General features: G+C 40.3%; 1 protein-coding gene across 1 annotated transcript; it reads left to right on the forward strand.

Moving 5' to 3' along the window:
• The first annotated feature begins 30,820 nt into the window (after nt 1-30,820).
• On the forward strand, nt 30,821-32,752 carry LOC138985956 (dynactin subunit 1-like). The gene has a single exon (XM_070364255.1). It carries the CDS (start codon nt 30,821-30,823, stop codon nt 32,501-32,503), a length of 1,683 nt encoding a protein of 560 aa, XP_070220356.1. The 3' UTR covers nt 32,504-32,752.
• Nucleotides 32,753-72,089: the final 39,337 nt, after the last annotated feature.

A 72,089-nucleotide genomic window follows, 5' to 3' on the forward strand; every position in this document is an offset into this window, starting at 1 on the left:
AGAGCTGGGGCTCTTGTGTGATCAAGTGAGGCCGCTCTGCAATCGCCTGGGCAGCGAGGCCCACACAGACCCAGGTGACGGCGATGCTCAGTGATTGTCTGCGCCTCCTCAGGCCTGGAATCCTCAGTGGCTCAGCAAGGAGGGAGAAGCTGGACTGGGCCGGGTGCAGCTCTGGGATGCTTGCTGACCTCTTCTCCTGCTCTGCCTTTGTGAAGTCCCTAGAAGCCTGCGTTAGGAGATGAGAACTGTGTTTTGAAACTGCTCCTTCACTTGTCATGCTTACTGTACCTGTTACATGAACTTGGGAAGCTTGTTTCTCCAGTGGGCCCAGTTCCCTTTCATCTGATGATGTCAGGGGAGACTTTTTCAAAAGTCCATCTGGTCCTTCTGCTCAGTTCCCTTGACTTCTTGGAATTTTTCTGGACTGACTTGGAGAGTCAGTGCCCCGCACGAGTTTGCATGCAGATGAAAATTCAGTGCGAGTGAGAGGGCCACACCATGTTTCTGTTTCTGGCTTCAAAGGTAAGAATTGTGCTGACCGGTCTGTCTACAAAATGGCCCAGTCCGGCGGTACAGCTGAGGACCCCATGCCCTGAGATTCCTGGTTCATTGGGGTGATCATGACTTGACATCAGTTTTCAGCAACCCTTAATCTTCCCATTAGTGCCCATCAAGAACTTTATTTTTAAAGATTAACCCCTTTGCTCTGCACTCCCTTAGAGGTCAATCAAGAGCATCCTAATGCCTGAACGTGTCCTGGAAGTTTGGATTACTTTCTTTTTCTTAGTAGTTGTTTATTTTTATCAAAATGCACTTAAGTTTCTTATTCTCTGTGAAATGGATTTTCCCTGCTACAGTTTAAGGGAGTCTTTCTCCATTTGTGAAGGAAGCAACTATATCTTTAATCTATAATTTAATCACAAACCAGAGTTTACCATTTAAAATTATGCAGACTGATTTGGGTATTTTAGGAAAATTTTACCAATTGCAAAGAGCCAGTCATTTTATGTCAGAGAATAAATTAGAGACTAGGATCTAAGACTCTTGAAATGCAGGAAAAAGTGGACTAGACCATGAGTATGTCATGAGGAATCAATTTCCTTGATGATTCCTGGAAATGTCCTTAGGATACTGCATGGCTCTTAGGAAACAGCTAACAGATGTAAGTGCCCGTGGACTAACACTGTTTACTCTGCTTTACTTGGAAAGTGAATTAAAACCTTTGGATAGGGTTGAGCACATGAAAGCTAAGTTTGTTGAAATACTGGATTAAAATAATAATAAAAATTATTATTGGCAACTAAAAATGGCAACTCCTGAGCTACACAAAACAAGAGGGGAGACGGCTAAGCTCACAGACTCCTAGCCTCCTCGCTAACGGCTGTGCTACTGTAGGGACTTACCTGCCCTCTCTGTGCCTTGCTGGTCTGGTCTCGTTTTAAAATGGGGCGTCTAGTTATAGTACTTTTCTCAGGGTGGGGCGTTGTGCAGATTAACTAAACTCTTAGAAAAAGTACTAAAAATGGTACCTGGTATATATCAAACAATCAGCAGGCTACCACCGAGTTTTGGCAGGAATGGATATTCAATATTTTCCAGATTAACAAATCCGTGGGTACTAAACTGGAATGTGAGGCCTGTGAATTCACTCACTACTTTTTGAGGAACAGTCTTTAAGAATCCACCACAGCGTTCCACTTACTCAGGTGTCAGACCTCCATCCATTTTGTAATTACAAAATGTCGTGGTCGGCCTGCGTGCACGTGACGCCATCTCTGGGGTCACCGGAAGTGCTTCCAAGATCACAGGCTTTTCTCCTGCGGGTGTAGTGGGCGGGCTTCGCCCTCTCCTCCACGCATGCGCCGATGGCTGGGCGTCTGTTCCGTGCTGGGTGCCCGGTTCCCATGTGAAGGCTGGTCTTGGACGCGAAAGAAATAAGTTCATGTGTTGAGGGAAAACTGATAATACGGGGATGTGTTTTATAAAGTTTAGAAAGATTTATAACCTGAAAGGAATGAAAAAAAATAATCGACCTTTGAAGGAACAAGTATTTGGTATATGAGGAAACCCCACCTGTGGAAGACTGCATTCCTTAGTTAGCTATGTGTTAATGAACGATTATTCAGGGAGAAGGATGAAAGCTGTATTTATTACTAATAGAGAAAAATGAGCCACAATCTAACAAGTCCAGTGAGTTACTTAGGCTCTTTCATGCCTGCAGCTTCATGAGATGGCAACAATCTACACTGAACATTTTCACAATAAAACGCAAGCATCAGCCCAGTATAACTACTTGGTGCTATCCATGTTTCCTGCCCTTTTCCAAGGCTGGGAGGTACCATCTCTGCCAGGAAGCCTTTCTGATTGCAGTTAACTGTGTTAGTTCTCTCTGCTCGAAGCCTCAAGGCATTCCCATGTATTTCTCTTATATTCTCATGTTGTTTTTTTTTTGAGGTAGTGGTTTGTGAAACTCCCGTCCTGTCTACCAAATGAAAATGTCTTAATGGTCAGGGATTTTGTTCTTCCGACGTGTGAATGACACGATGCCCAGTTGCAGACTGTATCTGGCAGACAGAAGTCAATCCATAGTGGTGGTTCATTTGCTAAGTTATGTCAGACTCTGCTATTCCATGGACTGTACCTGCCAGGCTCCTCTGTCCATGGGATTCTCCAGGCAAGAATACTGGAGTGGCTTGCCATTTCCTTCTCCAAAGTTAATCCATAGCTGTGTGTAATACTAGTGGATGTTCAGCATGAAATCAAGGATGAGAATTAAGATTAGCCATGTGAGAAGAAAAACCACTAGTGATTTGCATTAAAGAAATGAATCCCATGAGGAAAAATATAAGGTAGATACAGTTTCTGATAATCAGGAGTTTGGCTGTGACCAGTATGGCATTCCTTTGAAATGCTGGGTAGGATACCTTCAGGTGGAGCAGACAGGTGACATTTTTGGGCTCTGGGCCCTAGTTCACTCTGGGCCCCTCAATATGGAGTAATGGAGATTGATCTAGAATGGCTTCAGTGGAGAGTAGAAAAGTGACTGGAGGACAAAGGGTTCAAGGTCTTACGCTGTCAGGTCTCGTGAGTGACAACAAATACAGAAATTTTTAAAAAGGAAAAGTAGGAAAAAAATATTTAGTTTAATTTGGCAGAAGGATAGACTGTAGACTAATACAATTGAACTTTTGAACTGTGGTGTTCGAGAAGACTCTTGAGAGTCCTTTGGACTGCAAGGAGATCCAACCAGTCCATCCTAAAGGAAATCAGTCCTGAATATTCATTGGAAGGACTGATGCTGAAGCTGAAACTCCAATACTTTGGCCACCTGATGCGAAGAGCTAACTCATTTGAAAAGACCCTGATGCTTGGAAAAGATTGAAGGTGGGAGAAGGGGACAACAGAGGATGAGATGGTTGGATGGCATCACCAACTCAATGGACGTTAGTTTGACTAAACTCCAGGAGTTGGTGATAGACAGGGAGGCCTGGTGTGCTGCAGTCCATGGGGTTGCAGAGAGTCAGACATGACTCAGCCACTGAACTGAATAAAATTGATCTCTTATTTTCTCATGTTTTTTGAGGTAGTGGTTTGTGAAACTAATAAGATTGGGACATATCTTTTAAGGGAGGCTGGTGAAAGTGGGTGAAGTATCTTGATAGCTTCCAACCAAAGAGGGCTAGTTAGTGTAAAATACAGGATGAAACAGAAAAGACTGACAGGCGAAAACAGGCTTTCAGCTTCATCTGCTTTTGCAAAGATGTTGGATTCTATTTTTTCTACTTCCTCTTTTCTTTCTTGGCTGTGAGTCCTGGACCACTTGGAGAATCTGCAGAGAGAGATGGAATTCTCCCTGAGAAAACGTACACATATGAGCACACTTTGGACTACAATTCAGGGGATCATATCTGGGAACCTTACCATGGACCTTCAAGGTGCCTTGGACCCACAGTGATAGCGCTTGCCCTTCCATGGCTGCCAGGCTGCTCCTTGCCCAGGCTGGCTCTGGACCCTGGCCCAGGCACCCCTCCAAGGGTCTGTGATGTCCGCTGGCCTCCAGCCAGCAGTCTTCACACAACTCTGCACATTTCCTTATCTAAGACAGCAGCAAGCCTGTGCTGAAGTGCTTAGGCAGAACTAAGTTCCTTTTGATTTTCTTTTCACACAATTTTTCAGTGTCATCAGCGAGCACAGCGCCCTCTCTGAGGACTGTGGAACCTTGGCAGGGGATTACATCAGGACCAATCAGGCCTTTGGCATTTTGTGCCTCTGACTTGCCATCTTGGGTCCTTTTGGACGGAGGAAGCAGAGCCCTCCTGCTTGCCAAGTTTTGGATTAGTTTCTTTACTAATGAGGCAGCACTGACAGTCTACTTCGAGGAGCCAGCATGTGCCAGACAAAGCAGTTGAATTTTAAGGCATTGCATAGAGTTGTGAGGAAGGGAACACTGTCAGGGCACTCTGAGTTTAATGAGAGTGGGGGAGTGTTGGAGAAGCAGAAGTGAGTGAGGTGTGGGGACCCACATTAATTAGGCACCAGCTGTATACCAGACAGCTGTAAGTCACTCCGAGGGAGAAATAGTTATCCCCATCCCATACAAATAGTTATCCCCATCTGTTATTCCCATACAGATGAGAATGTAGTTGACAGAAGGCCAGTAGTCTTCCTCAGAGGCACTGTGTCCACGTTGAGGAAGATTGGGATTGAGGCTGAGATGTGGTTTGGGCTTGGGAGCAGCTTGTCTGAGGATTGCATTTTTGAGGTCAAAGAGACAGCCAGAAGCAGCTTTAATAAATAATTTCAATTTTAGTAAAACTGTAGTATTTAAACAGATGTGCTCTAGGCACAGGGTCGGATACATTAAAAGATGGATATGTAGCTGCTGCTGCTAAGTCACTTCAGTCGTGTCCGACTCTGTGGGACCCCATAAATTACAGCCCACTAGGCTCCTCCGCCTCTGGGATTCTCCAGGCAAGAACACTGGAGTGGGTTGCCATTTCCTTCTCCAATGCATGAAAGTGAAGTCGCTCAGTCTTGTCCGACTCTTAGTGACCCCTTGGACTGCAGCCTACTAGGCTCCTCCATCCATGGGATTTTCCAGGGAAGAGTACTGGAGTGGGTTGCCATTGCCTTCTCCAGGGATATGTACAATATCTGATGAAACTTATTCTAAATTTGTGTGCATTCTCATTCTCATATTTTAACAGTAAAAAATAACATCTAACATTGCATGAGAATGTTGATGCTGGGTGTATAAAATGGATCAATTGTTCTGAAAAGCAGGTGGGCAATATCAATATACATCCAAAAAAAAAAAAACACCTAAGCGATTATGTTTCTAGTTTTCTATTTTGGAAAAGTGTTCGCCTGATACATTGTTCATTAGCACAGTGTTCATCATAGCATCATTGGCAATAAAGAAATATTGAAGAGAAAATTAAAATAAGGGAATGGTTAGATAATTAATGGGTTTCCCCAGTGATTCGGCGGTAAAGAATCCACCTGCAATGTAGCAGCCACAGGAGACATGGGATCGATCCCTGGGTTGGAAAGATTCCCTGGAGGAGCATAGCAACCCACTCCAATATTCTTGCCTGGAGAATTCCATGGACAGAGGAGCCTGGTGGGCTACAGTCAATGGGGTTGCAAAGAGTCGAACACAATTAGAGTGACTTGGCATGCATGCACGCAGATAATTAATAACAGAAAACAAAGGCATATCCATACTCTGATATACTTTCCAGTAGTAAAAAGACTGATGTATGCCTGAGTGCTTGTAAACACACTAACACATACATATAATTCTATTTTCAGCATCTTAGCCCATCCCAACCCCCATGCAGTTCGAGTATATGTAAAGTAATAATTCTATTTTCAGAAAGATACAAAATATAATCCCAAATATTAGAATATTCTTAAGGAACAAATTTTTTCAAAAAATGTGTTTAGTATACTTGCATTTATGTGAAAGCGAAAGATTTGCATATGTGCAGATATACATCTAAACACCTATCAGATGTTCTGGAAACATTTACATCAAAATGGTAATAGAATTTGCCTTTAGAGAGGGCAGTGGTATTGGTGTGAGGAGTGATGAATGCAAATTTTTATTTTTGATTTGTATTTTTCTGCGTGAATTACTTGGGACTGTATTACTTTGTTCTTTAAATAATAGTTTCTCTAAATTCAAGAATGACATTTCTCTATGCAGTAGTAAAATTAAAATTCCATATGTTAATTAATATAGCCAATAGAATTAGGACTTTTGAACAGGCACCTTGGAAACCTCTGCTGAGTGATAATGTCTTTGTGGGTGCACAGTTTGTGTTAATTGCAGTCTACCAATGATATGTGTGTAAATCAGCAAGATTGAATGTTTGCATTCTGGGGTGCTCAGCGTGGACTTTGTGAAATAGAAGTTCATTGAGAATTAACAAGGTAAACTAGTTAAAATCAAGTTCATACCTAAATTAAACTCTAAAAATGAATGCAACACATTTCCTGGTGGGAGATGCAGGTGGTTGTCCTCTGACTATAGGAGAGCTTAGCTTTATAATGTCACAAAGTAGCATTAAAATATAAAATCTTTAAACGATAGAAAATAAAGACTCAGAAGTCCAGTGAAATAATTGGTGAAGGTGGTCTCCTGTAAGATCCCCATGGGCCTATGCTTCTAGTACTTTCTTAGTGGTTGACCTAAGCTGGTTGACTTTCAATCACCATTTGAGATCAGTAGCTCCTAATCTCAGGAAATAAATCAATCTTGAACTCTTGCTCACAGATACCCTGATTTCCCATTAGGAGAAGGGACGAGTCGGTGCCTGGAACTCCCTTTTTTGCAATAACTTTTCAGGTCATGAATATAACATGAAGAGAGGAGAGGGAAAGATTAACCTCGGTTAGGCTGAAAAAGCAAACCCCTGTGCTCAGCACTATGGCAGACTGCTTGGTGTAAGAGGCGATAAATAGATTCAGTGTACATTTTGAGGTTCAAGTTTTAATAAGTCCTCTGCCTCCTTTAACTTCTGTATTTCCGCATCTGCATACATCACCTCTTACAACCTGAGCACTAATCTGGCCACTCTTGCCTTAAGCATTTTCTGTGTTATTGTATATCAATGATAACTTCAGGCAGGTTACCTAATAATAGCCTCAGAATACTAAGTAATGTCTTATTGACCTTAATCTTATTTGGTGTGTGATCCCAGAATATATTGGTGAGTGGTCTGTTACTGGAAGGTTTTATTTTATTTTTAAATAAACGTTAGGGTGTCTAATTAGAAGGTACTGCACAACCTAAACAAAAAAACAGTTTTCTCAAGGTTATTCTCAGGCCACTGGAGCTGGTGGAATAAATTTGACCACATGTGGTAATAGTAGTTCTCAAAGGCTAATCCCTGGCATCTGTGTTAAAAATGCAATTACATGGGCTCACTCCAGACCCCCTGATTCAGACAGTTTGTGGGAAAGAGGGGGTGAGGGCGGTGGTCTGTCACCTGACCAGCCCCTCCTGGCAGTTCTCACATGTGTTCAAGTGTGAGCATCATAGTTGTGAATATTAGACCATGGGGCGTGTTGAAAAGATTGATTGATTGCTCTCATCTGTAATCTATTAAGGGCTACTCAGACCAGCGCTAAAACATAACATGAGCCACATGTGTAATTTCAAATTGTCCAGTACTCACATTAACATAAAAACCAGGTGAATTTAATTTTAGTAACATCTTAACTGGATATACTCAAAATACCATTTTTTTTCCCTCTAATTTTATTTTATTTTTAAACTTTACATAATTGTATTAGTTTTGCCAAATATCAAAATGAATCCGCCACAGGTATACATGTGTTCCCCATCCCGAACCCTCCTCCCTCCTCCCTCCCCATACCATCCCTCTGGGCCGTCCCAGTGCACCAGCCCCAAGCATCCAGCATCATGCATCGAACCTGGACTGGCAACTCGTTTCCTACATGATATTTTACATGTTTCATTGCCATTCTCCCAAATCTTCCCACCCTCTCCCTCTGCAACAGAGTCCATAAGACTGTTCTATACATCAGTGTCTCTTTTGCTGTCTCGTACACCGGGTTATTGTTACCATCTTTCTAAATTCCATATATATGCGTTAGTATACTGTATTTATGTTTTTCCTTCTGGCTTACTTCACTCTGTATAATAGGCTCCAGTTTCATCCACCTCATTAGAACTGATTCAAATGTATTCTTTTTAATGGCTGAGTAATACTCCATTGTGTATATGTACCATGGCTTTCTTATCCATTCATCTGCTGATGGACATCTAGGTTGCTTCCATGTCTTGGCTATTATAAACAGTGCTGCGATGAACATTGGGGTACACGTGTCTCTTTCCCTTCTGGTTTCCTCAGTGTGTATGCCCAGCAGTGGGGTTGCTGGATCATAAGGCAGTTCTATTTCCAGTTTTTTAAGGAATCTCCACACTGTTCTCCATAGTGGCTGTACTAGTTTGCATTCCCACCAACAGTGTAAAAGGGTTCCCTTTTCTCCACACCCTCTCCAGCATTTATTATTTGTAGACTTTTGGATCGCAGCCATTCTGACTGGTGTGAAATGGTACCTCATAGTGGTTTTGATTTGCATTTCTCTGATAATGAGTGATGTTGAATTCAGGAACAAGACAAGGGTGCCCACTTTCACCATTACTATTCAACATAGTTTTGGAAGTTTTGGCCACAGCAATCAGAGCAGAAAAAGAAATAAAAGGAATCCAAATTGGAAAAGAAGAAGTAAAACTCTCACTATTTGCAGATGACATGATCCTCTACATAGAAAACCCTAAAGAATCCACCAGAAAATTACTAGAAATAATCAATGACTACAGTAAAGTTGCAGGATATAAAATCAACACACAGAAATCCCTTGCATTCCTGTACACTAATAATGAGAAAACAGAAAGAGAAATTAAGGAAACAATTCCATTCACCATTGCAACGGAAAGAATAAAATACTTAGGAATATATCTACCTAAAGAAACTAAAGACCTATATATAGAAAACTATAAAACACTGGTGAAAGAAATCAAAGAGGACACTAATAGATGGAGAAATATACCATGTTCATGGATTGGAAGAATCAATATAGTGAAAATGAGTATACTACCCAAAGCAATTTATAGATTCAACGCAATCCCTATCAAGCTACCAACAGTATTCTTCACAGAGCTAGAACAAATAATTTCACAATTTGTATGGAAATACAAAATACCATTTTAACATGTAACCAGTATAAACCTATTTATACTGGATGTTGTACATTTTCTTGGTACTGTATCTTAAAAATCCAGTGCATTTTGCATTTACAACTTAGTTCAGTCCACCTGCAGTTTAAGTGCTCAACAGCCAGAGATGGCTGATGGCTGCCATGTGGAAACACAGATTAAAATGCAGTGGCAGTTACAGCCCTTGTCTGAGGGGAATCTAGGCATCAGTTACATACTGTATTGTGAACCAGCAGTATTGGGTTGAGAGAAGAATTATTTCTTAAATTGAATCCCAGGTCCCCAGCCATCTCTCCTCTCAGCCATCTGCTCCAATGGGCAGCAGATAGAGCCTCAAAGTGTCATAGCATAGGAGGGTCTTTGCTGACCAGTCCCCATATGTGCCCTGCTGAGACTGAATATTTGTGTGTCCCCTGCCCCAAGCCAAATACATATGTTGAATCTTAACCCCCTGTGACGGGTTTGGTCGGGGGACTAGGTGATTAGGTCATGAGGATGGAGCCATCATGAATGTGATTAGTGCCCTTAGAAAGGAGACCCCAGAGAGCCCCTTCACCCCTTCCACCACTGAGGACACATTGAGATCCAGGAGGTGGGCCCTCTCCAGACACACAATCTGGCGGTACCATGATCTTGGACTTCCCAGACTCCAGAGCTGTGGGAAATACATTTCTCCTGTTCACAGACTGCTGGGTCTATTGTATTTTGTTATAGCAGCTCGAACAGACTGAGATGTGCCCCTTCTGGTGTGGGGGAACCAGGGCACACCTGGCACTTTGGTAAATGGTGATTGGTGGCATTTATTCCAGCCTAGTGGTAAGTCTAGACTATCTTTCCCCAGGCTTACAGAATGAACAGAATAAATACCCCATTTTCCAGGAAAAAGAGGATTACTGGCAAGTACCAGGGATTGGGGGCTAGAAGCCAGCAACCAAAGCCAGCATTTCTGCCAATTTGCTTAATCTTACTTCTCTTGATTCCTGTAGTGGGTAATAATTATCTCACGGGGTTGTTGAAAGTCAAATATACAAGTGAAAACCCTTGTACAGTCTGTGGTCCATCAGGCACCTGTCTTGCACCTCACAAGTATAGCTTTTTGCTCAAATCTATTTCAGGTCATATTGGTTACACCCCAACTTGTTTCATGTAGTCTTTGAACCCTCAAATCTGGGCATCTTGGCAAGAGGCTTCAGGGACCCCAAAGTCCTTGTAGGTGGTCCAAGCAATTGCACCTTGAAGTGGAATGAGTGCAAAAATGTTCAGTTTAGTGAGACATCGTTGAGTATCAAGATCCTTCCTGCTATTTATTGGAAGTGTTAGCCCAGGTTCTTGCCTGATGCACAGTGAAGTCAAACAGAAATGTCAGCGTTCAGAGCAGAGAAAGGTTTGTTGCAGGGCCATGCAAGGAGACAGGTGGCTCATGCCGTAAAAAGCCCGAGCTACCCGCCACCCCCAAGTACTTTTAAAAGCCAGGTGATGGCGGTGGAGCTGGGGGGAGTTGCAGAGTATGTGATCAGCTTGTGCACAGTTCTCTGAGGTAAGGGAATCAATCGGGTGGTGTCACAGGGAGTATCTTTATCAGCCTCAGGCTCCAGGAGGCCTGGGGCTGAGCGCTCATGGCCATCAAGTGGTTAAATCTTCCATTTGGTGGGGGGTTTTTCACATCTGCAAAATGATTCAGGAAATGTGCCTCGAATACTGTTATCTTGGTACTCCAGAGAGGAGCTAAAACAGCAGAGGTGGGGGAAATCCTGTCCCCGTCACCTTGCCCTCAGAGAGCCCCATGGGGTCCTTCTCCTTTTCGAAAGGAAGTTGTGTCTATGGCTGCATCTCTGTGGTTGTCTAACTATTCTCCATTCATACACCTTGTCTTGCATTTCTTTGTGTGAATATGAAGAATTTTTAGCCTTTCAGCTATCCTGTTGCCTGTCTTTGTATTTGTGATCAGTTTCATTTGCAGACTGGAAACCAGACTTTCTCCATCCTTAAAAAAATCCTGTTTGTTTCATTAGTTGCTATAGTTAATTATACTAATTAGCAACATTCTTCATGCTTAGTTTTATTTATTCTTGGTTTGTGTCAGGAATAGATCACCTACATTCATGATATTTTCCTTTCTCCAAATTGTTTAATTGGTCTTATTCATCCTGTCAGTAAGGTTCTGCAGTGCTCTCTTCATGCAAGGTTATTCCTGTTCCCTCTCTCAGCCCACCCACCACCATCTGTGGACTGAGAAGCACCTCAGTCCTCAAGCTTGTGGGTCTCAGCACCTGTCATTTTGCCTTCACAAAAAGTGACGACTTGGCTTCTTTCATTTCCTGGCTTTCTTGCATCACAGTTTTTAAAGGATTCTTAGACAATCATACTCTTACATTCTCACATTACCATTTTGTGATAAAATCACCCAGAGCAGCCCCTGCTATGAAGAGAATCTCAGTTTTGCCCTCTCCACCTTCATTCTGTCTCCATGTCACCTGCATCTCTCTCAGTCACTCTCTGTTTCAAAAAGCAGAGAATTCCTAAATTTTAGAAGAATTGGAGAATTTTATCAGTATTTGTCTTGTCATTGGTTTATATTTATTAATTTTTACTTGGGGCATTCTTAGCCCACTTGGATTTCCAGCCTTTTCAATTCCTTAAACATATTCTTCAATTATACTTAAAAAATTTTTTTTAAATTGAAGTATAGTTGACTTAAAATGTTTCAAGTATACAGCAAAGTGATTCAGTTATATATACATATATATGTTCCTTTTCAAATTATTTTCCATTACAAGTTATTTTAGTTGCTAACATTTATTTATTTAGTTTAATTAATTTATTTTACTTTACAATATTGTATTGATTTTTCCATACATTGACTTGAATCCACCATCCTGAACCCCCCTCCCACCTCTATTATAAATTATTACAAGAGTGACTATAGATCCCTGTGTTATACAGTAGATCCTTATTGTTTACCTGTTTTAAAGAAGTGTGTGTTTGTTAATCCCAAACTGCTTTTTTTTCCCCTCCTCTCCTTTTCCCCCTTTAGGAACCATAAGTTTATTTTCTATGTGGGTCTATTTCTGTTTTGAAATAAGATCGTATGTATGGGTTTTTTATTTTATTTTATTTTTTCAGTTCCTCAAGCAAAAATTCTTTTTAATTATTTGAACATTGGAAAAAGAGCTCACAGAGAAATACTGTTCACAGTGGATTCCATATAAGCATTTGATAGTTGGGTTTTTTAGATTCCACGTATAAGTGATAGCAGATGATATTTATCTTTCTTTGTCTGACTGACTTTGCTTAATATGATAATCTCTGGGTCCAAGCATGTTGCTGCAAATGGCACTATCACATTCTTTTTTATGCTGAGTAGCATTCCGTTGTGTGTGTGTGTGTGCATACACACATCTTTATCCACTCATCCATCAGTGGTTGCTTCTATGTCTTGGAGGTTGTAAACCGTGCTGCTTTGACCATTGTGGTGCATACATCTTTTAAAATCAAGAGTTCCCATCTTTACCAGATATATGCCTAAGAGTGGGTTTGCAGGATGGTATGGTAACTCCGTTTTTAGCCTTTAAAGGAAACCACACTATTTTCCATAGTTGCTGCACTAATTTACATTTCCACCAACAGTGTAGGAGAGTTCCCTTTTCTCCACGCCCTCTCCACCGTTTGTTATTTGTAGACTTTTGGTGATGGCTGTTCTGACAGGTGTGAGGTGATATGTCATGGTAATTTTGATTTGCATTTTTCTAATAATTAGTTGCATTTCTCTAATAATTAGTGTTGTTGGCCATTTGTATGTCTTCTTTTGTAAAATATCTGTAAGTTCTAATTGGCAGATTTTTGATGCCAGTATTAATGTCCTACGACCTCTTCATGCATTCATGTTCATTGCAGTGGTGAAGCACTAGGGCAAGCTCCAGGAGATGGTTAGGGACAGGCAGGCCTGGTGTGCTGTAGTCCATGGGGTCTCAGAGTCAGACACGACTGGGCAACTGAACACACCGCCTCTTCAGTGGTATGCTTTTGTTCCTAGTTTGTCATTCTGTGTTTTTCTAGTTCTATTTTTTAAAAAACTGGACTACAGTGCCCCGGATTTTATCTTGATTGACTACAGTCTAAATTGAATTTCTTTTCAGATTGATGGAGATGATATGAAACAAGGTAGGGATTCTTTATCTTGTAAGGAACAAATTTACATGCTATTAAGTTTCAGAATAGGTCTCTTGGCTGTCCCTAATATTATTGATTTCAGCTTTCTTTGTCTGTCCCATACTAGATGATGAATTTATAAAGGAAAACAAAAGCACACACTTTCCCTGCCTATACCAAAGCATTTTCAAGGCAGTCTGCAGCTTATATCCATAGAGTAATTTCAGATAGTACAATATTCATCGTTTAGATATCCAGTGTTAAAATGGCACTTTGCAAATATTTTCTAGCTGCTGAAATTACAAATATGCATGGTCTTGCCTGGAGAATTCCACAGACAGAGGAACCTGGTGGGCTCCAGTCTTTGGGGTGGCAAAGAGTCAGACATGACTGATCGACTAAGCACAGCACAGTGCTGCTACTAGTCAAAATGGACCCCAGGTATGACACATGTGGAAAGGAAACTTTGTGAATAACTGGAGCTCCACCAAGGGGATGAAACCCTCATGCCATGTGGAATACAGTCGCCTTGTGAGGTGTCTGTGCATATATGTTCATGCATGTGCTTTGTATGTAACTTCTATTACAGCCTTATTAAAGCATTGTGAAAGCCTTCGACTGTGCTAATGGAAATCTTCTATATATTGTTTTAAATCCATATTTCTGGCTCATTTGCTACTTTTTTTTGCCTTGTGCCAGTCTGTTTTGGAAAGGTTTTGGCTTTTTATAAGGATTTTTCAAGACTTCTTCCAAACATTCCTCAGTCTTTGTGTTCAAAGGCTAAATTTTAATTATAATCTTTATCAGCACTTATTAAAGGAGGTGCTTTTCATTAACAAGCACTGTGGCTTTTCTCACAATTATTCTGTTGGAAAGAGCTTCTCCTCTAGGTGCCTGGTGCTTCAGCTTGCCTGTGAGTTGGTATGTCTGCTCAGAGGTCTCTGTGTCCTTGGATGTCTACCTTTAAAAACATTGAAACAATTTAAAGTGCTGCAGCTTTGAGTTGGAGGATACTTTTAGATTGAATTAAAGCAGGAGTTGGCAGAATAATGGGCTTCACCATATGTCCACTGTAACCTGACCGAACATCTAGCTGCAGTAGCCTGGAGTTTTGCAAGATGATGATTGTGTATCAAGTCATGATTTCCTTGTCAATGGATGGTTGTTTGTGGATATGTAGCTGTGGCTGAGAGTTAGACCATAAATAAGGCAGAGCACCAATGCCTTTGAACTGTGGTATTGGAGAAGACTCTTGAGAGTCCCTTGGACTGCAGGGAGATCCAAACAGTCCATCCTAAAGGAAGTCAACCCTGAATATCCATTAGAAGGACTGATGCTGAAGCTGGAGCTCCAATATTTTGGCTACCTGATGTGAAGAGCTGACTCATTGGAAAAGACCCTGATGTTGGGAGAGGTTGAGGGCAGGAGGAGAAGGGGACGACAGAGGATGAGATGGCTGGATGGCATCACTTATTTAATGGACATGAACTTGGGCAAACTCCAGGAGATGGTGAGAGACAGAGGCCTGGTGTGCTGCAGTCCATGGGGTCGCAAAGAGTCAGACACAAAGAGTCAACACAGTTCAGTTGCCAACAACAAAGCTGTGGCTGCATTTCAGACTCTGATTTGTGTAGGTATATGTGTGACTGTATGTGTGGGTTAAGGGATTTTTTAAATTCATGATATAGGGGCCCAAGGCAGATGATGTAACAGGCTCAAAGAGAAAGTCAAAATAGTCGAATTTATAAAAGGGAATGTTTATTTGCTTTTTATTAAAGTATAGTTTATTTACAATATGTAAGTTTCAGGTATACAGCATAGCACTTCATTTATATATATGTGTGTGTATATATTTTTCTGTTTTAGATTCTTTCCCCTTAATTGCACAATATGGAGTGTTTGTTCCCTGTGGTATCCTGATGCTGCTGCTTAGTAGCTTCAGTCGTGACCGACTTTGTGCGACCCCATGGACGGCAGCCCACCAGGATCCTCTGTCCATGGGATTCTCCAGGCAAGAGTATTGGAGTGGGGTGCCATGCCCTTCTCCAGAGGACCTTCCTGACCCAGGGACAGAACCTGGGTCTCCTGCAGTACAGGCAATAGGGAGGGCACATTGTATGCTTATGGCTGATTCATTGTTGTATGACAGAAACCAACACAACTTTGTAAAACAGTTATCCTCCAATTAAAAAAAAAAAAAAGAATCCACTGCAAAAAAAATTATCCTTTCAAATGGAGCTTATGAAATTTATTCAAATATTTTATTATGAATTAGAACCATGAGATTTTATTCTTTTTCAAATCTCATTTTGAAACAAGAAAATAGGTTTTCTAATGAAGAAACCCATTGACCTTTGAATTAAAGCAAGATGCCATGAATGGTCAATAATCTTCCATGATGGCATTCTCAATGAGATGCTTTTCATGAAATAAAAATTGTATTAACCAAGGTTAATCTCCATCTGCAACTTACCTTCATTTTCTTTGAAGTACTTATGTATTCTGTATCTTTTCTATTCAGTATCTGTATGATTTTACTGTATATAGGCTAGCTTCTCTTTCTTAATACTAATTTTATGAGTTTACTCGAACAATAGAAGCAGGAAGTTGGTGATATTTAAAACCTCTGTTAATGCATTCAGCAGCATTTATTGGGCCTCACTGAGTACCAGTCACTGTGGTAGCTGTCTAGGTTATAAGTGTAGCTCGTGCCTTTGACGTGTTCTCAAGGACCTAACGGTCTGGTAAGGAAAAGTGACATGGACACAGTTACTCTCAGTGTGGGTGGATATTAATAAGGTGAATTAGCAGTGACGCGGGGCAGAGGGAGGAGTAGTAGGAAACTTCAACGAGGGGACAGGTGAAAACGTGCATTTTATGGATGGTGGAGCTGCGGAGACATGAAGGCGTGACGTGGACACACACCACAGCGTGTGTGAGGCAGCCTGTGTTCTCCACCGAGGCTGGAGCTGGGGGGTGTGGGGCGGGGCTTCAGCAGAGGAGGGACTGCTTTTAGGAGAGGATGGAGGGGGAGGCAGGTCTGATCTTGGAAGCCGGAGTGCCGAGCTGAGGAGTTTGGACTTTATGCTGTAGATGGAGGGGAAGGCGCTGGAGTGTTTTAAATAAGGAACTGTCACAACAAGCATGTGTTTTAAACATTTGACTCTGCCTGTTGTGGTTACTGGCTTAGAAGGGACCACAGATGGAGGCAGTTTCTCACGCTGGCTCACGCTAGAGGCAAACAGCTTACCGGAAGCAGTGGGCGTGGGGATGGAGATAAGGCAGTCTTAGGGCTGGGGGATGTTGAGATGCAAGGATGTGTTGGCCACTGGATTTAAGGACATGGTGGAGTCTAGGTTTTTGATGTCACTCTAGGGGGAGTGACAGGTCGCCTGTGCCACACAACTCTGTGTGTGTGAGTTCAGTCATGTAGTTGTGTCTGACTCTTTGTGACCCCATGGACTCTAAGCCGGCCAGGATCCTCTGTCCATGGAATTTTCCAGGCAAGAATACTGGAGTGGGTTGCCATTTCCTCCTCCAGGGGATCTTCCCTATCCAGGGATCAAACCCACATCTCTTGTGTCTCTTGCATTGGCAGGTAGATTCTTTACTACTGTGCCACCTGGGAAGCCCCTACACAACTCTGCTGCTGCTGCTACGTCGCTTCAGTCGTGTCTGACTCTGTGCGACCCCATAAATGGCAGCCCACCAGGCTCCCCCGTCCCTGGGATTCTCCAGGCAAGAACACTGGAGTGGGCTGCCATTTCCTTCTCCAACTCTAGGGGACCATTTAATACACACCTCTAGGGGACCATTTAATACTGCCCGGTATGTGAATGGTACCAGGGAGTTAGAAGAGCCTTATACAGCTGTACATAGTGGCCCTGAATTTGAATGACACAATTCAGAAAAAGAAAACATCAGTAAAAGAGATTTGGCAATAGGTAGTACGTTCAGGTTTTGGACTTGATAACCTTTTGTTAATCATATGCTGTGGTTAGTCGCTTAGTCCTGTCCAACTCTTTGCGACCCCATGGACTGTAGCCCACCAGGCTTTCCTGTCCACAGGATTTCCCAGGCAAGAATACTGGGGTGGGTTGCCATGCCCTCCTCCAGGGGGTCTTCCCAACCCAGGGATTGAATCCAGGTCTCCCGCATTGTAGTTGGATTCTTTACTGTCTGAGCCACCAGGAAAGTCCAAGAATATTGGAGTGGGTAGCCCATTCCTTCTGCAGGGGATCTTCCTGATCCAGGACTTAAACTGGGATCTTCTGCATTGCAGGTGGATTTTTTACCAGCTAGCTACCAGGGAAGCCTGTTAATCATATAAACAACATACAATTTTTGCAGTACATTGTTGTATTTGATGCTATTGGAAACCTCGGTTGGGGGTCTCCCTTGTGGAGCTAGATAGCACTGCCCAGGTCGCAGATGGTTATAGGGGTCTGAACAGGAGAAGAAGATTGTGAAAACCACCTAAACATACAGAATGATGGTCTGTATATCTGAGTGACAAGTCTGTGCAGCCTTGGCATCTGCCTGTGTCTGTGGGGGACTCCATGAGTCAATCTCTCTTTGACTCTAAGCTCAAAGTCCATCTTGGAATCATTCTCAGCTCAGTGTTATATGAAACATTTTTTGTAACTAAGTGAGAAATCAAAATGTTTCAGGTCCATTTTGCAGTAGACTGGTGCATGATCATCCATCTTCAAAAGCAGTGTATTTCTAAGTTTCTTATTACTTCATATTGTCAAAAAAGTTCAACCTCACCAGCTAACTGTTTTCAGTGAAGTAGAATTTACTATCCATTGTATGACTGTTTTTGCCAGTGTATTATGAGTAATAGTTATTATTTAGACAGTGTGCTCAAAATTCTTATGTGAACATTAATCAGTTTTTAAAAGTAACACATTTCTTCATTCTTTTTTTTTTTTTAAAGAACTTCCAAGGGTAATACATAGCTTCAGGAGTTTAGAAACATTTGAATTTCCACCTCGTAAGCGAAGAATATGATGACATCATGAAAACATGCTCATAAACTGACTTCTTAGAATTCTGCCGTGTATTACTCTCCATCAAGTGATTGTCTGGGTCACGGTAGAAGGAGAGAAAGGTAACTCCAGAGCAGTTCTCAAATTTTGTGCAACCATGTCTGTAAGATAACATATTAAATCCATCATAAGGGAAGAAAAGGAAGGACAGTCTTTGCTTAGGGTGTATACATACCTTGATTCTCTGAACCAGGCCTCTGGTTGGCCCCTTGTGTCTTGAGGGCAGAGGAACATATACTTATGTAGCTAGAAGCATCGTCAGATAGTTTTTAGCCTTAAGATAGATCACAAGATGATTGTGATTCTGGAGAATTCATTTATATGAAAAAAAATCCCATCATTCATCCAAGGTCAAAATTTATGTGGTGATAAGCATAAGAACAGGACAATGTATGCTGAATTTAGTCACAGAACTAAAGAACTTTCAGTATTTAAAAAAAAATATGACAAAATATGCTGCCCTCTAGATAATGCTTCATATGATTCATGGTGCTTTCAATTGAGTCACACAGCTATGGGATGAGGTATTATTATACATACTTCTACAGACTTGAAAGTCATTCACTTAGTGACCCAGGGACATCAATCAAGAGATTTGATGAACAAATTCAAAGTGATGTAAATCCATTTGCCTTTAATGGCTCTATCGCTTACACTTCAAATACATACACACAGAAATGCATGTATACGTGTAAATACAGGTGGGTGTGCAGATGGTCAATGGATAGATGGGTGGGTGTGTGAATGGAGGGTCAGTGGATGGATTACTGGTTGTGACACAAACCACTGGAAGCTGCCTTGTTGCACTGGGTCTCTCACTGTCAGCTATTGCACAGAATGAGGGAAAGGGAGGTTTAAGACTTGCTTTTTCACTTAGTAGTGTTTTTTTAATGAAGAGATGTTCTTAAATTGATATTGTCAATTACTACCTTTGTTTATGTTTATTGTTTATGTATTCTGTTGAAAATTTTGGCATTCACCACATCACTTTGCTTCTGTGTTTGGGTCTAGAATTCCCTTGGAAATTATTTTTCCCACCAAGGTATAGGAGTCAAAGTTAGTTTTTTTTCCTTTTTGTCTGTATGTGTTGGCTCCAGAACCATTTATTGAAAAAAATCACTCTTTCTCCACTGCACTTCTCCTAGAGTTTTGTCAAAATATAGGAAGCTCTTTGGTGAAGGCCAGTTTGGGGGTTATTTATCATATTTGTTAGATCTATTTTTCTGTGTAGAGATCATGCATATCTTCTGAAATCTGATACTTTTCAGATGCTATTGTAATGAAGATATTTAAAATTCTTTTCCAGTTTGTTCATTGAGTAGCAATAACTGATATTTTTAAAAATAGCATTCAAAGACTGCTAATTTTTTTCACTAATCCTAATACTTTGTTTCTAGATTCCTTTGGATTTTCTGTAAAGAAAATATCACATGGGGAAAATGAGTAATTTTTTCCCTATTTGCAGTCTTCAGATTTTCCATGTTACTGCCTTAATACATTGGCTATCCCCTCAGTAAAGTGTTAAATAGTAATAGCAGTGGTGAGTGTCATGATACATTCTCAGTGAGAAAGCTTTTTATGTATAATTCATCAATGAGTATGCTGCAGTCTGTAGGCATTTTTCTGCATATTTTTTTTTACCAGATTAAATAAATTACTTTTTATTCCTTGTCTGCTAATTTTTAAAACCATAACTGGGGTTTGAATTTTATCAAATGCTTTTTCTGCAGTTATCAAGTTGATCACCATGATAAATTTGGGAAGTCCTTTTTATTCCTTCCAAATTAACTGAATAACTTTAATTAGAGTGGCATTATTTTTAGTTACTGGAGGAATTTACTGATGAAGACACCTAGAGTTTTGTTTTTGAAAATATTTTTAACTACAAAGTAATTTTTAAAATAGCATTATAAGCAATCACATCTATTTCTTTTGTGTCTTATTTTATAAATTATATTTTTCATGGAATTTAGTTCTTTCAAGCAGTCTTCAAAACTCTATGCTTGAAGTCATTTATAATAGAACTGTTATATTTTAGTATTCCTTGGACTTCTAGTGATACTCTCTTTTCATTCCTGATATTATAATGTTTTTTTTTTCCACTTTTATTCAATATTTTTCTTGCTAGATGTTGGGATTCCCTGATAGCTCAGCTGGTAAAGAAATGTGCCTGCAATGCAGGAGACCCTGGTTCAATTACGGGTTTGGGAAGATCTGCTCAAGAAGGGTTAGGCTACCCACTCCAGTATTCTTGGGCTTCCCTGGTGGCTCAGCTAGCAAAAACACTGCCCGCAATATGGGAGACCTGGATTCGATCCCTGGGTTGGGAAATTCCCCTGGAGAAGGGAATGGCTACCCACTCCAGTATTCTGGCCTGGAGAATTCCATGGACTATATAGTCCATGGGGTCACAAGAAGTCGGACACGACTGGGTGACTTTCCACTTTCACTGCTACATGTTTACTGGTATTATTTTTTTTCTCCTAAAGAACCAACTTTAATCTTTCTTGAGAGCCTATTTTTCTTCTGAGATTCTCCAAATTTTCATTGTTTTTCTCCATCAAACATATTCATCATAGTTACTTTAAATCCTTTTAAGTTTCATATCTGAATGAAACATAAATCTATTTCTATTATTTTTATTGATGGGTTGGTTTCATGTTGTTTTATCTTAGTGTGCTTATTCATTTTTATTGAATGAGAAAGCTCTTATAAATAATATAGAGGATCCCTGCTTTATCCTCTTCTAGGGAGAAAGAATGGTCGAAATTAGGAGCTGGACTGGATGGCAGGTGGGCCACACTCTGGACAGGGTGATGTGCCATTCCTCACAGGTGCTGGGGCATAGAGACATGCCACCTGGGGGCCAAAAGCCTCTTCTGTTTGCAGGCTGTCTCTTGAACTCCAGTTTTTGTCTCTGTCGCACTGTGAGAACTGGAAAACTCCACTTGCTTTGCAAAGCCTATCCCGTTAGAAATATAGTTTCCTGTCCAGGCAGTTTCAAGGTACAGGAGATGTTTTGGGGGAAAATGCCCATGCTTTTGTACATCTGTCAAGCATTCATTTTTTGTCTTTCTGGCCCTGGAGGATGGTCAAAAATTCTGCTGGTTTGTCAACTCTGCAGGGGCAGCAGCCCCAAATTCTTATCATTTTGCTTTGCATCTAAAACTGGCAAGTACTCAGGCATCCTGTGAGTTCACAACATTGGTTAGGATCTGAAGTCCACTAATTCTCACTTTGCGGCATTTCTTCTGTGCTTTCAAATAGGTTTTTTTTTTTTTTTCTTTTGTGGGGAGAATAGTTCATTTTATTTTCTAGTGATTTAGGATTTCCCACAATTTGCACCACTCTCCCTAGAAGCAGAAATATATTGTCTTTCAATATATCTCTCAATTTTATTACTAATGTTTTATTGAGGATGTTTTTTCTTTATCATGCCCTCATCAGATTTTAGTAATGAGCTCCTCTGGCCTCCTAACAAATTAAAATTGGAATTTGTCCACCTTTTTTTAGTTTCTGTAAATGTCTGTCTTTATTTCTTCCTTGAAGTTTTGGAGGAATTCACCAATGAAGCCATGTAAGCAAAGAGTTTTCTTTTTAGAGAAGCCTTTAGTTCTATATTTAATTTTTTAGTACACAGAAGAAAATCTCATTAAAAATTCTTAAAATGCTTAGTTTGGTTATTTGTGTTTTCTAAAATTATAGTTGTCAATTTTACCTAAATGTTTTATTTACTGGCAAAGAATTGTTCATATTCCTATAAAAGATATTATATATGTTGGATCTATACTGTTGTTTTTTCCTATTTCCTGATATTGGTACTGTTACCTTTTAGTTTTTTATTAGTCTTACTAAGGGTTTATTTATTTTATTTAAGAAAAAAAAACCATCAGTTGAGCATTGCTGCCTTTTTCTAGGCTATATTTGTTTCCTACTTCATTAAACTTTGTTCTTTACAATTGCCTTGTTTTGGTTGCAAACACAGGTTAGTGGAGGGAAGATCTTTTTGTTCCAAGTGTGCATAGAGACCTGTGAGGAGGTGGGAATTTAGGTAGCATGGTGGGGGTGGGAGAAGCCTCTTGTCCTGGTTTATCTGTGTTTATAGTGGCTCAGATGGTAAAGAATCTGCCTGCAAAGCGGGAACTCTGGATTCAATCCTTGGGTCAGGAAGTTCCCCTGGAGGAGGGCATGACAACCCACTCCTGTATAGGGCTTCCCTTGTGGCTCAGTCATGAAAGAATCCACCTTCAATGCAGGAGACCTGGGTTTGATTCCTGGGTCAAAGGAAACGGCAACCCACTGCAGTACTCTTGCCTGGAAAATCCCATGGATGGAGAAGCCTGGCGGGCTACAGTCCAAGGGGTTGCAAAGAGTGGGACATGACTTAGCAACTAACACTTCCACTTTTTCACATTAAAAGTAGGTCCTGGCGTTTGTCTGGTATCATTTATTTCCCCGGGTAGGGTGGTTTTGGGGGCTGTCTGGAAGTTCAGCTTCCTCCCGCTCCTTCTCCCACACCTCAGGTCTCACTGTTTAATCCAGGAACACAGGGGCAAGACCTGTGAGGGCTTATGCAGGAGAATTAAATTCCCATTAACTTCCTGTTTGGACTGTTATAGACAAAACTGTTGTGAAATTCTCTCTCAACTGCATTGTTCCTAGATGTTTAAAATGAAGTGTAGGTACTTAGCAGCTCTGAGTATGAAGACAGAAAACTGAGCAACAGGGAGCCACACGTCCTCCCTTAGTTCTGTCTGGAAAAAGCAAATGAAGAAGTATGGTGTGGTCAAAATAGAGATGTGGCATTATTCAGCTCACTTGATTGTGTAAATTTACATAACTATTGACAGAATTAAAGTTTAGAAACCGTGTGGAAGAAGTTGTGGAAGGTACCTCCTGGTAAGAATCACAGTGCAAACCCAAGTCTGGGAGCCTGTAATAAATACGTTTTTTTAAAAAAAATATTTCTTTGTAAACTGTGTTTTAGGATCACAAACAACTATGTAAACAAAGTTGCTTACAAATAAAAGGCATCAACTTAAGTTTCTTCTTCAGACATTTGGGTAAATTATAGTCAAGGAACTGGATACAATATTTTCAGTAAATCAACTTTGATATCCACTTGCCAATTCAATCCCAGAAGAATCAGCAAAGAGTTCTACCAATGCTTAATTAAATATTTGGCTTGTTTATTTTTGCTGGCTTAGGAGTGAAAGATGAGTTAAGTGCGGATATTTTCTGTTAAATATGTGTGATATCCTCATTAAAATAAAGTATTATCACCATAAGATGCTCCTTACCTTGTGTAGCTTTGTTTTGGTGCTATGGAGAGTTGGGTAAAAAAAATCTCTCTAAAGAAAAATTCTCCTAAAATCTCAAAATCTATTTAATAAATATTGAAATTCTGAAACAATACACTGTTTAATATGCGCTATTTATTTTGATGTGGAATTTATGCAGTGAGTAGGTGAATTAAATAATTATGTCTATGGAAACATGGCCTATGAATTTGAAAATATTCTGTATGGTGTGAAAAATAGGAGCTCCAAAATAAAACTGCTCTCACATCGTCTTAGTGAGAGGAAATTTATTTCATTATAATAAATTGTTCTGTGAGTGGAGAATATTGCCAAAATTTTTTGGCTTCTCTTTGGGGTGCATACTCATATAGTTGTTTTTATGATCCTGTAACAATATTTTTTCCTTCTGTTTTAGTTAAAGGATTGTCAGGTTCTCATTAAACTCAGATTCCAATTTCTAGGTTGAGCCTGTTTCATCTTGGCAAATCAACAAGTACAGATCCTATCATAAATAAGTGTTGGTTAAAATATTCTGCTCTGCAGAACATGACATGGGGTTCTTGGCATCTGTACCCTCAACTCCATTTAATGCTACTTCTGGGTAGTTTGGATTGTAGGGGGCTGTGCTGTGTTGAGTGTGTGTGTCTGTGTGAAGGAGAAGGGTAGGAAAGAGGGTTTTAGAAAATTTGTATGGATGTTGCATTCTAAATCAGTGATAGACAGTTCATGTGGTACAATGGAAATCAATTTAAACAAGAGCACATAGAGGAATAATTAATAAAGTATTTGGTGAGGTAGCAGAACTCAGTTGCCTCTGTTAAAAATCCAAATTACTTTTTTTTCCCTATGAATTCTCATTTTGAAGGTTGAAATAGAGTACATAAACTTTAATATTATTGCATGCATAATATTAAATTTTAATATTATTAGATTATAAGAGTGCTATTTTCCTTCTGAATTCTCAAAATGCTGGTTCAGTATAATGAAGCAACCTCATCTTCTTTTGTGTCTCGTGTAACATATTGAGAATACGTCACGCATGAAGCCTTTTCACCTCTTGAGGAGGGATTAGTTACATTCAAGATGCTGTTTTGACTGGTATTGCCAAGGGACTGTAGTTGGTTCATAAAAAGAAAATTATTGGGTGTTAGAGTATATAAAGAATGGAGATGAGAGAAGAAATGCCAGGGGCATCTGTGGCATCTGCTGGAGTCCCTTGGGGCAAAGCAAATAGCAACAGTGCAAAATACTGGATCACTTTCAGAGTTCCAAATTGTACGGCACCATGCTCCAGGGGGCTGTAACTACCTAGACATCTGCTGGGTTATAACTGCAGCCATCAGATGGTTCCTAAATTACATCGAGGACAGCTTTATGAGGCAGCGAGTGAAAACCCAACCTGAGGTGAAGTCATTCTGACCTGGCTTGAGAACAGGGGGGTGTGCCTCCAAGGTTCAGGGGCCCGCAGAGAGCTGGGTGCAGATCTGGCTCACGAGATGAAGGCTGATGCAGCTGCTGGAACAGAGGTGTGTTTGAAGCAAATACATTCACAGAACAAATTTCTTTGACAGTTTCTAAAAGCAAACAGACCAAAAACCAATGCATCTGTGGGAAATCTTGATGAGTGACAGCAACTGCATTTCTCATGGGAGAGGATTTTGAGTGTTAACTCAAATTTTTAAGAAAGTATATGAAGACTGAGGAAAGTAATTGTTGAACAATTTAGAAGTAAAATGCTAAAGTATAGTTTCTGTGCTGTTTTCCCCTGTGAGTCCTTATGTATGGGCCAAAGGAATATAACACCTCTTCAGAGGTTAAAACACAAGGAAGAGCAGGCAAGTCACTTGTGTATCAGTGACTGTCTAGCTGTCCACTACACTTCTTTCTTCTCTGGTCATACAGTTACTGTACATATTATACTCCCTTCTCAGGGGTGCGCATCATATAGCTGATTTCCACACAGTAGAATGGACTAGAAGTGATGGACCTGATTTTTCCAACTATTGGCCAAATGCACTGACTGAACCCTAGAGGACGTTCTGAAACAGAAGGATCCAGGGTCTTCTCATGACTAGATGGAAGGCTCCCTGACAACCATGGACACTCTTTTTGAATTTCTTGTGGGAAACAAGTAAACCTATTATGTTAAGCCTCTGAGATTTTGGAACACGTACAGATTGTGATGGCTAGCATGTTTCTGATGAATGATTCTTAAATCAGAGTTGCATGAGTAAGCATAAAGTTTAAAGAAAAGAAACAAATCTAATAAGGAATCAGTTTTTTTTTTTTTTTTTATTATACAGTAAGTTGGCTTCTGGCATTGGAGAAGACATTTGCAGAAATCAGTTTAATGAGTTACTATAGAAATGAAATGAAAAGGACGTCTTTTTTGAGTGTTAGTTCTAGAAGGTCTTCTGGGTCTTCATAGAACCGTTCAACTTCAGCTTCTTCAGCATTACTGGTCGGGGCATAGACTTGGATTACTGTGATATTGAATGGTTTGCCTTGGAAACGAACAGAGATCATTCTGTAGTTTTTGAGATTGTATCCAAGTACTGCATTTCATACTCTTTTATTGACTATGATGGCTACTCTATTTCTTCTAAGGGATTCCTGCCCACAGTAGTAGATATAATGGTCATCTGAGTTAAATTCCCCCATTCCAGTCCGTTTTAGTTCGCTAATTCCTAAAATGTTGATGGTCACTCTTGCCATCTCCTGTTTGACCACTTCCAATTTGCCTTGATTCATGGACTTGACATTCCAGGTTCCTATGCAATATTGTTCTTTACAGCATCAGACTTGACTTCTATCACCAGTCACATCCACAACTGGGTGTGTTTTTGCTTTGGTTCCATCTCTTCATTCTTTCTGGAGTTACTTCTCCACTGATCTCCAGTAGCATATTGGGCAGCTACTGACTTGGGGAGTTCAACTTTCAGTGTCTTGTCTTTTTGGTGTTGGAGAAGACCCTTGAGAGTCCCTTGGACTGCAAGGAGATCCAACCAGTCCATCCTAAAGGAAATCAGTCCTGGGTGTTCATTGGAAGGACTGATGCTGAAGCTGAAACTCCAGTACTTTGGCCACCTGATGTGAAGAACTGACTCATTTGAAAAGACCCTGATGCTGCGAAAGATTGAAGGCGGGAGGAGAAGGGGACAACAGAGGATGAGATGGTTGGATGGCATCACCGACTCAATGGACATGAGTTTAAGTAGGCTCTGGGGGTTGGCAATGGACAGGGAGGCCTGGCGTGCTATAGTCCATGGGGTCACAAAGAGCCGGACATGACTGAGCGACTGAACTGAACTGATAGAAATGAAATAACCTATAAGAATTTCACTACAAGTTAGTTATTAGCTGATTTGGGTAACTCAGGAGCTCGGAAAACAAATGGGTTATTATGTGCTAGTTAAGTTCTGTCAATAATATTAAAAAGCAATAAAAAGGCACAAGAATTCTCTCCATAAATTAAACATTTTGTTTGGAATTTGTTGTTGTTTAGTCACTCAGTCATGTCCAACATCATGTCCGACTCTGACCCCGTGGACTGCAGCATGCCAGGCTTCCCTGTTCTTCACCATCTCCTGGAGCTTAAAACCGCTTCACAAACTAGAGATTTTGCTGTTGTAAGACACTTGAGATTCTTGCAGTTTTCACTGAAATCATATTAGGAAGCAAAGTGTTTATATCTTGCTAAAAACATGTGATTTATTCTGGAAGCAGTGGATGGAGGAAGAGATCTTCAGTAATGTACGTGTGTGCACTCAGTAGTGTCCGACTCTTTGTGACCTCATGAACTGTAGCCCACCAGGTTTCTCTGTCCGTGGACTTTTCCGGGAAAGAATACTGGAGTGGGTTGCCATTTCCTTCTCCAGGGGATCTTCCTGACCCAGGAATCGAATTCACATCTCCTGCTTTTCCTGCTTGTCAGGAGGGTTCTTTACCACTGTGCCACCTGGGAAGCCCATCTTCTATAATAGGGTACTCAAATTTCAATTGAGCAGTTAATACATGTAACTCTTTTTCCTATCTTGTTTCAACAAAAATGTATCTTTAGGGATGAAAGTGTTCTTTGAATACTTTGCTTACCCTTTGAACTTAAGTTTATTTGATCTGTTATTTCCTCTTCTTCATCTGCTACTCACAGTCTTTTTCTTTTGATAGTATTATAATAGAAATTAAAGTTGGGTTTCTGTAACAACTTATTCAACATCAGTGCTCTTTCATGTGTATTTCAAGTAAATGTGATAAAATTATCTACATAAAGAAATCACCTTTTTCAAAAGTATGTTCTTTTGCCTCTCGTTATCATTTAATGTGCTTGCAGAATTTGTATTTGTTATTTAAATTTATCATGTGAACTGTCGACATGTTGTTTAATGAAGCAAGTGTTTTTTGTTCAGAGCAAATGAATGTCTACTCTTTGATTAGCTGTTATTTAAAAATGTGCTGATAAAAGCAAGTTAGCTTTTTTCAGTTGCCTAATCTACATGTTACTAACTTTTAAAAGAAAATTGTGTTATAGGTACATATTTACAAATTGACTATGACTCAGTATCATCTTAATTCAAGCCATCATCTAAAAATCAATGGGTGGAAATTTTTTAGATTGATAAACATAACTGAAATTCAAATCACTTAAAAAATTTAAGGACATAATAAAAGTTCTAAAAAAAAAATCTGTTTTAAGCAATGAAAATTCTCTGGGATGGGATACCTTTTGAGTTTTATAGGTTTACCTATAAGTAAGATTAAAGAAGTTTTCTTCCTTCATTTAAACTTGCACATGTATTCAGCTCTTGTATTAACGTGAACCTCAGCTTGGGGAATAATCGTTTTCTTTCTTTCCTTTTTTTTTTTTTTTGTGGCTGCTAGCTGTTAGCATTATCACATTCAAAGATTCATACTCTTAATTGAGATCTAATGATTTGTGATTTTTAAAACTTTGTTGCTGACAAAACAAAAGTATGTTTTAATTGAAACATGTTTTCAAAATTCTTGATTCAACTAAAATTATATTGAGATGCCAACTGACACTAGTAAGAACAGTTCAGTTCAGTTGCTCTGTTGCTCATTCTTTGTGACCCCATGGACTGCAGCACGCCAGGACTCCCTGTGCATCACTAACTCCTGGAGTTGACTCAAACTCATGTCCATTGAGTCGGTGATGCCATCCAACCATCTAATTTTTTGTTGTCCCCTTCTCCTCCCACCTTCAAGCTTTCCCAGCATCAGGGTCTTTTCAAATGAGTCAGTTCTTCACATCAGGTGGCCAAAATATTGGAGTTTCAGCTTTGCCATCAGTCCTTCCAATGAATATTCAGGACTGATTTCCTTTAGGATCCACTGGTTGGAGCTCCTTGCAGTCCAAGGGGCTCTCAAGAGTCTCCTTCAACACCACAGTTCAAAAGCATCAATTCTTCGGTGCTCAGCTTTCTTCACAGTCCAACTCTCACATCCATACATGACTACTGGAAAAACCGTAGCTTTGACTAAGATGGACCTTTGTTAGCAAAGTAATGTCCCTGCTTTTTAATAGGCTGTCTAGTTTGGTCATAACTCTTTTCCAAGCAGTAAGCGTCTTTGAATTTCATGACTGCAGTCACCATCTGCAGTGATTTTGGAGCCCCTCCAAATAAAGTCTGTCTCTGTTTCCACTGTTTTCCATCTATTTGCTGTGAAGTGATGGGACCAGATGCCATGATCTTAGTTTTCTGTTGAGTTTTAAGCCAACTTCTCACTCTCCTCTTTCACTTTCATCAAGAGGTTCTTCACTTCTTCTTCGCTTTGTGCCGTAAGGGTGATGTTATCTACATATCTGAGGTTATTGATATTTCTCCTGGCAATCTTGATTCCAGCTTGTGCTTCATCCAGCCCAGCATTTCTCATGATGTACTCTGTATATAAGTTAAACAAGCAGGGTGACAATATACAGCCTTGATGTACTCCTTTCCCAATTTGGAACCAGTCTGATGTTCCATGTCCAGTTATAACTGTTGCTTCCTGACCTTCATACAAATTTCTCAGTAGGCAGGGCAGGTGGTCTGGTATTCCCGTCTCTTTCAGAATTTTCCACAGTTGTGATCTACATAGTCAAAGGCTTTGGCATAGTCAATAAAGCAGATGTAGGTGTTTTTCTGGAACTCTTGCTTTTTTGATGATCCAGTGGATGTTGGCAATTTGATCTCTGGTTCCTCTGCCTTTTCTAAATCCAGCTTGAACATTTGGAAGTTCACAGTTTACGTACTGTTGAAGCCTGGCTTGGAGAATTTTGAGCAATTACTTTGCTAGCATGTGAGATGAGTGCAATTGTGCAGTAATTTGAATATTATTTGGCATTGCCTTTCTTTGGGATTGGAGTGAAAACTGGCATTTCCCAATCCTGTGGCCACTTCTAAGTTTTCCAAATTTGCTGGCATATTGAGTGCAGCACTTTCACAGCATCACCTTTAAGGGTTTGAAATAGCTCAATTGGAATTCAATCACCTTTACTAGCTTGGTTTATAGTGATGCTTCCTAAAGCCCACTTGACTTCACATTCCAGGATGTCTGGCTCTAGGTGAGTGATCACACCATCATGGTTATCCGGGTCGTGAAGATCTTTTCTGTACAGTTCTTCCGTGTATTCTTGCCACCTCATCTTAATATCTTCTGCTTCTGTTAGGTCCATACCATTTCTGTCCTTTATTGAGCCCATCTTTGCATGAAAAGTTCCCTTGGTATCTCTAATTTTCTTGAGATCTCTGGTCTTTCCTGTTCTATTGTTTTCATCTATTTCTTTGCATTAAGAACAGTAACAACTAGTAAGTAAATATATCTACTGCTCTAAGCTGACTACCTGTTTTTAGGATGAGTGTGTATGAACTGCTCCATGTAATTCAATTGTTGAGGTCACGTGTGGGGATCCTGGAGGCCAAAATGTCAGCAAAGGAAGGAACCCCATGAGTATAGTGCAGAAACTGAAACTCGAGGAAGTAAACCAGCGAAGGAGGAGGGTAAAACGAGACAGGAGGTGGAGAGACGCGGGAGTACTACCAGCATCTATATATATATATATAGATGTTATGACCAAACTTGATATATATATCAAGTACTACCAGCATCTATACAGCATCCACCTTGCTGAACAACCTGAGGACAGTACCATGCAGCTGGCTGACCACATTAAGTTTACCCAGAGTGCCCTGGACTGCATGAGTGTGGAGGTGGGACGGCTACGGGTCTTCTTGCAGGGTGGGCAGGAGGCTTCAGATATTGCCCTCCTGCTACGGGACCTGGAAACTTCGTGCAGTGATACCCGCCAGTTCTGCAAGAAGATCCTGCGGCGGATGCCAGGGACGGATGCGCCTGGGATCCCGGCTGCACTGGCTTTTGGACCACAGGTATCTGACACACTCCTCGACTGCAGAAAACACTTGACGTGGGTGGTGGCGGTGCTGCAGGAGGTGGCAGCAGCTGCTGCCCAGCTCATTGCCCCACTGGCAGAGAACGAGGGACTGCCTGTGGCTGCCCTGGAGGAGCTGGCTTTCAAAGCAAGCGAGCGAATCTACGGGACCCCCTCCAGCAACCCCTATGAGTGTCTGCGCCAGTCATGCAGCCTCCTCATCAGCACTATGAACAAGTTGGCCACAGCCATGCAGGAGGGAGAGTACGATGCCAAGCGGCCCCCTAGCAAGCCTCCCCCAGTTGAGCTGCGGGCTGCGGCTCTTCGTGCAGAGATCACGGATGCTGAAGGCCTGGGTTTGAAGCTTGAGGATCGAGAGACAGTTATTAAAGAGCTGAAGAAGTCACTGAAGATCAAGGAGGAAGAGCTCAGTGAGGCCAATGTGCGGCTGAGCCTCCTGGAGAAGAAGCTGGACAGTGCTGCCAAGGATGCAGATGAGTGCATTGAGAAAGTCCAGACTCGGCTGGAGGAGACCCAGACGCTGCTGCGGAAGAAGGAGAAAGAGTTTGAGGAGACCATGGATGCACTTCAGGCTGACATCGACCAGCTGGAGGCAGAGAAGGCAGAGTTAAAGCAGCGATTGAACAGCCAGTCCAAGCTCACGATTGAGGGGCTCCGGGGGCCCCCTCCCTCGGGTATTGCCACCCTGGTCTCTGGCATTGCTGGGGGAGGTGCCCCTGGACAGGCTCCGGGGTCTGTGCCAGGCCCCGGGCTGGTGAAGGACTCACCATTGCTGCTTCAGCAGATCTCTGCCATGAGGCTGCACATCTCCCAGCTCCAGCACGAGAACAACACCCTCAAGGGAGCCCAGATGAAGACATCCTTAGCAGCCCTGCCCCCTCTGCACGTGGCCAAACTCTCTCTCCCGCCCCAGGAGGGCCCTGGCAGCGAGCTTGCTGCTGGAGTGCTGTATCGTAAGACCAACCAGCTGCTGGAGATGTTGAATCAGTTGAGCGCATGCACGCACGTAGTGGACATCACTCGCTCCAACCCTGCTGCCAAGAGCCCATCGGCCCAGCTCCTGGAGCAGGTGGCTCAGCTCAAGTCCCTAAGCGACACCATTGAGAAGCTCAAGGATGAGGTCCTTAAGGAGACTGTATCTCAGCGCCCTGGAGCCACGGTCCCCACTGACTTTGCCACCTTCCCTTCATCAGCCTTCCTCAGGGCCAAGGAAGAGCAGCAGGACGACACTGTGTACATGGGCAAAGTGACCTTCTCGTGCGTGGCTGGCCTCGGGCAGCGACACCGGCTGGTGCTCACCCAGGAGCAGCTGCACCAGCTCCACGACCGCCTCATCTCCTAAATGCTTCTTCCCTCACTGCCCGCTCCTGCCCGCAGCCCTCCTGGAGCTGCTTCTCCTTATGCCTAGCCACTGGGCAGCCCCCCGGGAGAACTGCATGTGTAAGCTGTTCCTGCCCCACTCGGCTCCACACCCACCTTCAGCGCCCTGCCCTGGCCCCTTGACCTGGGTTCCCCTGTTTCCCTTCCCTGGCCTCTGCCAGAGTTCGCTGTTCAGTTGCTCCCTTCTTCCTGAGGAGCTTCAGGGGCTCTAGCGGGTAGAGTCTGCTGTGTAAGAGCCTGGTGAAGGAATGAATCGGGGGCCGCTGTCCACCCTGAGGTGCCATGCCCTTTGCCGTCCCTCTGGTTCCTAAACGATCGCAGCTGGACAGGTACATGCACGGTTATGGACTGCCTGGTTGTGCACTAAGACTTTGCAGTGGGGCCGGGCAGAGGGCACAGATTTGCACGTAGGTCTGGATGTGGTAAAAAGTTGGGGGGAAAAAAAGTGAAAGTGTTGATCACTCAGTCGTGTCTGACTGTGTGTGATCCCATGATCTGTAGCCTACCAGGCTCCTCTGTCCATGGGATTCTCCAGACAAGAATACTGGAGTGGTTTGCCATGCCCCTCTCCGGGGGATCTCCCTGACCAGGTATCGAACCCATGTCTCCTGCATTGCAGACTGATTATTTACCCTATGAGCCACCAAACATGAAATGTATGTAAATATTTCAGGCTGGAGTAGGGGAGAGGGTATTAGGGTTCTCCAGAGAAACAGGACTAAACAGTTTGTGTGCGTATAAATGCCAATTATCTACACTAAATCTGAAATAAAAATTAAAAACTTTAAAAATGCCAATTACTTATAATGAATCATGTATGTATGTATGATTTACATGTATCATATATACTCATCTATATTATTTATATATAATCATCTATGTATTTTGCATATATAGTCATTTTATGATAAAATCATTTCTGTATCTCTGTCTCATCTATATAGATTGTAAAATGTTGTCAGAAATTGGCTCGTGTGATTATGGAGACAGAGAATCTCCATGATCTGCCGTCAATATGCTGGAGAGTTGAGGGAGAAGACACTGTCCCTGCCCAGAGTCCTGGGTGATTCCCTCCTGGTGATTTCCCACTCAAAATGCTAAGTTGACCCTATTCTTTTTTCTTAAAGTGAAATTAAGTGTTTGATTAGAACAGAAGTAGAAGCAATGAGTTGCCCCTATTTAAATGCTTTAAGTTTAGGTAGCTGCATCTTTAGAGCTTCCCAAGTGGTGCTAGTGGTAAAGAACCATTTGCCAAAGCAGGAGACACGAGAGACATGGGTTTGTTCCTGGGGTTGGGAAGATCCTCTGGAGGAGGGCATGGCAACCTACTCCAGTATTCTTGCCTGGAGAATCCCATAGACAGAGGAGCCTCTGGAGGGCTACAGTCCATGGGGGTCATGCAGAGTTGGACACAACTGAAGCAGCTTAGCATGCACACACCTGCATCTTTAAATTTTACTTTTCTTTATTTGCTGTTAATTCCAGTATCTCCTGTTCCCTGACATTAAAGTAATGGAGCCATTGATACTGACATCATTGATATCACATGAGATCTTCTCACTCTTTGGATTCTGGTCCTAAACCTCCTAACTGTAATGTATATGAAAACATTGATGACTGAAACTTATTCTGTATTTATAAATGAGGATTAGGCTACCCACTTAATGCTGCTGCTGCTAAGTCACTTCAGTCGTGTCCGACTCTGTGCGACCCCATAGACGGCAGCCCACCAGGCTCCCCCATCCCTGGGATTCTCCAGGCAAGAACACTGGAGTGGGGTGCCATTGCCTTCTCCAAAAGATATAGTAAGATAACAAAAAGTATTTTCAACTATGAAGCACTCTGCAAATATAAGGTATTAGTAGTTTCAAATAGTCCTCTGTAATGCAATGTCATCCCACAAACCTTTATGAATTAGGTACATCAATGATTTAAACATAATTTAAATTCATCCCACATCTAGAGAAACACACTGTGCTTCAAAATCTTCCTAGAAGACAACCCTGTTATTTCTTTGCTTAGAAATCTTCTATGCCCATTCATTAAAGTCCACAGTTATGAAATGAAATATTCTAAGAATCCATGTGGGCATAGTGTGGGAATAAATTTTCTGCAGGTAAATGATTTTTTCTTTTTTTGCAAGTCCAGTATGTATGCAGATTCTGAAACCCAGAAGAATAAGTAACATACCAGTTTAATAGTTAAAGTGAAAAGCAGTCAAGGATGGAGACAGGAGCCCTGAGAATTGTCATCTTATCACCATGCTCAGAAAGGATAGTGTCATTGGTGTTACGCATTTCCTATTAGCACTATTGGCTAACTGTTCTTTTTTTTCACTCAGTAGAATATATTGATAAATGCGAGGAAAGGAAGATGATTGCATTTTCCATACTGCTTCTGATAATCTGACATTTATTTGAGTTGGCATCCTTTCTTTATTTTTCTAAGTTTGATGTGAACTTCTTTTCTGTTATTTTTCAGTAGCTATGAATTCATGTATGTTGTGATTAACATGATATTTATCATAGTTCATAAAAACAGAGATAAGTCTCAAAAGCTCTTCTTAAGGGGTTAAGAAAAACATTAGTTGCTTCAGTTGTGCCCAACTCTTTGCAACCCCATGGACTGTAGCCCACCAGGCTTCTCTCTCCTTGGAATTCTCTAGACAAAAATAGTGGAATAGATAGCCATTCCCTTCTCGAGGGGATCTTCCTAACTCAGGGATAGAACCTGGGTCTCCTGCATTCCAGACAGATTCTTTACCAGCTGAGCCACCAAGGGGTTAAGAAGATGGCAAACAAATAAGCAATTCTGGGCTTAACTGCTCTGAAAGTTTTTCATGGGGTCTTCCAGGCAAAGTCTTGTGGTGAGGGAAAGTGGCTACAATTTAATGGGGGACTTTCTACTTTGAAAGCACAATAGAGAAAAAACAGGAGACAGATTTGCAGCGTTTCCCAGAGAAGTCAAGAAGGGAAGGGACATAGAAGGAGAAAGACAGGGTGAAGAGTGGAAGTTATGAAAAATGCAAGTATGTGTGAATGAATGCCTGAAAGAACTAGTGAATAGATGAATACGGACATGAGTCAATGGACAAATTATTGAATGAATGACAGCCAGATGAACAGGAACTTAAATACTTAAGTGACTAAAATAATTTATACAACATGGGCTTATACAACAAAAGTATTGATAGTTCGTTTTGATTGCTTTAAAAACTCTGAAGCACAGAAAGTTAGATGAACACAGCTGTTAATTGTTTATAGATAGTAGCTGTGACAGCATTTATCTCAATTAATTCCAATATTTCTTCACAGGGTACTTCAGTATTTTTTCCATTTTAAGTCATTCATCTTTATTCATTGAGTCATCAGTATATATTAAGCATCAGCTCCGTGCTGGCTGCAAGGGAACCTCGGCTAATACCGTGTGATTACATCAGAATCGTGTGATTCAAAATGTATTAACAATTACTGTGTAATCACCATAAGCTCTGCTACTCTGGGCACTCTACACTTAGGAAGAAGTCAAAATGTATTGATTTGTGAGTTTTATCCCAGTGTTCATATATCGATACCTTATCATCTGTTTGTGCTTATCAGTGCTCTTTCGCTACCTGTAGAGTTTCTTAAATCAGACACACGGCAGGTGATGAATCAACAAGGGGAACTTGCCTTGCAAGTCCTGCTGTTTCCTCTATTATTACATGTCTTAACTCCTTCATGGTATCAAGTCTCCCTGTGGTTGCCGTTGTAAGTCATTTCTCTTTTCTACAGGCTCTTCATAATTTTTAGGGATGACCAAATACATTTTTACTTGTTATTGCTAACTCCCTCCCTCCCCCGCCCCCCCCCAAAAAACAAAACCTCCTAGGATTTGTATCTGAGCCCCTGAAGGAAATGTGTTAATGAATAAGGATGGTCAAGGCTGCTCTTGTAGGTCAAAGTAAATATCAACTCTAAAATATGCAGCTTAGGTACTAACTAATTCCAGCCATGTCTCAGCTGTTCTCCTTCCCCAATTCATCACTTTCAATGAGAAAGTCTGAAGCAGGTCAGAGACTCCATCATTTATCAGCACTTTGACTTACAGATGCATGTGAGTGAGAGGTGCATGTGTGAGGCCCATTTTTCTTGTGGCATTTCCTGGGGATATTTTCAGACACATTTTGTAAGATACAGTTTAATCTAATGTCCCCCCAGTTTCTTGGAGGGGCTGATAGACTCCAGGGTGAAAATTACATTGAGTTGTTTATTCTTTATTTTATTTGCTTATCCTTTTTTTTTTCTTTCATAGACTCATTCCTTCCCACGTAAGAACAGTGGATATGTAATACAATAATTTTAGACTTCCCACTTTTACTTCCCTGTCATACATTTTAGTTTGCATGTATTTGCTCTTAATTTTTGTCTCATTGCATCTTGTCATTCCAAAGCCACTCGTTAGGAAGCTACAAAATGCCATACGTGGATTTCTGTGATGGAGGTACAGTGATGAGCAAGGTGGGCATGGTGCCTGACCTGGAGACTTGTTTTTTGGGGGAGGAGTACCTCATTTTAAGATTATCTTCAGGGTATCTGCAAGTGTTATCTTGTGAATAAAAAATTGCAGTTACACTTTGGGGCATCATCAGCCTGACTCTGGATAGTGTCCCTTGAAGGCTTGTGGGGGAACTTGTCAACTGTGCCTTCTCTTTAATGTACATCTGTATCTTGTGCTATATTCTGAAACCTATTCTTGCTTCAACTGCTGAAGAGTTAGCAGGAGACCATGTCTTCCATTAACTCCAGAGTTTATCATCTGTGGCAGTGCTCTGGGGCTCTTCCTGAGCATTCTTTTTCTCAGGAGGGAGTAGAACTGGGAGAGCATCTAGAATTCCTTCCTGGGAAATATTATATTTGTCTCTGTTTCCATGTTCTGCTGACTTCCCAGGTGGTGTAGTGGTAAAGAATCTGCCCACCAATGTAGGAGACTCTGGTTCTATCTCTGGGTTGGGAACATCCTCTGGAGTAGGAAATGGCAACCCACTCCAGTATTCTTGCCTGGAGAATCCCATTGGCAGAGGAGCCTGGTGGGCTAAGTCCATGGGGTCTCAAAGAGTTAGACATTACTGAGCACACATGTACACCCATTTTATGCCAATATTTGGTCTTTGATTTTGGTTCCTGACATGGAGCTCCTAAAACCTTTGTAATTTTCTGAGCCATGGGTGTGATAGGATCACCTGACAAGAGCTTCTGAATTCCTTGGAATTTCCTGGGTGGTAAAAGCATCTTTTGTTTAGATGAGCTGACTTCTGATGACTCCTGCGTGGGGACTGTCACAAGAAAAATCAGGTGTGATTAAAACTTAGGACTTGTAGTCTCACCTCTGTCCTTTAGAGATGGGAAAGAGGCTGGAAACTGAGTTAATAATTAATCATGCTGATGTGATGAGGCCTCTAAAAAATCTCTAAATTATGGGCTTCCCTCATAGCTCAATTGGTAAAGAATCTGCCTGCAATGCAGGAGACCTGGGTTTGACTCCTGGGTTGGGAAGATCCCCTGGAGGAGGAAATGGCAACCCATTCCAGTATTCTTGCCTGGAGAATCCATCCCATGGTCAGAGGAGCCTGGCAGGCTACAATCTGTGGGGTCCACAAGAGTTGGACATGACTTAGCGACTAAACCAACCAACCAAATGGCTTTCCAAGAGCTTCGGGGTTGGTGGACATATCCATGTACTGGGAGGGTTGTTGTTTAGTCTCTAAGTTGTCTCTAAGCTCCTCTGTCCATGGGATTTCCCAGGGAAGAGTACTGGAGTACTGCATCTCCGTGGGAGCAGACATTCTGGGCCCTTCCAGACTTGCCCTAGTCACCTTCATCTGACTGTTCATCTGTATCCTTTGTCATTGCCTTTATTATATAATAAACTGGTAAACATAAGTAGTGCTGCCCTGAGTTCTGTGAGCCATCCTAGCAAATTTTTGAACCCAAAGGATGGTTGTGAGAACCCTGGTTTACAGCTGGTTGATCAGAAGTGCATGTGATAACCTGATGAAGGGCTTCTGAGCTGGGAGGGGTCTTTTGAGACCAAGCTCCTAACTGGTGGGGTCTGTGTGAACCCTGGGGTAGATAGTGTCAGAGCTAAATTGACTCCTAGGTCACCCAGCTTTTGTCTGGAGAATGGGAGAATTGATTGGTGTGGGGAACACCCACAAAACCAGTCATAGAAGTATTCCACGTGAGCAGTGGAGGAGAAACAAGTGCTTTTTCTTTTCACCTCTGAGTCACCCAACTCTTCGCTATTTGTCTACTATTTTTGCTGTGTGTCATGTTTCTGAACAACAACAAAAATTCCACTACAAACAAAAATCGAGGTTTTGGGAACGACTTCCCAGGCACAGACCATCCCTTTGCAGACATTTGAAGGAGGGCTGAACAGGGACCTGCAGGGACCAGGTGGTGGCAGAGCCAGGCTGGCCGATGTGCCCTCTGTCACCTGCTGTCCCCTCTGTCCCCTGTCAGAGGGGCTGCTTTCATCCACAGTCTCCCCTCAACCCATGTACTTTGCAAGAGTTGCTTCGGTTGCATAGTCAAAATCAGAATCCCCAGGTGGTCCCAGAGAATTTGAATGGTCATCCCAGGTGGTTTGCTCACAGGAGTTTGAGAGCAGAAGGCAGAGATTGCCTTTGAAGATAAAGGTTTTTGTGAATGGATGCCCCAGCCTAGCAGAATGTCTTCCATCACTTCTCTGGTGGCACAGGTTGTGTCTTGTCCATCAGAAGCATCAGTCCTTTCGTGCTTGATAAACTCCTCTGCAGGAGGCACTCCCCTGTTTGTCCCTCCCTGGGAATACTGGCTGACCTCCCAGAGCAGACCTCAGTGACCTTGTCCAAAATGCCAGCTCACTCGGCAGCACCGAACTTGAGGACTGTGTGCTTCCTGTGTCCTGACCCACATTTCTCCAAAAACACATGATGTCTGACTTTGTCCTCTGCCAGAATGTGAGCTCCCTGGAGGCAGAGGCTGTGCTTGTCTTTGTGGCCTCAGAAAAATAACAGCACTTTGTCACTAGAAAGCTCTCAAATGAATGAGCAGATGAATACATAAATGAATAAATGAGCAAATGAATACATAAGTGAATGAATGAATGGACTAAATTCTCCTTGATTGTTAACTGTGCAGTATTGAACAGGTCATTAAACTATTTGATCATGCTTCCTTATCTTAAACATGAAAGTTTTTTCCTTATAAAGGGCTCACACAATTAAATGGCAAAAACAACAAATCACCTCATTAAAAAAAAATGGGCAAAGGACTGAAATAGGCATTTCACCAAAGACATAGGAAAGGTCACAGGTACATACAAAGATTTTCAGCATCACTAATTTGCTGCCACTGCTGCTAAGTCACTTCAGTCGTGTCTGACTCTGTGTGACCCCATAGATGGCAGGCCACCAGGCTTCCCTGTCCCTGGGATTCTCCAGGCAAGAACACTGGAGTGGGTTGCCATTTCCTTCTCCAATGCATGAAAGTGAAAAGTGAAGTCGCTCAGTTGTGTCTGAGTCTTCGTGACTCCATGGACTGCAGCCTGCCAGGTTCCTCTGTCCAGGGGATTTTCCAGGGAAGAGTACTGGAGTGGGTTGCCATTTCCTCCTCCACACTAATCATCAGGTAAATGCAAAATAAAACCACAATGAGATATCACCTCATGCCTGTTGGAGTTACCATCATCAAAAAGACAAGTGTTGGTGAGGATGTGGAAAAAAGGGAACACCTGGATGCTGTTGGTGTGAATGTGAACTGGCACAACCACTACAGAAAAAGGCATGGGGTTTCCTCAGAAAAACTAAAACTGGAACTACCTTATGATCCAGCAATTTTACTTCTGGGAATATAGCCAAAGGAAATGAAAACAGTAACTTGAAGGGAGTTCCATGGCATGCAATGGAATACTATTCAGCTGTAAAAAAAAGTGAGGAAATTCTACCATTTGCAACAAAAAGAATGGGCCATGAAAGCAGTATGCTAAGTGAAAGTATACACAGACAGATATACTGTGCTTCACTTACATATGGAATCTTATAAAAATAAACCAAATAATTTCTCAGTTAAACTTGGGACAAAAAGAATGCTTAAAATTTGTTACAATGACCAGATGAGGAAAATACTATGTACAAAGCACTTTCATTATTGGATCTAAGCTCATACTGCTCACCCCATGACACGCAAGTGGTTGAGAGATGAGTCTTGAGGGACGAGTTGTTGGGGAAAGGAATAGCAACTTTATCCAGAAAGCCCAGGAAACCAAGAAGATAGTGGGCTCGTGTCTCAGAACACCATCTTCCTGAGTTCGGGCTCTTCTTATACTAAAAAGGGAGGGAAGAAGTCAAACACTTACTGGTTCACATCAGTCTCCAGAGGGGGTGTGTGGATTTCTCCCACCTGCAGTCAGTCATAGGTGGGCCTGGTTAGGATGTGTCCTGTGAGTGAAACAAAGGTGTTTTAGCTTAAAGCTCATTACCTAAGAGGCAGGATTCTCAGAAACTGGCCATTATGTGTAATTTAGGCTTACAGGCAGCATCCCTTTAGTGATTAACTTGTTATAGAATACAAAAAGTGCTTCTCTATTACGCTTTCACATTTTTTTTTCACATTAGGACATTGTAACAAAGTTAATAAATTTATAAATATCACCTTAAATATATTTGTTATATGAAATACTGCTGTTTAATTAGGTCCCATTTGTTTATTTTTGCTTTTATTTCCATTACTCTGGGAGTTGGGTCATAGAGGATCCTGCTGTGATTTATGTCAGAGAATGTTTGCATATGTTTTCCTCTAAGAGTTTTATAGTTTCTGGTCTTACATTTATATCTTTACTCCATTTAAGGTTTATTTTTCTGTATGGTGTTAGAAAGTGTTCTAGTTTCATTTTTTTACAGGTGGTTGATGAGTTTTCCCAGCATCACTTGTTAAAGAGATTGTCTTTTCTCCATTGTATATTCCTGCCTTCTTTGTCAAAAATAAGGTGTCCATAGGTGCGTGGATTTATCCCTGAGCTTTCTATTTTGTTTCGTTGATCTATATTTCTGTCTTTGTGCCAGTACCATACTGTCTTGATGACTGTAGCTTTGTAGTATAGTCTGAAGTCATGCAGGTTGATACCTCCAGTTCTGTTCTTCTTTCTCAAGATTGTTTTGGCTATTCGAGGTTTTTGTATTTCCATACAAATTGTGAAATTATTTATTCTAGTTCTGTGAAAAATACCATTGGTAGCTTGATAGGGATTGTATTGAATCTATAGATTGCTTTGGGTAGTATACTCATTTTCACTATATTGATTCTTCCAACCCATGAATGTGGTATATTTCTCCATCTATTTGTGTCATCTTTGATTTATTTCACCAGTGTTTTATAATTTTCTACATATAGGTCTTTTGTTTCTTTAGGTACATTTATTCCTAAGTATTTTATTCTTTTCGTTGCAATGGTGAATGGAATTGTTTCCTTAATTTCCCTTTCTGTTTTCTCATTGTTAGTGTATAGGAATGCAAGGGATTTCTGTGTGTTAATTTTATATCATGCAACTTTACTATATTCATTGATTAGCTCTAGTAATTTTCTGGTGGAGTCTTTAGGGTTTTCTTTGTAGAGGATCACCTAATTAAACGTTTTTGCACAATGAAGGAAACTATAAGCAAGGTGAAAAGACAGCCTTCAGAATGGGAGAAAATAATAGCAAATGAAGCAACTGACAAACAACTAATCTCAAAAATATACAAGCAACTCCTACAGCTCAACTCCAGAAAAATAAATGACCCAATCAAAAAATGGGCCAAAGAACTAAACAGACATTTCTACAAAGAAGACGTACAGATGGCTGACAAACATATGAAAAGATGCTCAATGTCACTCATTATCAGAGAAATGCAAATGGAAACCACAATGAGGTACCATCTCATGCTGGTCAGAATGGCTGCCATCAGAAAGTCTGCAAACAATGAATGCTGGAGAAGGTGTGGAGAAAAGGGAACCCTCTTACACTGTTGGCAGAAATGCAAACTAGTACAGCCACTCTGGAGAACAGTGTGGAGATTCCTTAAAAAACTGGAAATAGAACTGCCATACGACCCAGCAATCCCACTGCTGGGTATACACACGAAGGAAACCAGAATTGAAAGAGGCACGTGTACCCCAATGTTCATCGCAGCACTGTTTATAATAGCTAGGACGTGGAAGCAACCTAGATGTCCATCGGCAGACAAATGGATAAAGCTGTGGTACATATACATAATGGAATATCACTCAGCTATTAATAAGAATGCATTTGAATCAGTTTTAATGAGGTGGCTGAAACTGGAGCCTATTATACAGAGCAAAGTAAGTCAGAAACAAAAACACCAATACAGTATATTAATGCGTATATATGGAATTTAGAAAGATGGTAACAACAACCCTATATGTGAGACAGCAAAAGAGACACAGATGTAAAGAACAGTCTTTTGGACTCTGTGGGAGAAGGCTAGGGTGGGATGATTTGAGAGACTAGCATTGAAACATGTATATTATCATATGTGAAACAGATCGCCAGTCCAAGTTTGATGATGCGTGAGACAGGGTGCTCAGGGCCAGTGCACTGGGATGACCCTGAGGGATGGGATGGGGAGGGAGGTGGGATGGGGGTTCAGGATGGGGACACATGTACACCCATGGCTGATTCATGTCAATATATGGCAAAAACCACTACACTATTGTGAAATAATTAGCCTACAATTAAAATAAATTAATTAAAAAATATCATTGTTGTTCAGTCTCTAAGTTGTGTCAGACCCTGCGGACTGCAGCACACCAGGCTTCCCTGTCCTTCACCATCTCCCCCAGTTTGCTCAAACTCATGTCAGTTGAGTCATTGATGCCATCCAGCCATCTCACCCTCTGTCGCCAATCCCCACCCCCCGCCCCGCCCGCTTTTCCTCCTGACCTCAGTCTTTCCCAGCATCAGGATTTTTTCCCTGAGTTGGTTCTTCATATCAAATGGCCACAATATTGGAGTTTCAACTTTAGCATCAGTCCTTCCAATGAATATTCAGGGTTGATTTCCTTTAGGATTGAATCGTTTGGTCTCCTGGCTGTCCAAGGGACTCTCAAGAGTCTTCTCCAGCTCTGCAATTTGAAAATATTATATTAATTTCTTTATTTGCATTTATTACATTTATTTCTATATGTTTATTTTGTATCTCTATGTCTCTATGTATATGTCTGGATATATTTTATATACTTGTATATATGTAAAATATTTCTGTATTTGTTTATAAAGCACTTTCACATAATATTTTCTCATTTTGTCATTGTAATGTACTACATATATAATTGTGTGTGTGTGTGTGTGTGTGTGTATCTATCTTCTTAGGGTTCAAAAAAGAAAAATTAAAGAATACTAAATCCCTAATCTGTTAACTGAGCAAGAAAAGAAAAGCATTCATGGCAACAATCCCTCTTTCCATGCAAACAGCTGATTATGCTAATTCCCTTCTTCCTCAGTGGTTTCTTCAACTTCTGGATAAATTATATACCTTTCTTCAGGAACTGTACTCTCTCAAAGTAAATCAACCTGACCTGCAAGAGTCTTTGGTTTTGCCTCTGTATTTCTTGTGCCAGTTTTTCACACCAAGCAGCAAAGGCAACTCTCTGGGGTGAGCAGGGGTTGGGAAGGCTGAGTTTATACACACAGGCTCATAAATACTGAGGCATGTCACCCAGACATAAGCAGGAAACATTTCCTGTGGTTGTTGTTGTTATTTCCTACCATTTTCTGAGCCTTGCTAGATCTATGGACTTAAAACTTCAACTGAATCTTGTATTCATGATTAATGTTGAAATGTGAAGAATGAAGCATATACAAAGCAAATACAATGATCAGGGAGGTTTACCTTTTAACTGGGAACCCGTGTGTGTGAAATTTGTTGTTTTGAATAGGTAATACATGGAAAGGATTAAAAATCAAAATAATATAACAAGAGATAGAGTAATCTCCCCATCTCATATATGTGAGACGCTATCCTATAAACACAGTTCTGCCCTTTTTGATTATTAGTACATGAAAACTTCTTCATTCCTTTTAAAACTGCATATAGTTTTCTCTGCTGCTAATTTTAGCTTTAGTCTGTCTCATGCATTGTAGCCCACGTTCTGCTATTCTTGGGCTTGCTCTGCCCTGTATAACATAGTCAGTACATGAAAATGCCTATTTTCTAGCTGGCAATTTTGAATAAGCAATGCTTTCTTTAATTTTTTAACCTTCTCTCCCTTTCTCATTTTCTGTCTTTTCCATCTTGTTCCACAAACTCTAGTGACATTAATTAAATCACAGCCCTAAAAATGCCCTAATATTTATGTTTCCTGTGAGCATTTAACATTTTGATTGTGCTCCTTTCTGACCACAGGTGAGTCTGTCTGTCAGTCTTTTCTCTCCCTTTCCCCTGCGCTATTACTGAATGATTCTGTATAGCTCTGGCATATGTCCAAGCTAATGGAAATGACAAGATTCTTATTTCCTTGGATAATCTTTGGATCATCATCTTGATTCCCTCCTTGATGCTTCTGAATTCAAGAATATGAAGGCTTAATCATAAAGTATTTTATTGACTTTTCTGGGTTATAGTGACCATTATCCACTATTATCTGCCCATAAAAAATAAGATCATAAACTCTGAATAGTTATAGTTGAATTCTCTTTCAGTTCACTTACTACTTTATGTAAAGCATTCTGTTGGGTACCCAATGGGAAGAGGAGTGGAAAGAAAAAAAGCAATAATCTTTTTTTTTTTTTTTGCCGTAATCAGCTTATCATGTAGAAAGGAAGACTATATTTCCCCATGTTATAGATTAGAAGTAATTTCCTTATTTATTAAAACCTCTCTATTAGATGCAATTAATGTTTGCATATCTCCAGCAATACTGAACCGTGAAGTGTTTTTCACTCAAGGTCAGTTCAGTTCAGTCGCTCAGTTGTATCCGACTCTTTGCGACCCCATGAATCGCAGCACGCCAGGCCTCTCTGTCTATCACCAAGTCCCGGAGTTCACCCAGACTCACGTCAATTGAGTCAGTGATGCCATCCAGCCATCTCATCCTCTATTGTCCCCTTCTCCTCCTGCCCCCAATCCCTCCCAGGATCAGAGTCTTTTCCAGTGAGTCAACTCTTCGCATGAGGTGGCCAAACTACTGGAGTTTCAGCTTTAGCATCATTCCTTCTAAAGAAATCCCAGGACTGATCTTCAGAATGGACTGGTTGGATCTCCTTGCAGTCCAAGGGAGACTTAACTTTCCATATTGTTACAACTGACCCTGATTTTGACCTTTCCAGATATCTTTATATTATAGATTTTTAATTTTATTGAGTTTAAACAAAACATTTGTTTGATTTTATTTGTTTTGTTTGATTTTATTTCTTTTAATTTGATTATGACTTTTTATGGCACAGATCTGTTCAGTCTTGGTAAATGCTTCCTTTGTATTTTAAAAGACTGAATTCTGCTGATTTTGACTAGACTGTTCGCTAAATATATATTAAAACCCATCCATAGCATTCACCTATTCTAAAGCCTATTGTCCACTATTCTGTCACTTATCAGTATTGAATTCTTTGACTATTCCTTGTTTTTCTTCATGTAAGAACTCTGTTATTTCATGCATAAATATTTAGGGTTGTTATGTCTTCTTGACGAATTAATTCACCCTTCACTGTTATGAAATACCTTCTTTGTCCCTGCTGATATCCTTTGTTCTGAAATATATTTTTCTGATACTCATATAGCCACTCCAGTTAAAAAAAAAAAAGCTTTATTATGGGAGATCTTTTTCTTTTCTTTTACTTTAAACTAGACATGTCATTGTTGAACTGTGCCTGTTGTAGTCAATAGTGTGTCTTGCATCATATTTGGTCTTACAATCTATACCTTTAATTAGATGTATAGACCATTTACATATCATGTGATAACTTATATTGCAGAGTCTAAATTGACCATTTTGCTATTTGATTTCTATTTGTTTTATTTTTCTTTTCTCCTGTGTACTTATTTTCCTGCCTTATTTTGAATTGAATGTTTTAAAAAATTTTGTCCAATTTGTTGGATTATTAGCTACAAATCTTTCTGGTATTATTTTAATACATAGCTTATAGCATATAGTAAGTTACATATGTTTTATATGTTATATATACTGATATGTAAGTTTAGCATATATATTAGAATAAATATGTATTGGGTTGGCCAGAAATTTTGGCCAACATCTATAACATCTTATGGAAAAGCTCAAGTGAGCATTTTGGCCAATCCAGTAATACATAATACAGTATATATGTACCCATTGTAAATCTACTTATACATATATACTACATTACATAGTACATATTCCAATGTATATGCTATTATATGTTATAAATATAAATATTTATTGAAACCTGTCTTCAAATAATAATGACCACTATCCATAAAATATATTAGAACATAACACGGAATACATGCATGTATTGGAGATATTTCAGGTTTAGTCCAGAACACTGCAAAAAAACACATATCACAGTAAAGCTAGTCACACAAAATTCTTTGGTTTCCCAGTGCATATAAACGTAATGCTTACCCTGTAGTCTATAAGTGTGTCATAGCATCATGTCTAAAAGCATAGTGTGCATAGCCTACTTAAAAAAATATTTTATTGCTTAAAAATGCTAACCATCATCTGAGACTTCAGCAAATCATAAGAGTAACATCAAAGATCACTGGGAACAGATCATTATAACAAATATAATAAATAATGAAAACATTTGAAATATTATGAGAATTATCAAAATGTAACACAAAGATACAAAGTAAACAAATGCTGTTGAAACAATGCCATCAATAGACTTGCTCCATTCTGAATTGCCACTAATTTTCAGTTTGTAAAAAATGAGTATCTTTTTTTACAGTTCAGTAAAGTGAAGCACAATTAAATGATGTATGCCTGTGGTTTCATATTTTTTCCTCTTACATAATTGGTGGCATACATATTAAGAATGTTATACTATTCACAGTATATGCTATAATAGTTATATATCTTTATATCATACATGTAATAAATTCTGTTAACTTTTTTAAATTAATTAATTTATTTTAGTTGGAGGCTAATTACTTTACAAAATTGTAGTGGTTTTTGCCATACATTGACATGAATCAGCCATGGGCGTACATGTGTCCCCATCCTGAACCCCCCTCCCACCTCCCTCCCCATCCCATCCCTCAGGGTCATCCCAGTGCACCGGCCCTGAGCACCCTGTCTCATGCATCAAAACTGGACTAGCGATCTGTTTCACATATTATAATATACATGTTTCAAGGAAATGGCAACCCACTCCAGTACTCTTGCCTGGAAAATTCCATGGACTGAGGAGCCTGGTAGGCTACAGTCCATGGGGTCGCAAAGAGTCGGACACGACTGAGCAACTTCACTCACGTGCTATTCTCTCAAATCATCCCACTCTCACCTTCTCCCACAGAGTCCAAGAGACTGTTCTTTACATCTGTCTCTTTTGCTGTCTTACATATACGGTCATCGTTAACATCTTTCTAAATTCCATATATACATGTTATGGCACCCCACTCCAGTACTCTTGCCTGGAAAATCCCATGGATGGAGAAGCCTGGTAGGCTGCAGTCCATGGGGTCGCTAAGAATCAGATACGACTGAGCGACTTCACTTTCACTTTTCACTTTCGTGCATTAGAGAAGGAAATGGCAACCCACTCCAGTGTTTTTGCCTGGAGAATCCCAGGGACAGGGGAGCCTGGTGGGCTTCCATCTATGGGGTGGCACAGAGTCGGACACGACTGAAGTGACTTAGCAGCAGCAGCAGCAGTATACTGTATTGGTGTTTTTCTTTCTGACTTACTTTGCTTTGTATAATAGGCTCCAGTTTCATCCACCTCATTAGAACTGATTCAAATGTATTCTTTTCAATGGCTGAATAATATTTCATTGTGTATATGTACCACAGCTTTCTTATCCATTCATCTGCTGATGGACATCTAGGTTGCTTCCATGTCCTGGCTATTATAAACAGTGCTGCAATGAATATTGGGGTACACGTGTCTCTTTCAATTCTGGTTTCCTCAGTGTCTATGCCCAGCAGTGGGATTGCTGGGTCATATGGCAGTTCTATTTCCAGTTTTTTAAGGAATCTCCACACTGTTCTCCATAGTGGCTGTTCTAGTTTGCATTCCCACCAACAGAGTAAGAGGGTTCCCTTTTGTCCACACCTTTTCCAGCATTTATTGTTTGTAGACTTTGATAGCAGCCATTCTGCCCAGAGTGAAATGGTACCTCGTGGTTTTGATTTACATTTCTCTGATAATGAATATTGAGCATATTTTCATGTGTTTGTTAGCCATCTGTATGTCTTCTTTGTAGAAATGTCTGTGTAGTTCTTTGGCCTATTTTTTTGATTGGGTCATTTATTTTTCTGGAATTGAGCTGCAGGAGCTGCTTGTATATTTTTGAGATTAATTCTTTGTCAGTTGTTTCGTTTGCTATTATTTTCTCCCATTCTGAAGGCTGTCTTTTCACCTTGCTTATAGTTCCCTTCATTGTGCAAAAGCTTTTAAGATTAATTAGATCCCATTTGTTTATTTTTGCTTTTATTTCCATTACTCCTGGAGGTGGGTCATAGAGGATCCTGCTGTGATTTATGTCAGAGAGTGTTTTGTCTATGTTTTCCTCTAGGAATTTTATAGTTTCTGGTCTTATATTTATATCTTTAATCCATTTAAGGTTTATTTTTGTGTATGGTGTTAGAAAGTGTTCTAGTTTCATTCTTTTACAAGTGGTTGATGAGTTTTCCCAGAACCTTTTGTTAAAGAGATTGTCTTCTCTGCATTGTATATTCTTGCCTCCTTTGTCAAAGATAAGGTGTTCATAGGTGCATGGATTTATCTCTGGGCTTTCTATTTTGTTCCCTTGATGTATATTTCTGTGTTTGTGCCAGTACCAAACTGTTTTGATTACTGTAGCTTTGTAGTATAGTCTGAAGTCACGCAGGTTGATTCCTCCAGTTCCATTCTTCTTTCTCAAGATTGCTTTGGCTATTTGAGGTTTTTTGTGTTTCCATACAAATTGTGAAATTATTCTAGTTCTCTTAAAAATACCGTTGGTAGCTTGATAGGTATTGCATTGAATTTATAGATTGCTTTGGGTAGTATACTCATTTTCACTGTATTGATTCTTCTGGTCCATGAACATGGTATATTTCTCCATTTATTTGTGTCATCTTTGATTTGTTTCATTGATTCTTTGTTAACTTTTAGAGAGCTTTATTTCATGAGAAAAAAACTATAATAACCCACGTTGTTACTATTTGCAATTTTCTTTAATTTTTTTTTTGCACAGATCTAGATTTCTACCTGTTTTCTATCATTTTTATTCTACATGATCAATTTAACCTTGACCTCCTATAGTTCCCTCAGATGAACATGGAAGGGTACCGTGTTGAGACTGCTGGCTGTCTCTCCATCTATGCATATTATTCCTTCTGTTGTTCTTACCTGGACAATCTGGGCACATTCATTTCAGTTTAGTTGCTCAGTAATATCTGACTCTTTGCAACCCCTTGCAGTGCAGCATGCCAGGCTTCCCTGTCTGTCACCAATACCTGGAGCTTGCTCAAACTCATGTCCATCGAGTTAGTGATGCCATCCAACCCTCTTATCCTCTGTTGTCCTCTTCTCCTCCTGTCTTCAGTCTTTCCCAGCATCAGGGTCTTTTCCAAGGAATCAGTTCTTCACATCATTTGGCCAAAGTACTGAAGTTTCAGCTTCAACATCAGTCCTTCCAATGAATATTCAGGACTGATTTCCTTTAGCATGGAGTAGTTGGATCTCCTTATAGTCCAAGGGACTCTCAAGAGTCTTCTCCAACACCACAGTTTAAAAGCATCAATTCTTTGGCACTCAGCTTTGTTTATGGTCCAAATCTCAGATCTGTACATGACTACTGGAAAAACCATAGCTTTGACTAGACGGACCTTTGTTGGCAAAGTAACGTGTCTGCTTTTTACTATGCTGTCTAGGTTGGTCATAGCTTTTCTTCCAAGGAGCAAGCGACTTTTAATTTCATGGCTGCAGTCACCATCTGCAGTGGTTTTAGAGCCCAAGAAAATAAAGTCTGTCATTGTTTCCACTGTTTCCCCATCTATTTGCCATGAAGTGATGGGACTGGATGCCATAGTCTTCATTTTTGGAATGCTGAGTTTTAAGCCAACTTTTTACTCTCCTCTTTCACTTCCATCAAGAGGCTCTTTAGTTCTTCTTTGATTTCTGCCATGAGGGTGGTGTCATCTCTGTGTCTGAGGTTATTTATATTTCTCCCGGCAATCTGATTTCAGCTTGTGCTTCATCCAGCCTGGCATTTCTCATGATGTACTCTGCATATAAGTTGAACAAGAAAGAGTACAATATACAGCCTTGACGTACTCCTTTCCAAATTTGGAGCCTGAGCCTGAACCTTAACCAGAACCTTTGCCTGATTGATCCTGTCTCTGCTACATCCTTGAATCTACCTCCAGGCAGGAACCTTTTGTTATTATAGTATACAGTCCATGGAATTCTCCAGGCCAGAATACTGGAGTGGGTAGCCATTCCCTTCTCCAGGGGATCTTCCCAACCCAGAGATGGAACTGAGATCTCCCACATTGCAGGCAGATTCTTTACCAGTTGAACCACAAGGGAAGCCCATATAGTTTATAGCATATAGTATATATTTTATATGTAATTTATACTTACATATGTTTAGCACATATATTAGAATAAACATGTGTTGTGTTAGCCAAGAAGTTCAGCCAGCATCTGTATCATCTTATGGAAAAATCTGGGTTCACCTGAACCATTTTTATTCTCTCCAGGATCATTGTTCTCTTTTACCTGATTCTCAGTGTCTTGTGAATCATTGTTTCACATATCTTGTTCTTTTTTTGTCAGTTGATTTGAGGTTGCAGTGTAAATACATTCCTTTATCATTGTATCTTAGCCAGCAGGGCAGTCTTATTTTCGTTTTTGATGGATCGTCTTGCTGGAGGTGAACTTTTTGGTTGACAGCTTTTTCTCTCAGTGCTTTGTCATTCCACTCCTTTCTCACCTATGCTATTTCTAATAAGAGGTCAGCTGTTAATAATCCTACTGTTGTTCCTCTGTATGTGATGAGTACTATTCTTTTGCTGCTTTCAAGATTTTCTCTTGGTCATTGGCCATTAGCAGCTTGACTGTGATATGTCTAGGTATAATCTAGTTGTTATTATTTGAGTTTCTTAGATGTATACATCAATAATCATCTCTTGGTCATTGGCCGGTAGCAGCTTGACTGTGATATGTCTAGGTATAACCTAGTTGTTATTATTTGAGTTTCTTAGATGTATACATCAATAATCATCATCTGATTTGGGAAGTTTTCAGTTATTATGTTTTTTTACCCCTTTCTCTCTCCTCCTCTATGGGATTATCATTGCATATATGTTTCATGCTTGCCTGGGAAATCACATGGATAGAGAAGCCTGGCAGACTGCAGTCCATGAGGTACAAAGAGTTAGACATGACTGAGCTACTAACATTTCAAGTTCAACTACCTATTTTCAAGTACCTGTTTTCCTGAGGAATGTGCAGGTCTGACTTTTGTGCTGTGTTTTTGAATTCTTATTTTTCAGTCTAGTTTTCTAGGGGTTGATCCTAAGACTTAATAACATACTGGTCATACTGTGTTCAGTCTTCTTGAGGTGATAAGTTTTCCAGCCTCTACAGATGGATTTGTGCAGTGGGGCAGGAGAAGTATGTTAAATGTTCTTAAATCTCTGAATTTTTACTTTCTGCTGCTCTCTCCAGTTCTTCCCTCCACATGAAAATTTATCCAGCCTGGAGTCTGTGGTGAGCTTCTATGGCTCTTTCATTTCCAGGATCTCCATGTTACACATATGGCTGTGCTTCACTTCTGCAACTGGACTAGACCTCAGGCTAGCAGAGGTGCAAATTTTCCCATTTATTTCTCAACAGAATTTGATATTTTCACTAATAATGTCACCATGCATTTTCATTCATCACCTCAAGTCATGTTTGTCTCCTCTGGCAGCAAGACTACTTGTTTTAGTTGTCAGCTCTGCCCTGAATAAGATTTCACTGTCACTGACTGAGTTTGGGGTGCTTGAGAAATCACTGGGCAAGAAAGTCAGAGACATGTACCTTTCTCGCCCAAAGTTCCATTAGCTTCTCAGGAATTAAAGTTTGTCATTTGTTTTGCCCTTTCAAAAAATTTCTGAGCCTTTAATAATGTTGTTTTTGTCTGTTTTATAAAGTTTCTTTTTATGTGTGAAAGGCATTCTGCAACCTCCCATGCTGTCTAACTGGAGGTTTTATCTTTTAAAGACATGAAAATGAAAAGGCTGTCATAGAGATATATGGTGTGTATATATACACAGGCACACACATATAAATATAAACATACCATTATGTATATATACACAGCATAATGTATAGATAAACAGCATTATAAGTGTGTGTGAGATGTATATATGTATATAGATGTATATATACATTTGTATATATAATTTTGCCACTTTTCATTTTTTGTATGCATTCAAATTTTCAACAGGCATACTTTTCTCTGGTGTGATAAACTTCATTTAATCTTTATTTCAAAGATGATATGTTACTGGCAGCTAATTACCTCTCTCTCTCTCTTTTCTGCCTTTTATTTTAGAAGAGAGTTCACTCAGTAAAGAACTCTGGATTGCAGTTTCCTTTCTTATTCACCCCTGACTGCTGCCTGTGGTATTTGATGAATTATCTCTCATTCTTGTCTTTGTCTTTTGTGTAGTAAGCCCACAACCCTAGCCCCTTGAGATGCTTCTGAGATTTTTTCTCTTTATTGTTGGTGTTCAGCAAAATGATTATGATTACCTCAGAGTGGGTATTGATTATGTTTATTCTCCATGCAATTTGAGTTTTTTGAATCTTTGGATTTATAGTTTATATAAAATTTGGAAAAAATTTGGTGTTATATCTTAAAGTACTTTAATATTTTTTTTACCCTCAATTAATATATTTATTGGACCCCATACTATTACTTTCTTTTTTTTAATTAATTTTATTTTATTTTTAAACCTTACATAATTGTATTAGTTTTGCCAAATATCAAAATGAATCCATATTACTTTCTAACTTACTTAAGATCTGTTTATGATCTTTTATCTTTTTTCCCTCTATTTCTTTTTTTATTTATTTGTTTTTTAATTGAAGGATAATTGCTTTACAGAATTTTATTGTTTTCTGTCATACCTCAACATGAATCAGCCATAGGTATACATATATCCTCTTGAACCTCCTTCCCATTTCTCTCCCCACTCCACCCCTCTAGGTTGATACAGAGCCCGTTTGAGTTTCCTGAGACATACAGCAAATTCCCATTGGCTATGTATTTTACATAGGGTAATGTAAGTTTCCGTGTTACTTTCTCCATACATCTTAATCTGATCATTTTCTATTGCTGTGTCTTCTAGTTTACTAGTTTTTTTTTAAATTCTGAAATACAGAATCTGTTATTCATCCCAGCCAGTATGTTTTCTATGCCTAATATCATATTTTTAGTATCTAGAAGCTCTATTGTGCTCTTTTTTATATCTTTTGTCTCCTCACCACACTCACAGTTTTCTCAGCCTTCTTGAAAATGCAGAGCCTATTTCTAATTCCTGTGTTTTATCTCCCACTAGATATTCATTTCTGTCATTTTAACATTGTTCATTTTTTTCATGCCTCATAAATTTTGATTGGTTGCCAGACATGCAGGACTTGATGTTGTTTGTTGTTGGATTTTGCTTCATTAATACACTGTTAGATTTTGTTCTAGCATGCACTTAAGTGATTGGGATCCTTTCAGGACTTCTTTTTTGACTTTTTTAGGGTGAGTCCAGATAAGCCTTCAGTGTAGGGTGAATTTACCCCTCTAGTAAGGCAGAATCCTCATGAAGACTCTACCCCGTGTAGTATAAAGATTTTCCACTGTGGTTGGAGTTCTAGGTGAACTCTAGGAATTTGTTCATCTCAAACCTGGCTTATAGTTCTTTCCAGACTTTAGAAATCTTCTCCTTATGTGTGAACGTTAGAACTCAGCCAGGGTTCAAGAGCCCCTCTGCCCACGGTGGGGGTGGGGTGGGATGTGGCAGAGTTCCATCCCCTGGAAGGCCCAGGATGGTACTGCTCAATTTCAGTAATTTTTTTTTTAACATTTCAGATATTGATTATTTTTTTATTTCTAGATGTATATTTCTGTGTATTTGTTGCTGTTGTTCAGTCACTAAACTGTGTCTAGGTCTTTGTGACCCCACGGACTGCAGCATGCCAGGCTTTCTTGTCCTTCACTATCTCCCAGAGTTTTTTCAAATTAATATCGATTGAATTGGTGAGGCTATTTAACCATCTCATCCTCTGCCTCTCTCTTCTCCTTTTGCCTTCAGCCTTTCCCAGCATCAGGGTCTTTTCCAATGAGTCAGCTCTTTGCATCAGGTGGCCAAAGTATCACAGCTTCAGCATTAGTCCTTCCAATGAATATTCAGAACTGATTTCCTTTAGGATGGACTGGTTGGATCTCCTTGCTGTCCAAGGGACTCTCAACAGTCTTCTCCAACACCACAGTTCAAAACATCAATTCTTTGGTGGGGATGTGCATACTCGTATATTTATATATTATTCAATCGCTTTGTTGAGATTTCCTAATTTTCATTTATATAAATATATAATTTTTCCCTTTGTACCACTAAACACATTTAAGGTCGCTATTTCCAACATGAAGTGTTTGCTTAGATGATTTTCTTTTTCTATGAGAATATACTGAATATACGATTCTGGCCCTTTGTATATTGTGTAGTGATGGCATATATCCTCAACATTGTGGATATTATGTTGTAGACATATGGATTGTGTAATAGTCTTTGTAAGAATATGGCAGTTTTGCCTTAGAAGGCGATCAACTGGCTACATTCATGTTGCAGTTTCTGTTGCATATGTGGCAGGTAACTCTTCAGACCTTGGGTTGCTTTGTTTCTGTCTGGACTCTACACAGGAGTTCATGGTTCAGCTGGAGACAAAAGCAGAGTTTATATACATAATTTGAACTTCAGCTTTATGGCTCTCTCCTTTCTGCAGTCCTGGTTGCCCCAGGCATGTTTGCCAGTTCCTTCAACAAGAAATGGAACAGAATTTATAGCAGAATCTCTCCCATCGTGCAGCCTTCATGACTGGTCCAGTAGTTGGGGAAAAGCTGAAAAGATGGGGACCTCATTTGTAGCTGACTGCTTCCTTTAAGTTTCAACTCCCCTAAAAATCTGCCAACTTTGTGCAGGCTCCAGAGTGCTCAGAAAGGCTTTTGTTGTTTGTTTGTTTGTTTTTAATCTTGTCTAGAGTTCATAGTTGCTGTCTCAGGCTGGTCATTTTGTTGGGAACTCCCTGCTTCATAGTAGAATTTCTTGTCACTTGATTTTTAAGTGAATTTCCCAACAAAAAGGCTTGTTTCTGTTGGCTACTGGATGGCATATCACTTTGAGACTCAAATAAAACTATGTTTTTCTGTACAGGTGTTGTATAATGTAGGCTTCTCTGTGTGAACCTGTTTGTTAAATTGTTATCATGGTATGCATAAATTTCAGATATTATCATGAAGAAAAGATTAGGGGTAATGGTGCCTGATAAAATTGCTTGAAACCAAATAACTCAAATTCATGTGACAAAGATACAGATTTAGGTCTTGTCTTTTGAATATTATGCCTGTTAGGATATCAGATAAGAGTCTAAATGAAGAATTTCTCAGTAAAGTATTACTATATGAATTTTAGTACATATATTTTTGTGGTACCAATTATAATTATTCAGAAGTTTTTCTTTATTAATTTTCTTTGTTCTTTGTTGTGATCCATATAGAGGTGAATATTGAACATTTAATTAAGGGACATTACATACATATTTTATTTTGCTAATATTTTTAAATTGTTCTATAGCAAATACATTAGTGAATTGAAACTTTGATAGGTTCTGATGGTGGTGGTAGTTTAGTCACTAAGTTGTGTCTGACTCTTGCAACTCCATAAACAGTAGCCTGGCAGGCTCTTCTGTCCATGGGATTTTCCAGGCAAGAGTACTGGAGTGGGTTGCCATTTCCTTCTCCTTGATAAGTTCTAGATTGCTATAAATATTATAAGGCTCTGAGTGACGATGGTGAGCTATTAAATTTAATAGGTGAATTCAGATTTCAGTATCAAGTAGGGAAATACATATTACTGTCCTATTTTCTAATTATTCTGTAGCATTCCTCTTTATTGCTTTTCACAGAGATTAAAGGCTCATGAAACATAATTATAACTTTGTTATGTCCAAGACACAACTTAAGATTCTTTTTCATGGCCATTAGGTAAATGTAATTGCTTGTTTTCAGAGAAGTGTCCATTTGCAAATAGGTAAGACAGTAAGTTCTACTTGGAGGAGAAAATCTGACCACTTGAGTGAGTGGTGAGGGTGTGACAGTTACAGCGCCATAATTTTAAGAGTCGGTTGAGGGACTTCCCTGGTGGTCCAGTGGTTAAGACATCACTTTCCAGTGCAGGTGGTATGGATCTGATCCCTGGTCGTGGAACTAAGAAGGTTCCAGGCTCTTGACCTTAAAATATATGGTTGCTTTTTTTTTTTTCACTTCCATAAATATTTATACTTTTATCACCCTAGAACCCAATAGCTATAGCTTTGTACAGACTTTCTTTAGGGTAGAAAAAAATCAAGAACAGTCCTAGTAGAACCTGCAACAGATTGAAACTTACATGAGGTATTCTTCCAAAATTGGTATTAGTTTCCAGGTTAAAAAAAAAAAAAAAAAGAGGTGCACGTTAAGGCCACATTGACCTAAAATCATTTTACTCTTGGTCTAACATGCTTTAAAAGGAAGGTGTAAATGTGCTGTCAAAATCACTAGCATTGGCATGGGGAGACTAACATTCCAGCCCTGACTCTGATGTTCAGCAGATCCGTGGTTACAAGTATCTTCATCTGACTCAAAATTAGTTTTTCACAAATAAAAAGCAGATGGATAAAAGCCTGAGCTACATTTAGTGACTAGGAAAATCTACATATCACAACACTTTCACTGTTTGAAATAAAGTAGTAAAAACGGGTGCTTTAAGACAGCAAAGGATAGGGACTTCTCTGGTGGTCCAGTGGTTAAGACTCTGCACTTCCAATGCAGGGGGCATGGGTTCAATCCCTGTCGGAGAACTAAGGTCCCACAAAAATCCAAAGTCAGCTCCATCCACATAATAAAAGGAGGAATAGTAAGTATAAAAGTCAGGAAGGTTAATGAAAATTGTGAAACTTTGGCCAAGAATTTAGACAAAGAACGCAAGAAGACTGCCTTGGCAATTACACAGTAGCCACTGAGCAGAAGCCTTGTGAAGAGCTAGTTATGCTTTGGCCACACCATTCTGCCTGATTAGAACTGGCCATAATGCAAGAAGAAGTAATTAAAGAACCCAGAATGCTCTTGAACATTTCAGGTATTTAAATATCTAAGCCAAATGTGCTGGGGAATGATGTTAAGCACTGAGAAACTTCTTTGCATTAATTAGAAGGTTGAATACAAATGAAAGTCATCAATATCCAGCTTGGGCTCTGAAAAAAGCCGGACTTCCTATCTCAAAGCACATTTACCTTAATTGCAACTCAAAAAGCTTTGAAGTCTTTTCCCCTTGAAATTATATAGGCTTTTATCAGAAAGGAGATCAGCTTATTCATGATATTCATTGCAATTGTTTCTTCTTATATAGACCTTCAGCAACTTCAATATAGGAAATATTGCAAATGATTATATGTGTTGTCTTTATCCTAGATTTAACTTTGATCAAATTTGTTCTTAAAATATCTGTAGTGCTTGCAGAGAACAAATTAAATTCCATGCAAATAATACTGATGCAACTGATAAGCTAACGATCTGTTCTTGAAAAAGAACCAGTTAATTCAAAACTGCAAGGAGATCCAACCAGTCTATCCTAAAGAAAATCAGTCCTGAATATTCATTGGAAGGACTGATGCTGAAGCTGAAACTCCAGTACTTTGGCCATCTGATGCAAAGAACTGACTCACTAGAAAAGACCCTGATGCTGGAAAGAGTGAAGGTGGGAAGAGAAAGTGAAAGTGAAGTCGCTCAGTGGAGTCCGACTCTTTGAGACCCAGTGGACTGTAGCCTACCAGGCTCCTCCCTCCATGGGATTCTCCAGGCAAGAGTCCTGGAGTGGGTTGCCATTTCCTCCTCCAGGGGATCTTCCCGACCCAGGGATTGAACCTGGGTCTCCTGCATTCCAAGTGGATGCTTTAACCTCTGAGCAACCAGGGAAGCCCAAGAGAAGGGGACAACAAAAAATGAGATGGTTGAATGGCATCACCAACTCGATGGACATGGGTTTGGGTGGACTCCGGGAGTTGGTGATGGACAGGGAAGTCTGGCCTGCTGCAGTGCATGGGGTCACAAAGAGTCAGACACAACTGAGTGACTGAACTGAACTGAATTAAAAACTGGATACCTGTGCAGACTCTATACATGGATATTACCAGATGGTCAACACTGAAATCAGATTGATTATATTCTTTGCAGCCAAAGATGGAGAAGTTCTATACAGCCAGCAAAAACAAGACCAGGAGCTGACTGTGGCTTAGATCATGAACTCCTTATTGCCAAATTCAGACTTAAATTGAAGAAAGTAGGGAAAACCACTAGACCATTCAGGTATGGCCTAAATCAAATCCCTTATGATTATACAGTGGAAGTGAGAAATAGATTTAAGGGCCTAGATCTGATAGAGTGCCTGATGAACTATGGAATGAGGTTTGTGACATTGTATAGGAGACAGGGATCAAGACCATCCCCATGGAAAAGAAATGCAAAAAAGCAAAATGGCTGTCTGGGGAGGCCTTACAAATAGCTGTGAAAAGAAGAGAAGTGACAAGCAAAGGAGAAAAGGAAAGATAAAAGCATCTGAATGCAGAGTTCAAAGAATAGCAAGAAGAGATAAGAAAGCCTTCTTCAGCAATCATTGCAAAGATATAGAGGAAAACAACAGAATGTGAAAGACTAGAGATCTCTTCAAGAAAATTAGAGCTACCAGGGGAACATGTCATGCAAAGATGGGCTCAATAAAGGACAGAAATGGTATGGACCTAGCAGAAGCAGAAGATATTAAGAAGAGATGGCAAGAATACACAGAAGAACTGTACAAAAAAGATCTTCACGACCCAGATAATCACGATGGTGTGATCACTGACCTAGAGCCAGACATCCTGGAATATGAAGTCAAGTGGGCCTTAGAAAGCATCGTTATGAACAAAGCTAGTGGAGGTGATAGAATTCCAGTTGAACTATTTCAAATCCTGAAAAATGTTGCTGTGAAGGTGCTGCACTCAATTTGCCAGCACATTTGGAAAAATCAGCAGTGGCCACAGGACTGGAAAAGGTCAGTTTTCATTCCAATCCCAAAGAAAGGCAATGCCAAAGAATGCTCAAACCACCACACAGTTGCGGTCATCTTACACGCTAGTAAAGTAATGCTCAAAATTCTCCAAGCCAGGCTTCAGCAATACGTGAACCATGAACTTCCTGATGTTCAAGCTGGTTTTAGAAAAGGCAGAGGAACCAGAGATCAAATTGCCAACATCCGCTGGATCATGGAAAAAGCAAGAGAGTTCCGGAAAAACATATATTTCTGCTTTATTGACTATGCCAAAGCCTTTGACTGTGTGGATCACAATGAACTGTGGAAAATTCTGAAAGAGATGGGAATACCAGACCACCTGATCTGCCTCTTGAGAAATCTGTATGCAGATCAGGAAGCAACAGTTAGAACTGGACATGGAACAACAGACTGGTTCCAAATAGGAAAAGGAGTTTGTCAAGGCTGTATATTGTCACCCTGCTTATTTAACTTCTATGCAGAGTACATCATGAGAAACGCTGGGCTGAAAGAAGCATAAGCTGGAATCAAGATTGCTGGGAGAAATATCAAGAACCTCAGATATGCAGATGACACCACCCTTATGGAAGAAAGTGAAAAGGAACTAAAAAGCCTCTTGATGAAGGTGAAAGTGGAGAGTGAAAACGTTGGCTTAAAGCTCAACATTCAGAAAACTAAGATCATGGCATCCGGTCCCATCACTTCATGGGAAATAGATGGGGAAACAGTGGAAACAGTGTCAGACTTTATTTTTTTTTTGGCTCCAAAATCACTGCAGATGGTGAGTGCAGCCATGAACTTAAAAGACGCTTACTCCTTGGAAGGAAAGTTATGACCAACCTAGATAGCCTATTCAAAAGCAGAGACATTACTTTGCCAACAAAGGTCTGTCTAGTCAAGGCTATGGTTTTTCCTGTGGTGATGTATGGATGTGAAAGTTGGACTGTGAAGAAGTCTGAGCACTGAAGAATTGATGCTTTTGAACTATGGTGTTGGAGAAGACTCTTGAGAGTCCCTTGGACTGCAAGGAGATCCAACCAGTCTATTCTGAAGGAGATCAGCCCTAGGATTTCTTTGGAAGGAATGATGCTAAAGCTGAAACTCCAGTACTTTGGCCACCTCATGCGAAGAGTTGACTCATTGGAAAAGACTCTGATGCTGGGAGGGATTGGGGGTAGGAGGAGAAGGGGATGACAGAGGATGAGATGGCTGGATGGCATCACTGACTCGATGGGCGTGAGTCTGAGTGAACTCCGGGAGTGGGTGATGGAGAGGGAGGCCTGGCGTGCTGCGATTCATGGGGTTGTTCATTCAACTGAGCGACTGAACTGAACTGAAACTGAATGCAGTCTTGCAGGGAAGGAGGTGCTATTGCTGTTACCCTGTCCAAGCTTGCTTTGCTTGCTGCATGAGAGGCTAATGAAACTGAACGATGAGGTTTTGAGGCAGAGGATACTTTATTGAAAAAATCAGTTAACCGAGAAGAAGATGGCAAACTAAAGTCTGAGAGTAACCATTTTGTTGGGGTCTGGAAGTCAGGTTCTTTTACAGAACCAGAGAGAGGGGCTATGAGGAACTAAAGTCAAAAGGCAGAAGGGAGGAAGAGGCAGTGGGGAAGTAAAGTGAAGTGGTCTTCAGTCTTGCAAAACATCTCCAGGAAGAGGTAACCTTTGGAAGGAGTGTGTTAGTCTCTTTTTTCTTACAGTCATTCACAGGTTGTTGTTTTTCAGTTGGTAAGTCTCTTCTGACTCTCTTACAGGTTAAACTTGGACTTTTATAAGTTATGGGGGCTTGATTCTCAAAGGAGAAACATTTCTTCTACAAGAGATAGCAGTTTTTGACAAACTGCTGATCGATTTGAGCTTCTGATTCCACTGAAAAAGCAGGCATGAAAGGAAGTGGCATTTCTGGCTGGCACCTCAGGAATTTTGAGCATTTCCTTGAGGAAGTACCAGAGTTAAGGGTGTAGAATCTGATGCTTCCTGGGGCTGCTGAAGTTCTCAGGCTGGAAGGGTAGGAGGTTGAACTTGTATTGTGCATAATGTTGTATTTTGTATATATTATTATGCCTTGACATCTTTCAAAACCTTTATGGCTGCCTCTCCCTATTGGCTGATTCTTAGAGATAACAAGGGCTTGGCCAGGAGCATGTCTCTTGCAAAACTAACTCATCCAGAGCCTACTCCACTCTCTGGCCTGTGCAGCCCAGGAGGCAATGTTCTCCTGCTTCAATCATCCCTGCAGCCAGGTAGCAGACAAACAGGGACTGTCTGTATAGCCCCGAGTCTGGTCAGTTCTTCAGACAAGTCAATTCTAACTGTTCACCCTGCTTTTTCCATGGAACCCCAATAAAGACTATGGCCTGAGTACTCTCTTCACCTTCTGACCATCCCAGTGCCTCCCATCTCTAGGACCTGTAAGTATGAGACTTTTTTTTTTTTTTAACCTGAATCTCTCCTCTGCCCCCATTAGAGTCCATACCTGGCTGACCATCTAATAAAATAATACAGAAACCCTACAAATAAGCAGTTGAAGAAAGGATGGGGCCCGCAGTTACATTTCCTTCCATCTCTGTCTTTAATGAATGGTTTGGTGGCAAGCTATTCATGAAATTATTGGGTTAGTCGAAAAGTTTGTTTGGGTTTTTCCACTGCATCTGAGAAAGATGCTAAGAAAACCCAAATGAACTCTCTGGCTTAACCCAGTATGTCCAAAGGTGTATTGTAGTGCTGAACACCTGTCAGATTTATTTCTCTTTTTCATAAGTGAATATCATAAATAAATGGTTCATATTATATATAGGATGGGTGAACACCAAGGTCCTATTGTATAGCGCAGGGAACCAGATTCAGTATCCTGTGATAAACCATAATGGAAATGAATATGGAAAATAATATATATGTTTAACTGAATCACTTGGCTGTATAGCAGCTAACACAACACTGTAAATCAACTAGATTTGAATACAGTAAGTTTTTATATAATAAATAAATGAATGGTTCAGTTGCATGCCAAGTTATTTGCTTCCCATCCAAGATTTCCTGCCTCACTTACCATTCTCACACACTTTTGCTGAGACTGTACCTCCCAATGAAATATTTGATTTTGAGTTTTGCCTCAAGCTCTATTTTCCAGAGACCTCGCTCACCAGCGGTCCTCCTAAAATCCTGTGTCTCTGTAGATGCTGACATGACACTCTTTCCCAAGACTATGTTCTTCCTGTCTTGAACTAGGAAAATATTGTATAATCCCTGTTCATTTTTTGTTATTTCTCAGTTTAGCTTTCTCTCAGTCTCAGTAGAATCCTTCATAAGACTGTGCCCCCAAGATCTCATCTTGTTTATTAAACCTTCCAGTTAGTTTGAAAGAAAAACACAGTTGAACTCTGTGGTAAGTTGTTTCCTTTCTTGACTAAATGTATAAATACTTGAGGTGCATCAAAAGGTCTGTCTTCCCAGTCTTTTCTTCTTATCTTCTTTGGTGTGTACGTTCTTACTGCTAAATAACATTTTGCTCTGGGTTTTTGCTTTGGGTTGAACTCAGGTAAAGATGAGGAGCATGTTTGCTTTGTCTAAATTGGAGAGTAGGCCAGGTTAGCCTCTGCACAGAATTTCTTTCTTTCTCTCTAAGACTGCAGTCACTGCCAGTGAATTCACAGAATTGTTTCTAGTGGATCTCGATCAAGAGCAGCTGTCTGTTCAACGGAATATTTAACACTTAAGTCCTTGGAGTCAAGGCTAAATAGCGTCTTACTGTAATTTTCCTGGTTTATTAGAGACAGTCAGTGCAAACTTTTTAAATTCTTTTATTTTTCATGCTAGTATATCTTTTCTTTCTTTCTTTTCTTTTCTTTTCTTTTTTTTTTTTTGGTATTTGTAGCCCCATGGCCATTCTCAAGCTCTGAGTTTACAAACTTTAAACAAGTGTATCCTATAAAATGGTCACTGTGCTGCATTCTCTTAGGAGACTAGGCTGAATTCTCTATGGGAGAATAAGATGAGGGCTATCCTGAGGGACACCTCCTGACTTAGGAGAGCATCTGTGAACACATACAGACTCTCCCTAGGACCAACTCTCAAAATGATGCTGCAGTTCCGAAGAGTTCTGCAACAGTGGATGGAAATTCTCAGGGATGTGCAATTTAAAATTACTAATACTATTCATACTTTATGAAGCCTAGGAAAACATAGGTGACAGTTATATACAATATTGTAAAACAAATTGTATTTCTCTTCTCTGTTAGGTAAATTTAAATTTATGTTTTTCAGGCGGAGGAGCCAAGATGGCGGAGGAGTAGGATGGGGAGAACACTTTCTCCCCCACAAATTCATCAAAAGAGCATTTAAAAGCTGAGTAAATTCCACAAAACAACTTCTGAATGCTGGCAGAGGACATCAGGCACCCAGAAAAGCAACCCAAGTCTTTGAAAGGAGGTAGGAAAAAATATAAAAGACAAAAAAAGAGACAAAAGAGGGAGGGACGGAGTTCCATCCTGGGAAGGGAGTCTTAAAAAGAGAGAAGTTTCCAAACATCAGGAAACCTTCTCACTGCTGAATCTGTGCTGAGCTTTGGAAGCACAGAGGGCAACATAACAGGGAGAAAAAATAAATAAACAATTAAAACTTGCAGATTGCGAGCCCTACGGTACCTCCCCCAGCGGAGAAGCAGCGCAGATGCCTGCACACGCCATTAGCAAGCGGGGGCTGGGCAGGGAGGCGCAGCCTGGGCTGCATCGCTTAGATAAGGACCTGGCCTGAATACCCTGAGCGCTATCTGAGTGAAATAAACTGGGCTAGTAAACCAGACTGTGGGATATCTATCACGTGAAAAGCCAGCCCTAACCTAAGACACCGCCAGGCCCGCGCACGGAACAAAGGACTGACCAGAGATAGCTGGCTACAGACCTTCCACCTCCGGTGACAGGCAGCCAGAGCGGGAAGGGGGCAATCGCAGCCCCAGAGAGACATTATCTATAAAACTGTAAGCAGGCTTCTTTGCTAACTAAAACTTCTTGGGGGTCTGGATGGTCAACATCTCCCTGAGAAGGTGTGCTGGTTGTACACCTAGATAATTGAGCAGTGGGGAGGTGATAAGTCGCAGCAATTGTGCTCGCTAAACACCTCATCACCTGAGCTGCTCGGACCTGGTAAGGGCACAAAACGCAGGCCCAACCGAGTCTGCGCCTCTGAGGACTACCCGAATGCCTGAACCTGAGCGGCTTGGACCTGGGAGGTGCAGGCAGCCCAGGGCCGGCCACAGATGGTTCCCGGCGGAGCAACCTAGAGCCCGAGCAGTGTGGGCAGGGAGGCTACACCTACCGTGAGCGGGGGCAGGCCCAGTGTGGCTGAGGCACTGTGAGCACACGCCAGTGTTACTTGTTTGCAGCGTCCCTTCCTCCCTCCCCACAGCGTGACTGAACAAGTGAGCCTAAAATTAAAAAAAAAAATAAAAGTATCCTCCACCGTCCACTTTGTGTCAGGGCGGAAACCAGACCCTGAAGAGTCCAGCAAACAGAAGCTATAACAGAGGGAACTGCCTTGGAAGCTACAGGCAATAGATTAAAACCCTGTCGTCCTGTCGTTAACCGACTACATAGGAAGAGGCCTGTAGATCTTGAGAAATAAAAGTCGGACCAAGGAACTAGCCAAAAATGAGCTGAACCCACAATACTCACAACAAAACCAGAGAAAGTCCTCGATATATTTTTACTATTTTTACGATCATTCTTTCTTTTTTTTTAAAATTTTAAAAAAAAATTTTAAGTCCTCTATTATTCCTTTAATTTTCACTTTTATAACCTATTATTTTTGCAAAAAAAAAAAAAAAAAGACCCTATTTTTTTTTTTCAGCAAACTTCATATATATATTTTTATAATTTTTTTTTGACCTTTTTTTTTTTTTTTTCTTTAACATTGTATTTTTGAAATTCCAAACTCTACTCTAGATTTTTAATTTTAGCTTTTTTGGTATTTGTTATCAATTTTGTACCTATAGTTTTTATAATTTCTGTGACTTTTTTTTCCCCTCTGTTTCTTTCTCTTCTTCTTTTATATAACATTGTATATCTGAAATTCCAAACTCTACTCTAGATTTTTAATTTATGCTTTTGATATCAATTTTGTACCTGTATTTTCTTTATAATTTTTGCGACATTGTTTTTTTTTTTTTTCTTTTTCTCTCTTTTTCTTCTTCTTTTTTTAACATTGTATTTTTGAAATTCCAAACTTTACTCTAGATTTTTAACTTTTGCTTTTTGGTATTAGTTATCAATTTTGTACCTATATTTTCTTTATAATTTTCGCGACCTTGTTTGTTTTTGTTTGTTCGTTTTTTCTCTCTTTCTTTTCTTTAACATCGTATTTTTAAAATGCCAAACTCTACTCTAGATTTTTAATTTTTGCTTTTATGTATTTGTTACCAATTTTTTACCTTTAAGAACCCAATCTTTAGTACCCATTTTTCACTAGGGAACGAGATTACTGGCTTAACTGCTCTCTCTCCCGTTGGACTCTCCTTTTTCTCCACCAGGTCGCCTGTGTCTCCTCCCTAACCCCTCTCTACTCTACCCAACTCTGTGAATTTCTGTGTGTTCCAGATGGTGGAGAACACTTAGGGAACTGATTACTGGCTGGATCTGTCTCGCTCCTTTTCATTCCCCCCTTTTATCCTTCTGGCCACCTCTGTCACCTTCCTCCTTCTTCTCTTCTCTGTATAACCCCGTGAACATCTCTGAGTGGTCCAGTTGTGGAGTGCACATAAGGAAGTGATTGTTGACTAGTCCACTCTCTCCACTACTGATTCCACCTCATCTCATTCAGGTCACCTCTAACTCCCTCCTCCCTCTTCTCTTCTCCATGTAACGCTGTGAACCTCTCTGGGTGACCCTCATGGTAGAGAAACTTTTCATCTTTAACATAGATGTTTTATCACTGGTGCTGTATAGAAGGAGAAGTTTTGAAACTACTGTAAAAATAAGACCAATAACTGGAAGCAGGAGGCTTAAATCCAAACCCTGACTCCAGGGAACTCCTGACTCCAAGGAACATTAATTGACAGGAGCTCATCAAACGCCTCCATACCGACACTGAAACCAAGCACCACACAAGAGCCAACAAGTTCCAGGGCAAGACATATCAAGCAAATTCTCCAGCAACAAAGGAACACAGCCCTGAGCTTCAAGATACAGGCTGCCCAAAGTCACCCCAAAACCATAGACATCTCATAACTCATTACTGGACACTTCATTGCACTCCAGAGAGAAGAAATACAGCTCCACCCACCAGAACACCAACACAAGCTTCCCTAACCAGGAAACCTTGACAAGCCACCTGTACAAACCCACGCACAGTGAGGAAATGCCACAATAAAGAGAACTCCACAAACTGCCAGAATACAGAAAGGACACCCTAAAATCAGCAATTTAAACAAGATGAAGAGACAGAGGAATACCCAGCAGATAAAGGAACAGGATAAATGCCCACAAACCAAACAAAAGAGGAAGAGATAGGGAATCTACCTGATAAAGAATTTCGAATAATGATAGTGAAAATGATCCAAAATCTTGAAATCAAAATGGAATCACAGATAAAGAGCCTGGAGACAAGGATTGAGAAGATGCAAGAAAGGTTTAACAAGGACCTAGAAGAAATAAAAAAGAGTCAATATATAATGAATAATGCAATAAATGAAATTAAAAACACTCTGGAGGCAACAAATAGTAGAATAACAGAGGCAGAAGATAGGATTAGTGAATTATAAGATAGAATGGCAGAAATAAATGAATCAGAGAGGATAAAAGAAAAACGAATTCAAAGAAATGAGGACAATCTCAGAGACCTCCAGGACAATATTAAATGCTACAACATTCGAATCATAGGGGTCCCAGAAGAAGAAGACAAAAAGAAAGACCATGAGAAAATACTTGAGGAGATAATAGTTGAAAACTTCCCTAAAATGGGGAAGGAAATAATCACCCAAGTCCAAGAAACCCAGAGAGTCCCAAACAGGATAAACCCAAGGTGAAACACTCCAAGATACATATTAATCAAATTAACAAAGATCAAACACAAAGAACAAATATTAAAAGCAGCAAGGGAAAAACAACAAATAAAACACAAGGGAATTCTCATAAGGATAACAGCTGATCTTTCAATAGAAACTCTTCAAGCCAGGAGGGAATGGCAAGACATACTTAAAATGATGAAAGAAAATAACCTACAGCCCAGATTACTGTACCCAGCAAGGATCTCATTCAAGTATGAAGGAGAAATCAAAAGCTTTTCAGAAAAGCAAAAGCTGAGAGAATTCTGCACCACCAAACCAGCTCTCCAACAAATACTAAAGGATATTCTCTAGACAGGAAACACAAAAACGGTGTATAAATTCGAACCCAAAACAATAAAGTAAATGGCAACGGGATCATACTTATCAGTAATTACCTTAAACGTAAATGGGTTGAATGCCCCAACCAAAAGACAAAGACTGACTGAATGGATACAAAAACAAGACCCCTACATATGCTGTCTACAAGAGACCCACCTCAAAACAGGGGACACATACAGACTGAAAGTGAAGGGCTGGAAAAAGATTTTCCATGCAAATAGGGACCAAAAGAAAGCAGGAGTAGCAATACTCATATCAGATAAAATAGACTTTAAAACAAAGGCTGTGAAAAGAGACAAAGATGGTCACTACATAATGATCAAAGGATCAATCCAAGAAGAAGATATAACAATTATAAATATATATGCATCCAACACGGGAGCACCGCAGTATGTAAGACAAATGCTAACAAGTATGAAAGGAGAAATTAACAATAACATAATAATAGTGGGAGACTTTAATACCCCACTCACACCTATGGATAGATCAACTAAACAGAAAATTAACAAGGAAACACAAACTTTAAATGATACAATAGACCAGTTAGACCTAATTGATATCTATAGGACATTTCATCCCAAAACAATGAATTTCACCTTTTTCTCAGGTGCACATGGAACATTCTCCAGGATAGATCACATCCTGGACCATAAATCTAGCCTTGGTAAATTCAAAAAAATAGAAATCATTCCAAGCATCTTTTCTGACCACAATGCAGTAAGATTAGATCTCAGTTACAGAAGAAAAACTATTAAAAATCCCAACATATGGAGGCTGAACAACACGCTGCTGAATAACCAACAAATCACAGAAGAAATCAAAAAATAAATCAAAATTTGCATAGAAATGAATGAAAATGAAAACACAACAACCTAAAACCTGTTTTCTAACATGATGAATTATTTTTATAGTTGGTATTATTATTAAAATGTTTTTACATTAAATGTATAATATATGCTATTAATCTTATACCTGTGTACATATTCATATGCATACATTTGCACACACACATGTACACATGTGATATTGAATCCCAAATCAGGTTACCATAAGAAAACAGAAGTACTATTAAGAGAATTACTTAGAAGTAACTGAACAGCAACTTCCAATCACACACACACACACAGAAATGCAGAAAACTAACAAACTGAGACTCATCATTAATTTATGTATAGTTCAGTTCAGTTCAGTTGCTCAGTCATATCTGACTCTTTGCGACCCCATGAACCACAGTGCTCCAGGCCTCCCTGTCCATCAGCAACTTCCAGAGTTCACCCAAACTCATGTCCATTGAGTCAGTGATGCCATCCCATCATCTTAACCTCTGTCATCCCCTTCTCCTCCTGCCCTCAATCTTTCCCAGCATCAGGGTCTTTTCAAATGAGTCAGCTCTTCGCGTCAGGTGGCCAAAGTATTGGAGTTTCAGCTTCAACATCAGCCCTTCCAGTGAACGCCCAGGACTATGTATAAGACTTTTTTTAAATATGCCTTTTGATTAAAAGTAATAAAGTCTTTTGTGTGTCTGTAACTGGTAGATAGTTGAATATTTCTTCTTTAACATGCTTATAAAAAGGAAAAACTAACTTCTGAGAAAATAAGTCAAATATTAAGATGTAATTTCTGCCGGCTAATGGTATGCTGAAGCCTTTGACTGTGTGGATCACAACTAATTGTGGAAAATTCTTAATGAGATGGAAATACCAGACCACCTTACCTGCCTCCTAAGAAACCTGTATTCAGGTCAAGAAGCAACAGTTAGAACCCAGACATGGAACAACAGACTGGTTCCAAATTGGGAAAGGAGTATGTCAAGGCTGTATTTTGTCACCCTGCATATTTAACTTATATGCAGAGTACATCATGTGAAATGCCAGGCAGGATGAAGCAGAAACTGGAATCAAGACTTTCTGGAGAAATATCAATAACCTCAGATACACAGAAGATACCATGCTTATGGCAGAAAGCAAAGAGGAACTAAAGAACATCTTGATGAAGATGAAAGAGGAGGGTGAAAAAGCTGGCTTAAAACTCAACACTTAAAAAATGAAGATCATGGCATCTGGTCCCATCACTTCATGGCAAATTGATGGGGAAACAATGGAAACAGTGACAGACTTTATTGTCTTGGGCTCCAAAATCACTGGAGATGGTGACTGCAGCCATAAAATTAAAAGATGCTTGATCCTTAGAAGAAAAGTTATGACCAACCTAGACAGCATATTAAAAAGCAGAGACATTACTTTGCCAACAAAGGTCCATCTTAGTCAAACCTGTGCTTTTTCCAGTAGTCATGTATGGATGTGAGAGTTGGACCATAAAGAAATCTGAGCACCCAAGAATTGATGCTTTTGAACTGTGGTGTTGGAGAAGACTCTTGAGAGTCCCTTGGACAGCAAGGAGATCCAACCAATCCATCATAATGGAAATCAGTCATTGGAAGGGCTGATGTTGAAGCTGAAACTCCAATATTTTGGCCACCTGATGGGAAGAGCTGACGCATTTGAAAAGACCCTGATGCTTTGAAAGATTGAAGGCAGGAGGAGAAGGGGATGACAAAGGATGAGATGGTTGGATGGCATCACTGACTCAATGGACATGAGTTTGAGCAAGCTTCAGGAGATGGTGAAGGACAGTGAGGCCTGCCGTGCTGCAGTCCATGGGGTCGCAAAGAGTTGGATGGGACTGAGCGACTAAACAATGATAAGAAATGGTAGGCAGCTTCCTGGTGCTGCTGCTGCTGCTGCTAAGTCACATCAGTCTTGTTGGACTCTGTGCGACCCCATAGATGGCAGCCCACCAGGCTCCCCTGTCCCTGGTATTCTCCAGGCAAGAACACTGGAGTGGGTTGCCATTTCCTTCTCCAGTGCATGAAAGTGAAAAGTGAAAGTGAAGTTGCTCAGTCGTGTCCAACTTTTCACGACCCCATGGACTGTAACCTACCAGGCTCCTCTGTCCATGGGATTTCCCAGGCAAGAGTACTGAAGTGGGGTGCCGTTGCCTTCTCCCAGTGGAATTCCTGATGGCTCAGTGGTAAAGAATCTGCCTGCCAGTACAGGTGAGCCAGATTCCATCACTGGGTTGGGCAGATCCCCTAGTGAAGGAAATGGCAACCCGCTCCAGTATTCTTGTCTGGAGAATCCCATGGACAGAGGAGTCTGGCGGCCTATAGTCCAAAGGGTTGCAAAGTGTCGGACATGACTTAGCAACTAAATAAACATTGAATATTTACTGTCATTGGTTCTAAAAATGAAGTATGAATCCCCAGATAGCTGTGAATGCTCCAGGCAGTTCAGGAAAAGCATTAGTGCCTTCTTAGACTTTGTAAGTTTACTTCCACAAATTCAGACATCCTGAGATCTCTCTAGTGAATCTCTTGGATTCTGGTATCTTAGGCAATCTTTAGCAAAATATGTTTGTAAGTGACGAGTGGTTTATGAGGCTAGTTCAGTTCCAAGAGTGGTCAGTGTGAGAACATCAGCAGCTCTTGCCTTGAGCGTAACGTACAGCACTGTTCCCCTTGCCTGGGCCCTGCCTGGCACCCTGACTTTGGCACTGCTTCCCCTTGCTGGATTCTTTGTGTTGTTACTCACGAACCCCACATGCTGTTTTAAGGCAGTAGCTCTCCTTTTTCTCATA

Source organism: Bos mutus, chromosome 27 (assembly GCF_027580195.1).
Source record: "Bos mutus isolate GX-2022 chromosome 27, NWIPB_WYAK_1.1, whole genome shotgun sequence".
Taxonomy (NCBI): Eukaryota; Metazoa; Chordata; class Mammalia; order Artiodactyla; family Bovidae; genus Bos; species Bos mutus.

Coding starts and splice junctions, on each gene's coding strand:
- LOC138985956 (XM_070364255.1), top strand. CDS start 30,821: ATGACCAAACTTGATATATATATCAAGTACTACCAGCATCTATACAGC.